Source organism: Periplaneta americana, chromosome 2 (assembly GCF_040183065.1).
Source record: "Periplaneta americana isolate PAMFEO1 chromosome 2, P.americana_PAMFEO1_priV1, whole genome shotgun sequence".
In the NCBI taxonomy this organism is placed as follows: domain Eukaryota; kingdom Metazoa; phylum Arthropoda; class Insecta; order Blattodea; family Blattidae; genus Periplaneta; species Periplaneta americana.
Genome location: NC_091118.1, coordinates 10,144,181 through 10,216,269, shown reverse-complemented (window position 1 = coordinate 10,216,269; position 72,089 = coordinate 10,144,181). Strand labels below are relative to the sequence as shown.

At 36.4% G+C, this 72,089-nt stretch overlaps 1 protein-coding gene and 1 long non-coding RNA gene across 4 annotated transcripts in view; one reads left to right on the top strand and one right to left on the bottom strand.

The window, feature by feature from the left end:
• Positions 1–14,003, top strand: part of LOC138713065 (26S proteasome non-ATPase regulatory subunit 10-like) — a 25,428-nt gene extending 11,425 nt beyond the window's left edge. For 2 of the 3 annotated variants that reach the window (XM_069844823.1, XM_069844806.1), the window contains 2 exons: positions 175–279; positions 716–1,577. In XM_069844823.1, coding sequence (XP_069700924.1) covers positions 175–279; positions 716–1,237 — 627 coding nt within the window. In that variant the 3' untranslated portion in view covers positions 1,238–1,577. Of the gene's footprint in view, positions 1–174; positions 280–715; positions 1,578–13,167 lie in introns of those variants that run through there. The other variant, XM_069844814.1, reaches the window with a different exon arrangement.
• Positions 14,004–60,264: 46,261 nt separating this feature from the next.
• LOC138695235 (uncharacterized) lies at positions 60,265–71,845 on the bottom strand. The gene is made up of 4 exons (XR_011331089.1): positions 71,720–71,845; positions 70,144–70,207; positions 64,298–64,393; positions 60,265–61,991 (listed from the first exon to the last, which is right to left on the bottom strand). It is a non-coding gene; the product is annotated as an uncharacterized lncRNA (long non-coding RNA).
• Between the last annotated feature and the right edge of the window lie 244 nt (positions 71,846–72,089).

Sequence of the window (72,089 nt, the reverse complement as noted above, 5' to 3'; positions counted from 1 at the left end):
CGAGGGAGTTTACGAGCTGCATTCAGTCTTTGCACATTTTAATAATGATAAAAGGAATATTAGTTATAATATTATTAGTATTATAAAATCATCGTCGTCATCATCATAGTCATGTTTCTAGTCCAGTTATCGACATCTGAGGTTCTTCTCAACCAGATTTGTTTTTAATTGCAGAGTAAGGAGGAAGCACTGCGGGCTCTGCGAGAAGAACTGCAAGCGAAGGGGGAGGAACTGAAGAAAATGGCGGACGAACTGCAAGCGGAGCGCCAGAAGACAGCAGTAAGTGTGAGCTGTTGCCATGGTTACAGTTACTGAGCAATGATTGACACAAACTGTTACAACAGAGATTGCGACCAGCTGCAGTTGGAGAGCAAACTTAATTTCAGTTTTCAGACTAGAACTGCTACCACTATCACTACTGCTACTACTACTAATAGGGTGCTGTCGCTACTACTGACATGGCTGTAGTTATGGCTACTGTCACTACTACTGACATTACTGTAGTCATGGCTACTGTCACTACTACTGACATTACTGTAGTCATGGCTACTGTCACTACTACTGACATTACTGTAGTCATGGCTACTGTCACTACTACTGACATTACTGCAGTTGTGTCTACTGTCACTGCTACTGCCATCAGCTTCACTCAGCCTAGTGAACTGTCACCTAGCTGACTGAGCTTCCTCTGACCAGATTGTTTTGTCTGCTGCAGGAGCTCAGAGCTGCGGCTGAGGTCGGGCCCAACCTGCAGCATAAGGGCAGCCAAGGCAGGACTGAGCTACACCGGGCAGCACAGCGGGGGGACACACACAGGGTGCAGCTGCTCCTGGATGCAGGCAGCCTGGTGAACGCCGAGGATCATTATGGCCGCACGCCCTTGTGGCTGGCTGCACGTGAAGGCCGCCAGGATGCGTGCAGGGCGCTGCTGGCTGCCGGGGCGCGGCCGGATGTGAAGGGAGGACGAACTGGCTGCACTGCTCTGCATATGGCTGCACTCTGTGGGCACCCTGCAGTGTGTGAGCTGCTGCTGGCAGCTGGGGCGCGGCCCAACGAGCCTGATGATACAAACCAGTGGGCTGCACTGCACCGTGCAGCATGTCGTGGCCGCACCCCAGTGGTGCAGCTGCTGTTGCAGCATGGCGCTGAGCGGGGGGCGAGGGATAAGCAGGGACGGACGGCCCTGGACCTGGCGCGGCAGAGTTTCACAGAAGTGGCGGCCATGCTGCAGGGCTGAGCAGGCGCAGTGCTGCCAACACGACAGCAATACCATTATAGCACAGTAACCAGCGGGAATGTGTTGTGTTGGCATCACTGCTCTGCGTGTAATGCTGTTACTTCATTGCTCTAGGCTGGCGTTACTCTCGTGTTGTGTGGCTTTGTTGTGGTTGGAGCTTGACACGCCACTGATACCTTGTGAATATTATTATTATTATTATTATTATTATTATTATTATTATTATTATTATTATTATTATTATTATTATTAGTTTATTATTGTCATCAATAGTCAATTGTCTTTATAATTATTGTTCAAATTGCTGTACACAATATCCAAATAAAATACGTTAAAGGTTTTTATGTTGCTATCACTGTTTGTCTAAAACATACAGGATTGTTATTGTGATACGCCACTAATCATTCTGCATGTGAACTGAACTATTTCAAGCGCAGTAGACTAAGTATGTCGCCTCGCCCTGTCCGATGATCTTGATACGCCACTGACTGCCGTTGCTGCTCCTGTTCCTCACACGCACATCAATACTGCGGCTAATTTTTATGCCTATATTTATTCGCAATATGAGAAAAAAAGCATTTCCGTTGGCATCACTGTGCCTGCACGAACTCCACATCCACGCCTGTAAACTTGTAGTAATTACGTCCATAAAGTACGCCACTGATAACTTCAAAGACTCAAACACGGTTTACCGCCGTCTATTTTCTGACCGCCATAGCCTATTATGAAAAGGGTAAGCGTGAAGTTAACCACCCCATTTACATTCATAATACAGAACATTGAACATCCCTGAGGTATTGTTTGGTATTCAGTGATCATACATAGCTTACATAATTAACATCAGACGTAATTGAGCCTGATTTATTCTTTTCATTCACCTCCACTGCCGACGTCAGTATGCTGTACGGACATCAGTTTCTTCCGTGTGTGTGGGTTTTCTTCACCACCCCCACTATCGATCGGCGTAGCCCTACATAACTGAGAATGAATCTGAGAGAGAAAACTCACGGTCTTGAAGGAACTTAGTCCTGTAGCTAACATGTTAGGCTTCCTCGCAAAATATTAGGCCTATGTTACACAAAGTGCCTACCTATAGCCTAGACTACGTATATTTTCCAGTTCCACTTTCAGTTTCTAATTTGGTAGGCCTGCAACTTCTGTTCCATGATGTTTCACTAAAGAGTTCGTTTACTTGCTTATGGCTTTAGATAACTCCTGAATGCTCACTACTGTTGGCAGCTGATTAAGGTCGTTCCTGATGTCAGTTACAATAAGGTTTCCAGGTGTCCTGTATCGTATAGGGTCTCCAATATTTCAGATTGGAGAATCCCCTATTTGCGAATGTTATAACGACGGATAATGCTTTAAATCGTGTTGAACATGTTTGTTATTTAAGAGACACTTATCAACAGAAGTGTCTTCAGACTAGAGTCCGCCACTGCACAGCCCAACACACCGTCCTTCCACCAGCTCCTTCCAGTGGTTGTGGCTTCCTTATTTTCAGTCGTAGCGTACCACGTCTGCATAAGACCACAAGCGGAGAGAGGAAGACGACGACCAACGAAAGATGTTCAGATGAGAGCTTGCGCAATTCCGTGACGTTGAGTTGCCGCATAATCAGGATGAAGAACTCCGTTAAAAAATTAGGGAAACTAGTTCTGTAGAGAGTAAAAAGCACCGACAACAGAGTGTACTTACAAATGGATTTTAGAGAACTCGGAGGATCATTGCAGACCTCACATAAGCCTTCCATTTTAATATTATCCTCCCTATTACGTCTCGTCCTCCCCAAAAATCTTTCTCCCCCTGGCTCGGTTCCCCACACTAACACACTAACTTGTACGCGTTTCAGTATTCACCCATAGGCCATGGTACGTGCTACATGCTCTGCCCACGTCTAACGTCTGTATTTAATACTCCTAATTATTTTGTGTGAAGAATACAGTTCACGCATTTCTGCTGTGTGTAACTTTCTGTATTCTCCTATAACTTCATTCCTCCCTGTTGTCCCAAATTTTTTCATAAGGACCTTATTCTTAAGCATAGCCTACTTAAAAATTACTATCAGTATCATATTTTTCTTTTTGAGACAAAAAAAATTGTTTTGCTGAACAGAAATGCTTCAGTCCTGCATTCCCCTTACGGCTGGCCTGGTTGCTACGTGAAACCGTTTTCATGTGTCTGACAGTCAGCCCCGCGTCCTGATCTAGTACCAACATCATTCAGAGCGGAATTATTCAGGGCGCCTAAAGTCAGATAACCCATCTTACGCATGTGAAGGCAGGATGTATCCTTGCAAGGCGGAGTTACGGTATCTCAGGCCTATGTAAGTTATGTTCAGTCAGGTGTTCGAAGAGAAGTTTGAAGCTCATGAGCGATAGCAATAAAGCATCACTCATGAGGCAACTAAGCCAGAAGATAGTGGGGTATGGTGGCCAGGATGATTATGCGGTGCCAAGTGAAGTTTAAATCTTAAACGAACGAACAATTCCTTGAAGGATTGGAGTTGGTAAGGGGAGAGTTGTTTAGGTTTGTAAATATTGAATAGAAAAATATGATTTTTTTTTATTTTAGAACTCTTTCTTTAAATAAGTTTAACAATCTAGGGCATAAGAAAATTGAACAAAGGTGAATCTACAACACGAAAGTGTTAACTGAATTATGGGGTAAACATTTCACGCAGGTGTGCATAATGTGTTGAGGAAGAGGGCATATTAACTGATATGAAAAAAAAAAGTTGGAAGAAATCGCGTTTAACAAAAAAAAAAAATACACAGCAGTAGTTGACTATATTAATCGGTTTAATGTACGGCGGTTTACAATTGCTATGGTTACCTACGTCTGAATGAGATGAAGGTGATAATGCCAGCCAGATGCACGCCGAACGTTACCCAGCATTTCGTCGTGGATTTTATCAAACCTGCTATGTGACAGACACAACATAATATTTCAGGAGGAAGAAAAATTAATTAAAAATCAACGGGACTACATAAGAATATGAAATAATTTGGTAGAAAACGTTGGTATCTATGGTGAACGTAAATGACATGATAAAGGATCAGTGTAGGCCTGTTGACGTTTAATTAGTTTTTCTTCATCCAGAAAAATTATTTTCTGTACTGCCACATAGCAGAGTTCATAAAATCAACGATGGTTTGTTCTTAACGAATTGAAGAAAACGCTGGAAAGAACCTCAACCAGGTAACTTGTCACATACTGGATTTGAACTCGTGCCTGCTAGTTTCATTGTCACACATACTGTTACTTCACAGCCGTGGACAATATAAACGCACTCCAGGCAAAGAAATTCACAAAATTCCGATCCCTGAGAAAAGTTGATATCCACCCAAAAACAGCAAGGATTTTACATTTCTCCTCCGCCAGCATTTGTACGGAAATCCCTCCGGCTAGAAGGAGCTGCATGGATGCAGACAATAACGGGTCCTTGATCGCTACCCATAACACCAAGGGTTCTCCTCAACTCTCAGTGGATTAGCTTCGAAGACTCCGGAAATGTTCGGATATCCTTCAATATTTGTCTGGAGAGAATTTATCGAAATAAATCAAGAAATAGCGACGGATTGTTCATATTTTCTGTGTCTCTTCTTCATAATGAAGCCTCCAATACGGTTGGCTCCAACCACCCAATAGGGCTACTCAAAAATGGGCACTATGACCCCAATGTTTTCTTAACAGTCAATATCTGGGAACCAGGCGTCGCAGTAAGGCGTTCTTGACGCCCCTGGACGTACTGGGGCAAATAAATTCACAAGTCCGGTCCAGGATAAAACTTCATTTGTCAAAAAAAAATCAGGCATTTAGGTAATAGTTTTCTGTGTAGGGCAGTTCTTTGACTGCAAACCCAGCATTCTCCAATCTTTCTTATTTTCTGTCTTCCTCTTAATCTCCGCATATGATCCATAATATATCTTAATGTCGTCTATCATCTGATATCTTCTTCTGCCCCGAACTTTTCTCCCGCTCACGATTTCTTCCAGTGCATTCTCCAGTACGCAGTTTCTTTTCAGCCAGTGACCCAGTGTTTCTAAAATGTTATCTAAAGTTTTTGGTTATATTTCTGTTTCTATTCTTTCATTTGTTACGAGATGTCTTCAATCATTTTTATCATACAGGCTAGCAAGTCTTGTTTTTGCCTTAAAGTGCCATCCTTGCTTAGGATGTTTCCATATTAAATCACTGGACACGCATACAAGCACTGTTATTTTTTAGTTACGAATTCAGTCATGTCTTTGAACTAGACCTAGGGTCTATCGGCAGGGTAGCTGTAATTTGTAATGTGGGGGGGGGGTGGCATAATTTTGTGATGTAGACCTACAATTTTCATAAAAAATTTGAATTATGGATACAAATTAAATACATAGCTAATCCTATTAGACTTTGGGTGTAGACTATTTTGAAACATTATTTTATATATTAGCCTCTAATTTTTGTGAAGTTGTGTAATCGGTAATCGATTATAAAATGCCCAACTCTGATAAAAAGGAAGTAAACGATAGGCTATGTTTTATATAGGCCTAAAGTTCTTTGGTCCCCACCGTTATGATCTATTTGTCTTCTTCTTTTGAAGAAATGTACGATCTTGGAAATTGTGACGCACCTCTTATACCAAATAACTTAATATTAACAATACTTCGATTGATAAACAATAAACTAAAACCTGTACTATGAAACAGATAAGGATCTAATTAAATTAACGCTAAACACATAGAATACTGAACACATAAAACACGGAACAACACGTTCAGCGCTGACTTGAAACTGATTCTAAATAATATGTTGTACTGTTTTGAAACAGACAAAAATTGCATTCGTGTGGTGTGAGTGTTACAATTGTTCCTATTTTATTACTTCAATTCTGCTATAATCTTTCAGTATTTTTCACATCGTGTTGAACGTATAAAATAAAGGTGCTGGTAACCAGGAATAAGGGTATGACAGTTGGCTCCAACTCCTGAATGAAACTCCGAGAATACAATGAATAACAATAAACACAGAAATCAATTCTGCTATAATCTTTCAGTATTTTTCACATCGTGTTGAACGTATAAAATACCGGTGCTGGTAACCAGGAATAAGGGTATGACAGTTGGCTCCAACTCCTGAATGAGACTCCGAGAATACAATGAATAACAATAAACACAGAAATCAATTCTGCTATAATCTTTCAGTATTTTTCACATTGTGTTAAACGTATAAAATACCGGTGCTGGTAACCAGGAATAAGGGTATGACAGTTGGCTCCAACTCCTGAATGAAAATCAGAGAATACAATGAATAACATTAAACACAGAAATCAATTCTGCTATAATCTTTCAGTATTTTTCACATCGTGCTGAACGTATAAAATACCGGTGCTGGTAACCAGGAATAAGGGTATGACAGTTGGCTCCAACTCCTGAATGAAACTCAGAGAATACAATGAATAACATTAAACACAGAAATCAATTCTGCTATAATCTTTCAGTATTTTTCACATCGTGCTGAACGTATAAAATACCGGTGCTGGTAACCAGGAATAAGGGTATGACAGTTGGCTCCAACTCCTGAATGAAACTCAGAGAATACAATGAATAACAATAAACACAGAAATCAATTCTGCTATAATCTTTCAGTATTTTTCACATCGTGTTGAACGTATAAAATACCGGTGCTGGTAACCAGGAATAAGGGTATGACAGTTGGCTCCAACTCCTGAATGAAACTCAGAGAATACAATGAATAACATTAAACACAGAAATCAATTCTGCTATAATCTTTCAGTATTTTTCACATCGTGTTGAACGTATAAAATACCGGTGCTGGGAACCAGGAATAAGGGTATCACAGTTGGCTCCAACTCCTGAATGAAACTCTGAGAATACAATGAATAACAATAAACACAGAAATCAATTCTGCTATAATCTTTCAGTATTTTTCACATCGTGTTGAACGTATAAAATACCGGTGCTGGGAACCAGGAATAAGGGTATCACAGTTGGCTCCAACTCCTGAATGAAACTCCGAGAATACAATGAATAACAATAAACACAGAAATCAATTCTGCTATAATCTTTCAGTATTTTTCACATTGTGTTGAACGTATAAAATACAGGTGCTGGTAACTTGGAATAGCTTAGGCAAAACGAAAATTCACCTCGAATTCTGAACATTTTCTCTTATTAAATTTAATTAAAAATACACATTGCGTATAAGTTCTAGACCTATTGAAATAATTATATATAGATGCTATAAAGTTTTTTTTAATTATTATTTATTTCATTTTTATTAGTTTTTTCCTATGTAGGGCCTAGATGGAACAACACCGAAAAACGTGCTTTGCTCACAGGGTCTTCCAGTGTTCCTAATTGTTTATGTTCCTTATAATTCAGTATATAAAGGCATATATATATCTGTTGTATATACAAAATAACAAATGCTTACATTCACAGTCGAAATTCAGCGTCGCCTGGTATATCCTACAACAGGCTCCGCCAAGTCGAGTCAAGATCGCGAGAGGGCGTACAGGCCTACTTACGGCTTCCACTGCGGGCAGTACACTTGTACACTGCAGTCTGTCAGTGGTGGAGCCTATCGAGGTCGCTTGGGGGCACCGGTGCACTGCATTTTGCACCAGCAATATTTATGTGCTAAAACATGAACCTTAGCAATGTAATGGATGTTGTTATGCGAACAATTAATTTCATAAGGTCAAAAGGACTCAATCACAGGGACTTCAGGGCTCTGCTTGATGGTATTAACAGTATGGGGATTTACTCTACCATACCGAGGTAAGGTGTGAAGTCGAAAAATTCTGGAACGTTTTCTCGCACTTAGAAATGAAACTGCCTTATTTATGGATGTACATGGGAAACCTGTTAGAAGTCTTGGACATGAAAGAATATATAAGAATAATGCAACAATTGTGCGAAGTTTCGAACGTAGATTTGAGAATATTAGAGATCTTGAACAACAATTTAAGATATTTGCAATATCTTTTTCAGTGAGTGTCCTGGATATTCCTGCTGAACTACAATTAGAAATACTTGATTTACAAAGCGATATTGAGCTAAAGGATAAGTATCAAAACAAAAAGTATTAACCATTTCTATACTTGTTTTCCACGAGAAAGGTTTCCTAAACAGTACAATCTTGCTGCAAGAACGTTGTAAATGTTCGGGACAACCTACGTATGCGAAACACTGTTTTGTTTAATGAAGTTTACAGTCACGTCACAGAAACAACTAAGTGATGAACAATTGAAAGCATGTTTGCTATTGGCTGGTACTAAAACAATAGCTCCTAGAATTAAATAGCTGCTTACTAACAGAAAACTGCAAAAATCGCAGCGGATCTCTGATGTTTAAGAAAAAGTACTATTATTAGAGAATTGTATTTGAATGACAACGTTTGTACTGTTGTTTTATTTTGTTAATTGAATTGTATAGCAATGAGAAGAAGACAAACAGTATATTAATCTGTATAAAAGTGTATATTTTGTTTTGATTCATTATTGTGCAAACATGCAAAAATTTGTTTCGTATATAGTTAACTGTACAAAATTGTATAGAGTACTGTTTTTCAGTACAGTGCAATTAACAGTGAACGCGTGCTTCAATTAAAAGCTGAAATTAATTTAGGCCTACATTCTTATCACAAATTTGGTTCACATACAAGTTCTTAGCTCCGCCACTGTGGAAGCAGCTACCCTTGCCCGCAGCCGTACGTCAGGGCTTGAGGGTTTGTACGTACGCACGAGAGTGTAGTCACTTGACGGTCCCTGTCCTACAATAATGTAGTCTGCAGCCTTGTAGGCCTATCTAGAGCAGGGTTCTGTCACGTGCTGTAATCTACGACGGGGCAGCACAGCTTTACTTGCCTCCCGATGAAGCCATGCTGCGGATTCCACAGCATTTAAAATTCGTCGTCTTCGGCGGGGTTCGAACCCGCATCCAGCTTGTAGCACAGTGCGACATTCCAGTGTCATTATCTGCAATAAAAGTAACAATTTCCGCCATATTGTTTATTTTCCACGTGTAAGTCTGGCTTTGGGCTGACACAACTGCGGAGGAGTCCGCGTATATTCTAGAATGCCATGACGAAATTGCGCATTTTATCCCTCTTCACTGCATCAGCGAGCGGGATGAGTTGCTCATTTGTCTTGTTTCTGTGCGGGCTGGGCAGTTTCTAGATCCCTGGACGGGAGTCGAATTTGGAAATTTTAGCTGAGACAGATATAGTTGTGTTTTATATTACTACAACTTGTTTATAAGCCTATGCGGGATGTGAAAGCCAATTGAAGACATGTATTTAGGATTAATAATATATAAACAATAAGGCCTACAGCTTTCAAACTGTTTCCTATTGTATGTTCGTTCAGAGAAAAACAGGGGAAGGGGTGCAATAAGAGAGTATGCTACCGAAGCAGTGCTTGTTGTTACACAACTAGACACGCGACTAAGGAAGCAGCGTTGCAACATCTAATAGAGTACGTCAGTTAAACGTCCACTTACATATCTCTGTTGTCCACACGTGTGGAGTAACTGCGGTCTGGCCGCGAAACCACGTTCTATTCCCGGTCGGGGCAAGTTACCTGGTTGAGCTTTTTTCTGGGTTTTTCCCTCAACCCAATATGAGTAAATGCTGGGTAACTTTCAGTGCTGGACCCTAGGCGCTTTTCACCGGCATTATCACCTTCATCTCATTCAGACGCTAAATTACCTAAGTTGTTGATAAAGCGTCGTAAAATAACCTAAAAACCATCTATGTTTATATTCACTAATAACATTTATCTATTAGCCTATTATTATTATTATTATTATTATTATTATTATTATTATTATTATTATTATTATTATTATTATTATTATTATTATTATTATTATTATTATTAACCCGCCAGTGAACGTGTCATGAAAAGTTACGTAACTGCACGGGTTGGGTCTCTCAGACCCATTTTCTAAATATGAAAGAAGTATATTTATTTCAGTCATATAATAACAGTTTTTTTTTTCTCCTACACAGTTAACATAATAAATTTGTAAATTTCACATATTTTATAGTAGTATAACCTATAACAATTGAGTCATTTTTTTTATCGATACAGCAATTCGCAATCTGTGCCTTGTGTCTTTTCTTGCACTGCACATAAAATGATGTCCAATGTAGGGGATATGTGGTTGTTGTAACATTCATAAATGGTGCGTCGTAATATATCACGTGCGAAATCAATAAGTTTCTTGGATTACGTAACTGTTTGTAATACAGTCTGAATTTCTTTTTTTAGGAGTGTTATACTTGGTTATATTGATAGAAATTATTTTCCTCACTAATGATCTTGAAACACCTGCAGCGCGAACTGTTTTATCAATTGGTGAATCACATTTCCTTCTCCTTGCCTTTATATTATGTGCAGCTTGTCTGTCTAATGACTGACCTCTTGTAACAATGATTGTCATCGCTATGTTGTTCACTCTCTGCAACAGACTCCCATGGTGCCACATATTTCACTAATTTCAGTGAACACTAAGAAAACTAAACAGATAATGCAAACTACGTGCACTCCAAGTCGTTACAGAACTGGCAACTATGTGGTGTTTACCTCTGCGCGGGACGAAGGGAATAGCGGTAACTTGTGTGGCCTTCTGTTTTCAGCCCCCACCCCCTGGTTTTTCTCCGAGCGAACGTACAATAATTCTGAATTACAGTATATCAAAGTGTGTTTATTTTTGTCTAAAACTGTACTTTGTAGCTACAATTAGTAAACAAGACCAAAAGAAAACAATATCTTAGTGTAGGTACATTCTGATTGGCTGAACTATGTCCAACACACAACAGCCCTCTGTCTGTGGTGGTTGGAAGCTGAGCTCTGTTTAGGTGAGTGGCGACGCGAGACATGTGCGGTTGGGTCTCCCGTGGAGGACGATGTGTTAGGACTGAGGTAAGAAACTGATTTAAAGTGAGTCCTGATTTACAACTTATAGATGTAATAAACAAGAGAACGTAGTTCGCATCTCAGCTTAAGTTACGATGTGAATTTCAGCTTTGCTGTCCGTGTGCTTTACGTGTTTCAACAGGCTTTAATTTGGATCTGGAATTACATTAACAACTGTTTGAGGACACTCGAAAATTACTGTAGTTATGACTACTGTCACTAATACTGACATTACTGTAGTTATGACTACTGTCACTACTACTGACATTACTGTAGTTATGACTACTGTCACTACTACTGACATTACTGTAGTTATGACTACTGTCACTACTACTGACATTACTGTAGTTATGACTACTGTCACTACTACTGACATCAATGTAGTTATGACTACTGTCACTACTACTGACATTACTGTAGTTATGACTACTGTCACTACTACTGACATCAATGTAGTTATGACTACTGTCACTACTACTGACATTACTGTAGTTATGACTACTGTCACTACTACTGACATTACTGTAGTTATGACTACTGTCACTACTACTGACATCAATGTAGTTATGACTACTGTCACTACTACTGACATTACTGTAGTTATGACTACTGTCACTACTACTGACATTACTGTAGTTATGACTACTGTCACTACTACTGACATCAATGTAGTTATGACTACTGTCACTACTACTGACATTACTGTAGTTATGACTACTGTCACTACTACTGACATTACTGTAGTTATGACTACTGTCACTACTACTGACATCAATGTAGTTATGACTACTGTCACTACTACTGACATTACTGTAGTTATGACTACTGTCACTACTACTGACATCACTGTAGTTATGACTACTGTCACTACTACTGACATCAATGTAGTTATGACTACTGTCACTACTACTGACATTACTGTAGTTATGACTACTGTCACTACTACTGACATTACTGTAGTTATGACTACTGTCACTACTACTGACATCAATGTAGTTATGACTACTGTCACTACTACTGACATTACTGTAGTTATGACTACTGTCACTACTACTGACATCAATGTAGTTATGACTACTGTCACTACTACTGACATTACTGTAGTTATGACTACTGTCACTACTACTGACATCACTGTAGTTATGACTACTGTCACTACTACTGACATCAATGTAGTTATGACTACTGTCACTACTACTGACATTACTGTAGTTATGACTACTGTCACTACTACTGACATTACTGTAGTTATGACTACTGTCACTACTACTGACATCAATGTAGTTATGACTACTGTCACTACTACTGACATTACTGTAGTTATGACTACTGTCACTACTACTGACATTACTGTAGTTATGACTACTGTCACTACTACTGACATCAATGTAGTTATGACTACTGTCACTACTACTGACATTACTGTAGTTATGACTACTGTCACTACTACTGATATTACTGTAGTTATGACTACTGTCACTACTACTGACATCAATGTAGTTATGACTACTGTCACTACTACTGACATTACTGTAGTTATGACTACTGTCACTACTACTGACATTACTGTAGTTATGACTACTGTCACTACTACTGACATCAATGTAGTTATGACTACTGTCACTACTACTGACATTACTGTAGTTATGACTACTGTCACTACTACTGACATTACTGTAGTTATGACTACTGTCACTACTACTGACATTACTGTAGTTATGACTACTGTCACTACTACTGACATCAATGTAGTTATGACTACTGTCACTACTACTGACATTACTGTAGTTATGACTACTGTCACTACTACTGACATCAATGTAGTTATGACTACTGTCACTACTACTGACATTACTGTAGTTATGGCTACTGTCACTACTACTGACATTACTGTAGTTATGGCTACTGTCACTACTACTGCCATCAGCTTCACTCAGTCTAGTGAACTGTCACCTAGCTGGCTGAGCTTCCTCTGACCAGATTGTTTTGTCTGGTGCAGAAGCACAGAGGTGTGGCTGAGGTCGGGCCCGACCTGGAGCAGGACAGCCAAGGCAGGACTGAGCTACACCGGGCAGCACAGCGGGGGGACACACACAGGGTGCAGCTGCTCCTGGATGCAGGCAGCCTGGTGAACACCGAGGATCATTATGGCCGCACGCCCTTGTGGCTGGCTGCATGTGAAGGCCACCAGGATGCGTGCAGGGCGCTGCTGGCTGCCGGGGCGCAGCCGGATGTGAAGGGAGGACCATTTGGCCGCACTGCTCTGCATGTGGCTGCATACTGGGGGCACCCTGCAGTGTGTGAGCTGCTGCTGGCAGCTTGGGCGCGGCCCAACGAGCCTGATGATGCAGACCAGTGGACTGCACTGCACTGTGCAGCAGTGTGTGGCCACGCCCCAGTGGTGCAGCTGCTGTTGCAGCATGGCGCTGAGCGGGGGGCGAGGGATTGGCACGGACGGACGGCCCTGCACCTGGCGCGTGAGAACCGGCGCACAGAAGTGGCGGCCATGCTGCAGGGCTGAGCAGGCGCAGTGCTGCCAACACGACAGCAATACCATTATACCACAGTAACCAGCGGGAATGTGTTGTGTTGGCATCACTGCTCTGCGTGTAATGCTGTTACTTCATTGCTCTAGGCTGTCGTTACTCTCGTGTTGTGTGGCTTTGTTGTGGTTGGAGCTTGATACGCCACTGATACCTTATTATTATTATTATTATTATTATTATTATTATTATTATTATTATTATTATTACTGTAATCAATAGTCAATTGTCTTTATGATTATTGTTCAAATTGCTGTACACAATATCCAAATAAAAGTATGTTAAAATTGTTTATGTTGGTATCACTGTTTGTCTAAAGCATACAGGATTGTTGTTATTGTGATACGCCACTGATCCATCAGCATCTGAACTGGACTATTTCAAGCACAGTAAGTATGTCACCTCGCCCTGTCCGTTGACCTTGATACGCCACTGACCTCCGTTGCTGCTTCTGTTCCTCACACGCACATCAATACTGCGGCTAATTTGTATGCCTATATTTATTCGCAATATGAGAAAAAAAGCATTTCCGTTGGCATCACTGTTCCTGCACGAACTCGACATCCAGGCCTAGTAGCTTGTATTAGTTACGTCCATAAAGTACGCCACTGATAACTTCAAAGACTCGAACACGGTTTACCGCCCTGTACTTTGTGACCGCCATATTGTGAAAGGGGTAAGCGTGAGGTTAGAATTTATATCTCCTGTTATGAGAAGAGAAAAACTTAGACTTAACATAGCCTAGCCGTATCAATAGGCGAAGGCGTTTCCCTGTACAGGTACACCCCTGTATATGAAATCAAACATTTACATATATATTTACATTTATAATACAGAGGTCATAGAACACCCCTGAGATATTTTTTGGTATTCAGCGATCATACATAGCCTACATAATTAACATCAGTCTAATTGACCCTGATTTATGCTTTGCGTTCGTCTCTACTGCCGACGTCAGTATGCGGTACGGACATCAGTTTCTTGTGTGCCCCCCCCCCCTCAACTTCCTCTCTCAAACGGTGTAGTCCTATATAACACGAGAATAATCTGGGATTAAAAAATGACGCTCTTGAAGAAACTTAGTTCTGCAACACGTTAGGCCTATTCGCAAAATATTAGGCCTATGTTAGACCTGGCACCTGCCTATAGCCTACGTATATTTTCGAGATAAACTTCCAGTTTGCAATGTGGTACGCCTGCAACTTCTGTTCTATGATATCTGACTAAAGATTTCGGTTACTTATAACTTTTAGAGAACTCCTGAATGCCCATTATTGTTGGCAGCTGATTAAGGTCGTCCCTGATGTGAGTTACAAGTAACGTTGCCAGGTGTCCTGTGTGGTATGGGGTGTCCAATATTTGAGATCGGAAAAATTGTCCCATATGAATTCCGTATGGGACTCCATTTCCCGTAGGCTGTTTACGACCTCTACAACGACGAATAATGCTATAAATCGTGTTGAACATGTTTATTATTTAAAACATACTTATAAACAGAACATCCTACAGACTACAGTCCGCCACTGCACAGCCCAACACACCGTCCTTCCACCAGCTCCTTCCAGTGGTTGTGGCTTCCTTATTTTCAGTCGTAGCGTACCACGTCTGCATAAGACCACAAGCGGAGAGAGGAAGACGAAGACCAACGAAAGATGTTCAGATGAGAGGCTGGAATAAATAGTAAGGGCTAAACCATGTTGCTGTTGACTACGAATTACTTTCAAGGGTTGCTTGTGTAATTTCATGACCTTGAATTTCCTCATAGGCATAATCAGTATGAAGAATTCCGTAAATATTTAGTGAAAAAAGCAGTAGTGGACGGTGGGTTTGAAAGTTGGGGAGGCCAAGACGTGAATGATGAGAATATAAAAATATAAGGCCTGTGACGTACCTCATTACCAAGCGTCGAATTTATAGGTTTCAAGAAATTAAAATTAGGTTTTACAATTTATGTTTTAGGATTTTAAATCTTATGTTTAGGAATTTATATTATTTTACGGGAAAAAAATAAAAATAAACGACATACTATTAATATATTACAACGGATTGGTAAAGATTGTCTCTCTTTAGGACACTTTAAGTCCTAACCTACGAATTAGGTCTTTTTAGGTCATATTGAATTTAAGAATGTTACGCTTTGCTACATAAAACGAATAAGAAAAGCAATATTTCGAGAGTAAGGAGATAGCAACAAAATTGATTCGAACCTAAGAATCCGGGGCTTGCTCATTACTATTACATAGTCTAATTTTTACAGCAAATTAACTGGACGTTCCTCTTTCTTTGCAAACCGATCAAATAGGTAACAACATACTGAATAACTGCTACTAGAAGAAGCTAGAGACAAATCTGCATTTGTTTCTAAACTCTCGATATATTTAAAATATTGCATAAGTAAATACATTTCGTAACACAAAATAATAAAATAACAAGAACACCCGCAAACAAGAGAAAATCTAACAACATAAATGAAAACTTTTACGAAGGAAAGAAAACTAACAACACGTGACTCAATTTTCTAAAACCAAGAAGAGAGAAAGAGAGAGAGCTTCCCAATACAGCCGAAACCAGCCGTGACTATAAGCAGTACAGTTGTCAGCGGTGGGTAGGACGTCTCCAAATCGGCTCCCCTCGCGCGTTCTATCAAGTTTAAACACTCTTCTAACCAGCTATCTTATTGGTTGAAGTGCTGTTGTCATGGTTACCGGGGAGTAGCGTCATGTAGCCGACTCCTCTCTCCCGCTCTCGCATAGACACAGCAGGCTGCTAGATGTCGACTATACAGGTTACAGCGCTATCTGTTATTTTTCAGTACGAATTATTTGTACTATCTACAGTATAGCGAGCGAGCATCACCAACTGGATGTGGTCGACATTACGTAACTTACTGTACATCTTAGTCGTAGTGAATAGTAAAATTAATATAAAGGGGAAAATGTTCGTCATTTGCTGTACCTTGTCTGTGATCTTAATTCAGTTGAAATTATTACTGCCATATTGAGTTCTGGTAAAATATAACGCACAGCGCTTGCTCAGTATTCCAAGTTCGAGGTATAACGCACTGCGCATGCTCAGTATTCCAAGTTCGAGGTATAACGCACTGCGCATGCTCAGTATTCCAAGTTACAGTTATAACGCACTGCGCATGCTCAGTATTCCAAGTTACAGTTATAACGCACTGCGCATGCTCAGTATTCCAAGTTACAGTTATAACGCACTGCGCATACTCAGTATTCCAAGTTAGTTATAACGCACTGCGCATGCTCAGTATTCCAAGTTACAGTTATAACACACTGCGCATGCTCAGTATTCCAAGTTACAGTTATATCGCACTGCGCATACTCAGTATTCCAAGTTACAGTTATAACACACTGCGCATGCTCAGTATTCCAAGTTACAGTTATAACACACTGCGCATGCTCAGTATTCCAAGTTACAGTTATAACACACTGCGCATGCTCAGTATTCCAAGTTACAGTTATAACACACTGCGCATGCTCAGTATTCCAAGTTACAGTTATAACACACTGCGCATGCTCAGTATTCCAAGTTACAGTTATAACACACTGCGCATGCTCAGTATTCCAAGTTACAGTTATAACACACTGCGCATGCTCAGTATTCCAAGTTACAGTTATAACACACTGCGCATGCTCAGTATCCCAAGTTACAGTTATAACACACTGCGCATGCTCAGTATTCCAAGTTACAGTTATAACGCACTGCGCATGCTCAGTATTCCAAGTTACAGTTATAACACACTGCGCATGCTCAGTATTCCAAGTTACAGTTATAACGCACTGCGCATGCTCAGTATTCCAAGTTACAGTTATAACACACTGCGCATGCTCAGTATTCCAAGTTACAGTTATAACACACTGCGCATGCTCAGTATTCCAAGTTACAGTTATAACACACTGCGCATGCTCAGTATCCCAAGTTACAGTTATAACACACTGCGCATGCTCAGTATTCCAAGTTACAGTTATAACACACTGCGCATGCTCAGTATCCCAAGTTACAGTTATAACACACTGCGCATGCTCAGTATTCCAAGTTACAGTTATAACGCACTGCGCATGCTCAGTATTCCAAGTTACAGTTATAACACACTGCGCATGCTCAGTATTCCAAGTTACAGTTATAACGCACTCTGCATGCTCAGTATTCCAAGTTACAGTTATAACGCACTCTGCATGCTCAGTATTTCAAGTTACAGTTATAACGCACTGCGCATGCTCAGTATTCCAAGTTACAGTTATAACGCACTGCGCATGCTCAGTATTCCAAGTTACAGTTATAACGCACTCTGCATGCTCAGTATTCCAAGTTACAGTTATAACACACTGCGCATGCTCAGTATTCCAAGTTACAGTTATAACACACTGCGCATGCTCAGTATTCCAAGTTACAGTTATAACACACTGCGCATGCTCAGTATTCCAAGTTACAGTTATAACGCACTGCGCATGCTCAGTATTCCAAGTTACAGTTATAACACACTGCGCATGCTCAGTATTCCAAGTTACAGTTATAACACACTGCGCATGCTCAGTATTCCAAGTTACAGTTATAACACACTGCGCATGCTCAGTATTCCAAGTTACAGTTATAACGCACTGCGCATGCTCAGTATTCCAAGTTACAGTTATAACGCACTGCGCATGCTCAGTATTCCAAGTTACAGTTATAACACACTGCGCATGCTCAGTATTCCAAGTTACAGTTATAACACACTGCGCATGCTCAGTATTCCAAGTTACAGTTATAACGCACTGCGCATGCTCAGTATTCCAAGTTACAGTTATAACGCACTGCGCATGCTCAGTATTCCAAGTTACAGTTATAACACACTGCGCATGCTCAGTATCCCAAGTTCGAGTTATAACGCACTGCGCATGCTCAGTATTCTGACAGGCCTAATGATACCACTGTTGTAAAGGAAGCAATTCAGCAGCTCAGCCCAATTCCGGATGCCAGAAAGAAGCGAGAAGTGAGTCGACGCCGAAAATCTGGGAAGAAAAAAAAAGTGTAGTTTTGACATCCAGTCCTTACAAGACATATCTAGAAGGGAAAAATAATGAAAAGTTGAAGAGAGGAGTCAAGAGCCTAGTGCGTGGGGAATGCCCCCTATCAGGATAATTCTTCCCCAAAAACTCAAGAAAGACAACTAAGAAAAATGACGAAAAGGAGGAAACTACAAGCAGTTTTGCGGGGAATGTCATGACCAAAGCTCGGAACTTGGGGACTTGTGTATCGTGCGCATGGGTACGCCTAAGTTACAGGTATAACGTACACAAAGCTCAAGCTGCAAGTGCCCAGGGACAGTCGTAGGCCTATGTACGAAGAAAGTGGTCACGTCGAACGACAAGACGGATGACGAAACTGTGTCATATAGAAGCCAGTGACATTCAGAGAATTACAGATAAACGGTCTGTTTGAGATATTAGAAAATACGTGTTATTCAAATGAGTATTATAGGCTATAAGTTTGAAAATATATTTATTAAATTTTAGATACAGAATTTCGTGGAGAAATTCAAAGGAGATACATTATTTTGAATGAATGATTTGTAAGTTGTGCCACACACACAAACTAGACATAGCAGTACCTTAAATTGGTGGAAGATTTGTCCTTAGTCATGGATCATGTCATAGAGAAAACAGTAACAGTGAAAACATTCAGAATTTTAAGTTTGTTCTCGTCACTTTACGTGACGCGGAAATAAGTTTTTTTTTTTTTTTTTTTTTTTCGTTTCAAATCACGTTTAACTAACAGGAGAAGAAGTTATGAGCTTGAAAATCTTCGAATGTTCGTAGTCATACACTGTAATGAAAATGTACAGAGCAGAACAGTAAATTTGACATATTGCTAATGTTTATTTTGTTATATATAATATGTGCTATAAAATTAGGTGTTTCAACCTATCATAATGCTATCAATATGCTGTTCAGCCAGGAACCACCTTTATAGCAGACCTGACAGTAACTCCGTGCTGGAAGCGGGAGTTTGTTGACATTGAAGTCCGGTCGCTTCGTCGCGTGCAAAGACACAAGTCCCCAAGTTCCGAGCTTTGGTCATGACTCATGACGAAGATTGGATCAGAGTTCTTCATGTCAAATGTGGGCTGCCGAAGCCTGTGCCAGCATTCCTGAGACATCTGACACGTATGAATGTGATTTTTGTCAAAAGTAATATGTGCCTGCCAATTTTCTGATTGTATCGATTTTATGGACATTTAATTTGTTTATGTTTTGTATTAATATTAATTTTTGAATCTTTTTGTAATTATAATTGAGATTATGATATTTGTATTTACATTATATCAAAAGAGTGTGTCAAAATGTTAAATTTGTTTATTTATAACCCAAAAACCTTGAGCGGTCGGTACTGCAAGACTTCCCCCTATTAGATTTAAGAAAACATTGTTCCAGTACTGTAAGACTAATAAATAAACATAGCTGAAATGTTCACTTTTCTGTACAAAGGTTGAGAAAATATTCCTTTTGAATAAAAGAGCAAACTTGTGAAAAATGAGCATTAAAATTAAAACTTACATACTTATAATGCACTTATACTTCTCAGATAAAACTAAAAATTACCATGGATACAGTTTTAATAAGTTCTCTTCCCTTTATCCATTGAATCAGTGCTGGTCAGTCCTGTATATGGCTCGCGGCATATACTACCTCTTTCGTCTGTCTCTTTCCTTTTCGCTGTAAAGCGCTCAAACTCTACCGAGCTCAACTAGTAGGATCAGATATTTTTGAACGCCAGTGTACTATGATTTTTATTGTAATTGTAGTTGTAAACTTTATAATTCTTGTAGCCTAATTGTACTTTTAATTGTATTCTTAATATTGTAGTTGTAATTCCCTGGTAGAGGGGAAGAGAAGGCCTCATGGCCTCATCTCCATGAAGTTAACTAAATAAATACTAAACACTAATACTTAATTGTAACGTTAAAAAAATAATTGAGACACGAAATAATTAGTTACTCGCTGTTATAGCTTAAAGCCCATTCACAATTAAAATCAAACATAACGTAAGCGTTAACTTAAGAATATAAACGTTACGGTAAAATCAAGATCATTCACGATGGGAACATAAACATAACAGCAAACATACTTGGTAACCATGGAAACATAACAACGACGCCATTTCCTCATATTCTGTCGTATACTTCAGTGCTCCACGATTGTTTCTGTTTGCAAATCACGTAAGCATAAGCATGGAAGTTTGGAGTTTGCAAACTTCCTTATTAACGTCTTACGATAATGTTTATGTCAATGCTTATGTGAATCATTGTGAATGATCCCATTTGGTAGCCTGGGCGCAAACTTCTGTGTTTATGTTACGGTTATGTTTAATTTCCATTGTGAATGGGCCTTTACTTTTGGAAAAGTAACTCAGAAATTCGTTACAGGGACGTCATTACGTAGTGTTCAACACCCCCACAAGAGGTCGCGGCATTATTAATGTGTTGGACCATCTGGCAACAAAAGTATCAATTAAGTCCGTCGCCATAGAAACCTAGATAAAAATCATGCTGAGGACTTTTCAATAAACATTTAATTTTTCTACATAATTAAGTTCATTTACAATTTCTGTATTTAAGTACCTCCTTTCTTCTGGTTTTACAGAAGTAGGGAAAGCCTTAAGAAGAGCATGGTTGGCCTCTGGAGTCATAACTCACAATATCCAAAGAATTATTTATTGTTTAACAATTAATAAACTAATATAGAACAAACTATTTTACTATAAACCAGTTATTAATATTTAGAATTATAATAGACGGCATGAAATATAAAAATTGGAAATTTATCTTTTGAAGAGGTGGAGCAGTTCAAATATCTGGGAGCAACAGTAACAAATATAAATGATACTCGGGAGGAAATTAAACACAAAATAAATATGGGAAATGCTTGTTATTATTCGGTTGAGAAACTTTTATAATCCAATCTCCAGTCTGCTGTCGAAAAATCTGAAAGTTAGAATTTATAAAACAGTTATATTACCGGTTGTTCTGTATGGTTGTGAAACTTGGACTCTAACTTTGAGAGAGGAACATAGGTTAAGGGTGTTTGAGAATCAGGTGCTTAGGAAAATATTTGGGGCTAAGAGGGATGAAGTTACAGGAGAATGGAGAAAGTTACACAACACAGAACTGCACGCATTGTATTCTTCGCCTGACATAATTAGGAACATTAAATCCAGACGTTTGAGATGGACAGGGCATGTAGCACGTATGGGCGAATCCAGAAATGCATATAGAGTGTTAGTTGGGAGGCCGGAGGGAAAAAGACCTTTAGGGAGGCCGAGACGTAGATGGGAAGATTATATTAAAATGGATTTGAGGGAGGTGGGATATGATGATAGAGAATGGATTAATCTTGCTCAGGATAGGGACCAATGGCGGGCTTATGTGAGGGCGGTAATGAACCTCCGGGTTCCTTAAAAGCCAGTAAGTAAGTTAAGTAATAGACGGCATATTTAAAATAATTCTGTCAGATGGTAATTAGTGAGATGTAAGTTTTTGCTTAATTGCCAAAAAACAAGTTTTTGGATATTGTGATTTGTGATTCTAGAGATCTCCACTATTTATTACAGTTAGGCGAAAAGTCATTAGACTATTATCTCGGTACCGAGTTCTACAATGAATGGAAAACAAAAACACCGGCCTAGATAAAAAAAAAAGATCAGAGCTCAGAATGTGCTAGTACTGTATGATGTTTAAGAATAACTGTTGTTCAATCTAAACACTGTAAGAGAATTTGTTACACTATGGGGCTATGGTCTGAGATGAAGGTAGTTTCATTTATAATTTCCTCGCTTGCCTCATCAAAACTTTCCGCTAGAAGTGGAATGTGTATATGCAAGTAAGGTAGTATATAGTATAATAAGTCACAATTAATATATTAATATTGTGACAGCGACGTGAGATTCGAACTCGTGACCAGCGTCCCGCGAGAGAGCATATCGCGCGGGCTTCACGGGGAAAGGGGAAAGGAGCCTACACGCGAGGGGAGGCTGCGCGCGCAGCTGCTACTTAACGCAGTGAATGTGGAACGACCTTCCCAACTATTCCAGAAGTCCGTCGAAGTGGAGATATCGAGATAATTCTCTACACACCTGTAGAAATTTCTCGCAACTATGATTTTGCTATAAAAGTGCAAGCGCCAGCGAACTAGAGCAGAGTTTCCAGTTTTTCAGTTATTCAGTCAGTGAGTAAGCCAGAGCAAGCAAGCCAGTCAAGCAAACCGGAGTTCGACTCGAGTGTGCGTCCGCATCTGCGTCAGCATCCGAAGGCCTGAGTTCGAGTGCAGTGGACCGCAGTTGGAGGGACCTGAGTTCGAGTGCAGTGAACTGTCTCTGAAGGTCTGTGGTTCGAGATACCGTGAACTCGAGTGACTGAGATAGAAGAACTGTGAACTAAGAACTAGTAGTTCTTATTTGTAAATAGTGCTTTGTAAATATTAGTTAAGATTAACAGTTCATTGTTGTGCGTAATAGTCCAAGTAAATTGTCATTGTCGTCGGTGGAGTGCTATAACGAATACTGTGTTGAGTGAAGATCCAATTATTGACGAGAGCGTTTAAGGTGAATTGTAGAAAGGAATTATTGTTGTGACGAATAAATTACATTGTTGTTACTAATAAAAATCACAATATTTTCGATGTTCTTGAAAACGGTTTTAGTGAACCTGAAAAAAATGTAGGCTACACTCACGTTCAAAGATATCTGATCCGACTAATCGATAGTGATCGATAATTTGTTGGTGTAAATGTAGATTCTTTAGTTATTACTTCTATGAATAGATGGCGAAGATAATAGTCAGTATTATAGAATTCAATTTTTCATCTCACTCTACTGATTGTAAAACAACACTGAGTTTAGCTGGAAACCGCTGATATTTCCTATTAGAAGAAATTTTTTTGCTTAATCTACAAAATAATTTTACTGACACTTTTTTAACATCTCCCAATAATGGTGCCACCTATTGAGAACTAGCGGAATTATTTCAAAGTTTGTCCATTTTTCATATCTTTGGTTCTTTCTTATCTCGTGGTTACAAAGTTCGCTTACACAATCATAAAATCGTAGGTCGCGTACCTTTGAACGTCAGTGTACCATATATTTCACCAAAGAAAAATTATAACAATATGGTAGCAATCTTTGTTAACTATAATCCCGTCGCTCTAATTTCCGGCAGCCAATCGCGTTGCAGGTCGACTACATTTAAACGTGTGCATCTTGTGATACGCTAATTCATTTCTTAAGGCTCGATAAATACTTAATACAATCGCCAGCCATTTTAGCTCTTTTTTTGGCGTTCGCAGAAAGCACACGAAGATGTTATTTGCCGCTCAATTGTTTTCTGAATTACATTGCGTTTGATTTATTATCATAGGAGCTACGACCTGATAATGTTTAACGGTGTGGCAAATAGATTCCTCGTATGATAGCTCGGCAATGTGAGAACAAAAATGGCGAACGATATTACCTACCTACTACTACTAGTAGACTTTATAGAGCCTTTACTTTCTAAGACGTAAGCAAAGGGGCGGAGTCACGCCGGAAATAACAGCGTCGGGACTATAAGAAAGTAGTAAAGCAAAGTTCATGTTGCACTGATACTATTAGCTACCTTGTACGTACACATATAATTTCAAATGTTTAAATTAAAAGTTATCCTATTTATTTCTAAATCTAATATTAATAGTATGAATAGGTTTGTGCACCCCTGAGTACGTCCAGGAGTTGGGGCTAGTAAATTTCTGTACTATGCGAGAGGGTCGAATGTAAAGGAGTGGATATTAGAATTGGGTCAACTTCCGCTTTAATATTTTATTACGATTATTTGTATGTATATGGAATTTCGAAGGCAGACAGACAGAAGTGTTAAATAGTTGCATTAGAAATTATTTTCAACAACTTATACACACATTTAAAGTTATTCATCACCCTATATTATACGAAACGTTTGTTAAAGTTTCTGAACAGAGATATCTACGTAATTTCCGTCTGCAATCTCATTGGCTGAACCGAATGATTTGCCGTTACTACGTGTTGCTGAACGCTGGACTCCATTTAGTCCAACGTACGTCGTAGAGCAGAGCGAACGATCCTGGGTTTGGTAAGGTGGCAGTTGAATTTCCAACTTGTAACTGTTTCGTTCAGGTGGAGTTAAAGCATTATTTCAAAGTGAAATCTAATTTTTAATTAAATAAAAATAAATAGAAGACAATAATAGCTGTAACTTTGAATCACGTCAGATATTTTCTCTTGCACTGAGTTAAATGAAATTTGTGATAGTCTCAGTAACGATAGTTTAGAATGGAAATATTAAAAATCTATGCGAAATAAATAAACTACGGTAGTTTGAATGTCGCAATTTCTCATCACTTAAATAATTTCTCATTCCAGAAGACAAGGTGCTTTCATTCTAGAGAGCCACTAGACCCTAGAATATTCTGGAAAATCTTGTTACCTCGACATGCAATATTTTACTCGTGGACTCCATTTTCTTAAACGACATTTTCTTCAGCCATATTAGTTTTCTTGTATTCGGACTGAAAGCAAAGCGATGCTAGCTAAATACGCTATTAAATAATATAGGATATAGGCTTGTATTTCATACTGCTCGGGTAGGATTCTGGTAAATATCTCAGCCTCGAACGTCTTTTTTCGACGCAAGGAAAGAGGAAGCTAGTAAATTGATTAAAGAGATTGGTCTTGAATGTCTGAATGCAATTGATAAATTTTATCGTGGTTCTTAAATGGTTGCAATGTCCACCATTTTGTTCAAATGGTAAAAGTGCAGTAAAATAGTAGGAAAAATGTATGTAGCATGTAGAAACTAATTTGGTGAAGGTATTCTGAATGTCCTCCATTTTGTGTTCGTGTGTTGGGTAAAATTAACCGTAGTGTGTGGAGGTTTAGTAAGTTGTAAAAAAAAGAAAAAAAAACTTGGTGATGGAGAAATTACAACGTACTGCACTTCTGCCATTATAAAAATTGCGTCCAAATTTTTTTGTCTTAAAGATTATTCGTATTTTTTTCCGTCATAAATGATAATGCACATAAAATTAAATATAAATGATAGTCAATCTTTTTCTTTTTTAAGTTAAGTATGTATTCATCGATTTCTAAAATTGAAATGAAATTTAAATTTTTAATTTCTCGAGTTTTTCAATATTTGTCGTCAGTTCCAGGCAGGAAACCACTGACCTATTTCAAGTACAAATAATGGAACAAAATTTAAGGTCTTTAGTCGTACTTTCTACAGAAAATGTTTTAATTACTGCAAAATTATTTTCCAGGACGCATTTGACTACTCTTGGTGTATTTCCTGGATGCAATATTGGACGTCTCTAAATTCCCCTCGTCTTCGAGAGATGACGGGCAGCTGAAACCAAGATGGTTAGCAATTCATGTACAGCTTTCTCTTCACTATATTGAATGAGGGATAAAATACAGTCGATTAGAATGTTTTAAGCACGCCATAGGAATAGCAGTAATCTGATATGGCCAACCAACGTGTTGTAGAATAATGGGACTTAAAAAACCTTCATATTGAAATAAAGACTTTAGGAAAAATTCACGGTAGCACATTTCAGTACGCGCCGGCTTCTCCGTTTGCAATTAAAGAATACAGTACGGGTATCAAACCCCAGTTCTCTGGTTTGATTTCTTTGTCGCACCTTCGGCAGCAGGATTCACAAAGGAGTATTTTAACTCTTAAACTTTTCTGGTGTCTTAGTTCTAAGCTTCCCCTTCGAGGACAATCGAGACGTTCAGAATTGCCCTGCGTCGTTCTGTTCCCCAGAATAGTCTGTAACGTCGAAGTCTTCGTATTTTCTAAGTAACATCATTGAATATCTTGTCTTGTAGAGAAAGTGGGGTTGTGTCAATGCGTGTACTCTTAAATTTAATTTAGAGAACATTTTATTCTTTGTTGATCCATGACATCTTTAACGGAAAGGGCTTGAATACCTGAATGCGTTCAAACGATGGGTTTCAATATATCCGCATTTCTGGACTTGTGAGGAGTTAAGTAGCCAAAAGTGCCCAGTTGTAATTCGTAGCTACGTTCTCACTACGTGATGAAATTGAGCAATCACGTGATAAACGTGTGTAATCTGGACAAAAACTTGATCCGTGGCCACCCGAAACCACAGCGTGGTACAGTGGTTACAAAAACATTTAAGAAGTTAACAGGTGGTTCTGTATGTAAACTCTTGTGTGCCTCTCTTTTAACTTGTATTTTTTTTATTCGTTCCATAATATTCTTACATTTGCTTCATAGCATAGAATAAAGAATATGTACAATTCGTACGTTTAACAATGAAATGCAATCCATATAAAATACAAATATGAAATATGTACAGAATTAATACCTTAATAACAATAATATTTTATACAATGTAATATGTTTACCATTTAATAGTATTATAATATTTACACAGTACTGTGAAATGTCAAGAATTCATCTACAGAATAGAAAGTGTGAGATGTTAAGTAATTTTTTAGTTTTACCTTAAATAATGCAGGGTTTTGGCTATGATTCTTAATGTCTTCAGGAAGACTATTGAACATTTTTATCGCCATGTAACGTCCTCCCTTTTGAAAGCATGATAAATTTGATGATGGCGTATGAAAATCATTCCTTCTGCGGGTATTTATACTATGTATGGCAGAGTTAGTTGGAAAATTTTCTTTATTACATAAGAGGAAATTTATTGTAGAGTATATGTATTGATTCGTTAAGGTTAGAATCTCTAATTTTTTTTTAAATAATCTACATGATTCTCTAGCCTTTGCTCCAACTATTATTCTAATGGCTCTTTTTTGAAATAAGAATATATTTTTACTATCTACAGAATTTCCCCAAAATATTATTCCGTAGGACATATTACTTAGTGTGAGATTAATTATGATATTATTGTAAATGAATTTGCTAGTCTGATATTCAGTTCTTACTAATACTCAGTGCCTACGTGTTTGTTCATAGCACGTACTTCACGTAATTTCCGTCTACAAGGCTCTGGCTGAAGTACGTGGCTTGCCATTAGTGCAGTTGCTGAAATATGTCGGTGCAACGTACCCAGTGGAGCAGAGCGTGTGATCCGGAATTCAGTAAGGTAAGGACTTGATCATATCTTTAGGCTTGTTTCTTATATTTAAATGTAAATTCTGAATCTTTCATGAAGACAGCTGTTCTCTACAGTAATCTCACTAGAGGTTTTGCTTTATCTAGAGAAAATCAAAAAACTTCGGTTGGATTTGACTATCATACGATTAAAAGAAACTAATTGTAGGGAGGTGATAAAAACAGAAGTATATACAGATTAGGAGAAATAAAGCAGGCCTACTCTAATACAATGAAACATTTACTAAAATATTAAATTGTCTTAAAATGTATTATTATATCATCTCATTATTATAAGTTTTCCGCTAGATGGCAGTAGTATGCTATGAGCTGTTCTCTTGTTACCAGATGTGTCAAGTACAGTGAACTTTGAACGATTACCGATTCAGTTCCATTTTTATTAAAACCGTTGCATCCCACTTCAATTATCAATATATATTAAACAATCTCTGATACGTGACTATCCATAATCTCATACAGCAGAAGCTAGAACTTAACCTATCTAATATAAACAAGATGATAGAAAAGTTTTAATTGAAGACGAAATAAACATGAATAATTTTAAAGGGTAGAGTTATTGAAAGTACAATGTTGGTAAACAAAGAAACAATGTTAGGGAGCTGATAAAAACAAATGTTAGGGAGGTGATAAAAATTGCAGATTGAAACACATGGATACATAACGTTTATTGGTCAAAATTAGTATGACGTAGTAAAAATGTAAGTCGGCATAAATTGCAAAATTATAATGTATATTGCAAGGATATGTCAGATTTATTAACTCAGAATCTAACAATTTTTTGGTGAATAATGAGCTAGGTTACACCATATGATAGCACGTCTAAAGTCACCAGGATAGTCTAGAAAATGAGGGCACTCTTAGAAACGGGGTGTGAACAATGTCCAAGCTATGTCGGCAGCTAGTCCGAATTCTCTTCTGTTTCACAGCATAATTTGGACTAGCAGGTTTCTACGCCAATAGTACAAAATATCCTCGTTATTTAGTTCATATTTCAGCGCTACAAACGTAAGGAGGGGATTTGTCATTACGCGAATAAGGCTTGCTAGACAGTTCACCTTCGCCTCTGAGAAAGGGGCTAAGCACCTCTGACTTCTGGTGCTTGGCCCAGTGACCTCTGAACTAGGAGTTATTGGCCCCTGTCTTTCACCTAAATAATCAGTCACCAAGCCTTCCCCAACTTTATCAAAATCTTCGGTATATTCCTATTACAGATAATGCTTAAATATTCCTACTCCTTTTGCACCAGTCATTGATTTGTTCTTTTCGTCTTTCAGATGTTGTCTCTACTTCCGCGCCTGTTACGAAGAAGCCCAAAGGGGAAACTCCTCAGCTCGCTGATGTAAGTCGTTAGTGATTTATAATGGCGCAGCAGAACTTATCATTCAATAACTTTTCTCGTTCTGTAATCAAATGAACATCAGGGTAAATGTGACATGGATTGGTCTTAACAATAAATAACCAATATCACAACTTGAACATTTGGAACCCATATGATTGAGGTGATATGTCATAAAATCGGAAGTATAAAGTTCTATCCAAAATTATTTATTTAATAGATTTATTTCTACTGGGAGAGATAGGGCCATAAAGTCTTCTCTTCCACTCAGCTTGTATTAGAAAAATAGCAATAAAATAGCAGAAATACAGGAACAATATACAATAATAATAATAATAATAATAATAATAATAATAATAATAATAATAATAATAATAATAATAAAATGGAAACAAGTATAGTTACATGTAATTCTAAGAATGGAACAATTATAGTAAAGTGAACTGAATTAATTGTTAAAATAATAAATAAAATTGATATGTTAAAAATAGAAATCATATACTACAAAAAATTATATTTTAGGAAAGCTCACAGTCTAAGCAGTCTATTTGACAACCGGGTTTTGAAATTAGTAAATGTTTGACAGCCCCTTAAGTTATAAGGTAGGGAGTTCCAATGTTGAGAAATTGAAGAAGAGTATCAGGAAGTGTTATGATGAGGTATACCCAATGTACCGGTGATCTGAGATAGTGTGTTTAGGTTATGGTTGGAGCATAAATACACGAGACGAGACGACAGATAACTTGGGGTTGAGGTGCGCAGAATTTGGAATAGAAGAGAAAGACAGTGTAAAGTTCTGCGATCGTTGAGCCGGAGCCATGATAAGAATTCAAAAAATGGTAAAATGGTATCGCCTGACATTGCACACATATCTTACACATTATGAACACGTTGTAATTTGTTCGACGGTTAGTTCATTATGAAACCAGTTCAAATTTAGATACCTGCGCGTTGACTTGAATTCAGGTAAATGAATTTGCATCTACTAAAAGATTTTCGATGATGAATTAGAAAGCAGTGTTGCTATATCTGCATTATTTCTTATAGACTTGGGTTACGATCTCGGAGACGTGGTACTCTGGCTACAGGTACATACGCCACTGACGACTCGGTTAAGACACAGTTCCTACCTTCGCTATACTCTATACTTTACAGACGCTGACTTCACAGGACAAACGCCTCTGACTGCTGGTAAGGGCGCCAATGGCCGTTGTGACGTGCGCCATCCTTCGGGACGTGCGCCAATGTCCGTCGTGAATAAGCGCCCCTGACCCTTTGGCTATGCGCCTCTATTCCGCCGGTGTATGCGTCACTGATCACGCGGTTATGAGACACTGACGACAGGTGCATACGCCGCTGTCTGCTGACATGGGCCTCTGTCCGCCGGTTTATGCGCCACTGACCGACAGCTATGAGTCACTTATTACTGGCTCAAATGCCTTTGACTTTCGGAGACAGGCCCCCTGTCCGCTGGGTGCTTACATCGTTATTAGCAAACAAGGGCGTCCAACCTTTAAGGTGTGTCACTGTTCGCAGTGTGTTTGTGCCGTTGAGCGGATAAGCGCCACAGATTCCTGTCTTCCCTGTCCTTCAGAGACGTCGAGGTTATGCGCCTCTGGCCTCGCGGCTATAATCCTCTTTTCCTTATCCTTGGACAACGCATTACAGACGGGGTTATGCGCTGCAGAATGCCCGGACATGAACCACTGACCTTCAGGACACGCGCCTCTGCCTCTCGCCACTCACCTGACAACGACAACGCGACTGTAAGCTATGAACCACTGATCTCTGGGGTGGACATCGGTACCGTACATGCGTCGCTGACTTTCTGGTTATGAATAACTGACCTCACAGGACAAACGCCTCTGACTGCTGGTAAGGGCGCCAATGGCCGTTGTGACGTGCGCCATCCTTCGGGACGTGCGCCAATGTCCGTCGTGAATAAGCGCCCCTGACCCTTTGGCTATGCGCCTCTATTCCGCCGGTGTATGCGTCACTGATCACCGCGGTTATGAGACACCGACTACAGGTGCATACGCCGATGTCTGCTGACATGGGCCTCTGTCCGCCGGTTCATGCACCACTGACTGACGGCTATGAGCCACTTATTTCTGGTTCAAAGTCTCTGACTTTCGTAGACAGGACCCCTGTCCGCTTGGTGCTTACATCGTTATTAGCAAACAAGGGCGTCCAACCTTTAAGGTGTGTCAAGGTTCGCAGTGTGTTTGCGCCGTTAAGCGGTTAAGTGCCACACATCCTGTCTTCCCTGTCCTTCAGAGACGTCGAGGTTATGCGCCACTGACCTTGGGATATGCGCCTCTGTCCCCTGGTACACGCGCCACTGACCTCGCGCCTATCCACTTCTCCTATCCCTAGACAAGGCATCAGGCGTCGGGGTCATGGCTTTGACTACGACCCGCGCACCTCTGACGTTGGGACGATGAGGCTAAGCGCCTCTGATGGCAATACGCGTCTTTGACGATGGGGATACGAACCTTTGACTTGGGGCTACGGGCCGCTGACCTTGTTCGTAAGCGCCGCTGTATCACGGGCTATGCGGCTGAGACCCGGGACTATGTAGCGCCTCTGGTCACGGTGGATGGCGTTTCGCCTCACAAACACCGGGTAAGCGCGGGGTACCCGGGAGAAGCGCATCTAGCATTCGGAACAAGCGCCTCTGGGTTCAAGGACAAGCCCCTCTGGCTCTGGGTCATCGGCTCCACTCCTGGTTCATACGCCTCCTACTCTTTGTGCGCGACTCTGACGTGATGTACGCAACGCTGACGTGGTGCACGCGACTCTGACATGGTGCACGCGACTCCGACATGGTGCACGACCTCAACTATGCATGTACAAGTCTCGCCCCGCTGACCTTGGGACAACGCGTTTCTGACGATGGTGCTAAGAGCCCCTACACCCCCCCTACGATCAAATTACTTTTGGACTACACGACGCTGCTACACGAATTCATGTAAACTGATTAGAATCTACTAAAAGATTGTCGATTATGAATTATAAAGCACAGCGTTGTTGTCTACATAATTTTATAGACCTGGCTTGCTTGGGTTACGTTCGACGCTGACCTTGGGGACGTGCTACTCTGACTACAGGTACAGACATAGCCGCTGTCTGCTGACATCTGTTATTACGAATGTTCTTGACATTTAAAAATGAAATTTACGTGTAGAAGTACGCTCTGGGTTACGGTCAAAGACGGCGATAGAGTTGTAACACAATACTTCCTACACAAAATGAACACTGCACATAGTCACTTGTATATCACATATTACGAGTATAATGGGGAGAAAAGTAAAAGCACTTACAAACAAAAAGAGAAGAAAACGAAGGCAAAAATCCAGTTACGTTCCTATGAAAATGGGGGCACAAGACTGCGCGAACTGAAGAGGGGGAACCCGTGTTTGTGCCCCACGGCCGGGGTTTAAGTACCTGTAATAACCTACTACCCCCAAAAGTTACCCTTTTTAATGCGTTAAAGTCACTTGGGTGGAAGGGCGCGTCCACTTCTGTTCTACTGCTCTAGAATATTTTCAGTTATCTTAATGTTTGTTTTGATTAACAGTTACTCTTGGCTAAGTTTTTAATACATAAACTTTCCATTTATAGCGAATAATGAAAACCAAATATGAAATTTAAATATTAATTTTTAATTATTCGTATTTATATTTAATCTATTATTTAATTATTTAAATATACAGAATACAGAGTATAATTACAACAGTAGAAATAGAAATAAAATATTACAATCAATATAAAAAGAGGATTCAATACTATTAACAAAATTTGAGGTCCGAATGAGCAGCGCTTGTGTTCGGTTTCAGTTCAGATATATTATATAGTAGGAGTACAGAAAATGAAATAAGAACTAAAACTAAATTACAGCTACAGTGAAATTATATCGTCGCCTGAATGCAAGAACTAGGTAACTCGAAATTTGCGTTTTTTGTTACCTCTTCCGTAGCATAGCAAAAATCGCATAAAATGTAATCCAGGATCTAGATAACTGATCGAACGATACCAGCGACATCTATTTTCCAATATAACAAATAGGTACAAGAAAACAAGACATATTCCTTAGTGCAATAAATAAGTAAATAGGCGATGTCACAAAATATGAAAAATCAGGTTGCCTAGTTCTTGCATTCAGGCGACGATATAATATAATATATTAATATAAGAGGAATATAGAAAATAAAATAAAATAGGAACTAAAATTAAAATTATAGCTACACTTAAATTACATAATAAAAGCCTAATATAATATATTAATATAACAGAAATACAGAAAATAAAATAGGAACAAAAATTAAAATTACAGCTACAATGAAATTGCATAATATGGTATTAACATAGACAAGAATAATATCGTACATGAATAAAGTAGGGCAATTTATGAAAAATATATATTCCACAATTGTAGAATATAAATATAATTTTGGTTGCTTAATTCATGCATATAGGCTATAAATTTATTTGATCAAATTGAAAACATTAACACGTTTCTAATTTTCTTGTTATATGTTAGAAGTTCTGGGTGTAATTTAGCTAAAGAATTACAGAAGAATATTAAATGAACTTCTGAAAATCAATTGGCCACGTTTCTTTGTCATTATGACTCAAGGAAAATGCAGAAGAGGTTTATTATTTCATTGTGGGTATAGAGGGAACTTGACGACAAATTTATAGTTCCGTTAACTTCTTAGACAACTACAAAAAATAAATTGGTCAACACTTCAGATTTGTCAATGGTAAAAGTGCAGTAGATTAGTCTGTGCATGACAAAACTTTTCTGGCCAATTAGTGAACAGTGTCTTAATGTTAGTCCATGTCTGTGCGGTGTGTCAGTGTTGTAGTTATGGTTGAGCAGTGTTGTTAAAATATTGGTGGTGGAAGTTATTCTAGAAATAGATTTTGAAAATCAGCTGAGTTGTAAATGTGATCCATATCTTCTTCGTAATTAAATGTGTGGTGGTGGTGGTGAGAAATACTTACCATACTGCACTCTTATCATTATGAAATGTGATTTTTAAATTTTAAGTAAATATCGCCCACGTATATGCGTCTGTTAAATTTTTTGTTTACGGAAACTTGAGTTGACACTTAAATTCTACTGGAATGTATTTATTCACACTGCAAATGGGTAAATACCCGGTGGCAGTGGTTACTAATTACATAAATAATGGCAATTAATAATAAACACAATTAATAAAAATACAGTTAATAAATTAATAATAATAATAATAATAATAATAATCATCCTAAATTAAATTAAGCACGATCACTTAAAATAACATTTAGAGTAAATGTAATTTGTCTCAACCTTAAGTTCGAATTAAAACCCACGAGTATATGTTCATACCTGCACAAGTACCTTTCAGCACTACACTCATTTCGTTGTCAACTCACTCACTTCACTGGAACTGCAACATATTTCACTGATACTATTCTGATTTCACTAACTTCAAAAACATTTCTCTGTTCAAATACTTCACATTGCCACTATGAAGTATAAAACTTCCCTGACACAACACACTTCTTCACTGATATAACACTTCAAATAACAAATCAATTATACCCTTTAAATAGTGTGTATAATATAGTTCCGTCTATTAGCAAAGTCCTTGAGCCTATTTTTAAATACATTTTTGGTTGTTGGTAAAGCCTTTAGTAAGTCTGCAGGTAAAGCATTCCAGTCCCTGATAGTACGATTGAGAAAAGAAAACTTTCCAGTGTCCGTCCTCTGTCTTCTTTCCCTCAATTTGTATGAGTGATCAGAAATAAACAAAATCTGATTCAAATTATATTCTAAAATAATACATATTATGTAATAAAAATGAATCTTAAATTGAAATTCAAGATTACCGCTAATCAGACGGGAGCTTCCCATTAGAGAACACATTAATGGAAAATGTACAAAACTGGTTTGTGGTCGAGATGGATGACAAGTTTAATTTCAAAATTTTGTGTGTTTCGGTAACTTGTACAAATTTGCTGGTCTGCATGTTAACTGCTCTTCATTGGTGGTGATACTGCTACTGTTCCAAAGATTAAGCGTGAAGGAAGTTTCGTTTTATATAGTAAAGTAATGAATTTGATATGAAAAAGGAAGTTTTAATTTGGATCTACATATACTTACCTCACAAAGGAGATCATTTTCAGCTCTGTGCTAAGTTCTGTCACTAAATTTCTCTAAACCTAATAATTAGTTCTGGAAATATTATTTTGACAGCAATACTGTGGAAGGTAACACAAATAATAGCCATTGTAACTTGAAGGATTAGTGAAAATAAAACTTACGAGGGTTATTTTTGTGTATTTATATGTATAAAAAATAGTTTTAATTAAATCTAAATATGTTTTTGCCATGAATTGTGACAAATTTATTAATTTTTTTGCCGATGATTGTTGCCGAGAGATTTTTGCAACTAGAAGAAGGGGATCATCGCCATGGACCAGATTGCGGCGAACATCATTCTTCATCTCGTAGTGGCAATCGGTGAGTTCAGTTAATAGGTCACATTGGGCCGTATTCATAGACATTTTTAGCGCGGGCTTTCGGTGGATGATCAGCGTTTTTCGTATTCATAAACCAGTGTTAGCGATAGGATATGATTTGAATTCTGCACAAGTAACCAGTGGATAGCCGGGGCTACCTTAGTACGCTCGTAGCGCGTGCTGCGAAATGTCTGATGATAGCATAAGTTCTTAAATCGATTACCATCTTTTTGTAAGAAAAAAAAAACTATTTACATGTAAAAAATTTAAACTTTGAAAAAGGAATGGTATATAATTTAGGTGTTAACATAGATTTGATCTTCATAGTCACCCACTATAACAATTGCACTATCAAATAAAACAACGCAAATTTATGAAAATGATAAGTCTGCTTGTTTTACGAGATTGCCTTGTATCTATTCTGTAATTAACAATTTATGGCAGGAGAGAATGAGATGAACCCGATTCAGGTTTCAAACTGTTACACAGAAACTGTTAATATTTGTAATCTTAGCTGATGTGCATTAGCCATAATTATTCTTGTAGAAAGATAGAAGTTCAAATTTCTAGCACTGCTCTGAATTCGTAAAATTATAATCGAAACAAATTACACAAATAAAAATAGGTTAACAGAAAGCAATAGTTTTCTTATACTCTAAAAACAGAGAAGCATGGTTCCTTCAGATTTGGGATACAAATTTAGAAAACATTTCAAAATGTAAAGTAAATCTAATCTATCTATGCTGAAAAGAAGTCGGTGTGTTTGGTGTGGAAATTTCACTTATTTGAAGAAAGATCTTGCACTCATATTAACTTAAGTTCTAAGTTAGTACTGTAATTACAAAACTTTTAATACATAACGGCCATATAAATGTTTGAAGACGTGTCATAAAAAGGAATAGTCTGCAGCTTGAAATTCCTCAACTGATCTGTTAATTTCAGTTACCAAAAGAATTCAAATAATTTTTATTGGAATTTTTAATACGTTAGCTCCAGATATTAAAGCATTGTTAATGTGACCACTTGGTGTTCGAATTACATCTGGAAATTCACGAGTCTGAAATCAGCAGTGGACTTAGATCAGTGAATTAACCACGGGCACCAGCTACTTTCCTTTTCAAAGCTTATCCATATACTTGCCAAGCTTTTAACTTCAATTCAAATAATAGTGTTCATTCTGTTGTAGCTATTTAACATATAAAGTTCGTTGTTACACAGAAGGTGCACAACATTATATCAATGTACACAAACTTAAATTGTTAAAAGGAGAGTTCATGATATATCCAATTTATTGTAATATTATAGACTTAAATATAATTATTCTGAATGTATTTTATTAATTCAATAACGTAATTACATCACTTCTCTTGGCAGCAAAATACTTATCATAAAACTACATAGTTTGGTACCAATCTTTCTTAAAAGAATTGTCCAAAAGAAAATTAATTCACAACTTTATACTTGAATTATACAGGATGGATGGAAACTTCTGCACCAAAATGAAAGTAATAATAGATCGTGAGGTGGATATTTCAAAAATGTAAATAAGGTTTTTCTCCAACGTTCACTGTTTTAGAGGAAATCGTAATGTTTCTATGAAGTATATGGCAACATCACGGCTACTGCAATAACTCTAAGCAAGCGCGGTCTGCACTCCTTACCTTCCTCTCCTTCTCGACTCTAAGTCGGTGACGCGATATGCGCTACTTTGGAAGGTTTATTTCAACGATTTCAACTATTATTGAGTTTAAATTCACGACTAAATGGTTTAATTTGAGAAAAGAAAATTCAAGACATTAACTGTTCAGATTATTTTCACCTATCTCCTTGTATAGCAATCAGCCATTTCTCTCGGGCCATTACCGCAATAGAGCGCTGCAAACATTGGGCAAAGACTATTTTTTTTCTTGTTTAACGGTGCTTCATTGAAGAAAAAGTGTAATAAAAGTTTTGTTATATTTAACATGTAGAATCAGCTCTTTAATTTTTGGTGCAGTGGTTACCATACACCCTGTATATAACTAATATGAACTGAATTTCAGGTGTAACTAGCAGATTTAAGTACTGGCAGGGGAAATCACATAATAAATTAATTGGCACTAGCGTATATGCTAGATAATGGAGGGAACCCGTATTCTTTAATAAATGTGTATTCTAGTGACAGTTGAGTTATAAAATTAAATAACACGAAAAAATTAGTGGAGAAAAATAAAATCGAACAATTGGTAAATTTTAAATTACTTAGAATATATTGAACATAACTTACAGTATAATAATATAATACAGTCCACGAATGTTTTAATCAGAATGCGTACAAAATGCAGGCGTGTGAGTTTTCGGGGCAATATAAAGATGGCGCTGGCACAATGCATTCGTTCACCCTTAATGCATAATTCTGAAATACGTTTACTCTCACTATAACACTTTAGAATCAGGTCGCTACTGTGAACGTAAATATTCAACTTTTTGACGTTCGTTAAGGTAACTGAGAATGAATTTCATTAGAAATATGAAACTTACAGTGAAATACGTAATAATACGAAACATATGGGTGTTCTGCAGATATCTTGTTTTAATTTTGCAATGACATTGTCTCAAACTGTTCTTTCACTCTTTATATTTTGTTCATGCACAGAATTCTAAAATATTCTCCTTGTTACCTCAAATCTAGGCGGCGTGCATGACAGAGCAGAGAAGGTAATCCCTTAACAAGAGGATCTTCAGGAAGATGTTTCTGGACCCGCATTGAGACGAAGTTAAGTATCAGATAAGAGATTTTACACTTTTCATTGTGGTTATGTAGACGAATTTTCAGTCGCCATCAGAATTGACATACAATATATTGCAAGTTTCGGACCAGAGAATACCTTTATCAGATTCGTATTGCATAAGAAATGGTCTCCATTTTAGTTTTGTCCGATATATCAGGCTGGCCGAAACAACTGGATCAAATAGAACAGGCAACACTTCAGACATTGGGAGAGACGAACCTGATCCCGGAAAGTAGTTGAGCAACGTAGGATGTAATAAGTATAGCGAAAATTCTTTGAGAGAACTAGATGAATTTTTAGACTATAATAATTATAAAAATTGTGAACGAAATTATTTATCAGGTTCCTGATTAGTTCAAATACTTTTTAAGAACTCTATCATTTCGCAGCTTTGATTGTGTAGTTCAGTCTACATAACAGACTTCATGAACACAATAAGACAGTAAAATATGACTTCCTAAGATAATTCTAGTGAGGCAAAAGTGTTTTGAAATAACGTTTACTTGAAATTATTTTATATTTGAAAATAACTTTTTTCAGCTCATCGTAACTCATTAAATTTACAACAATGGTAACATTTGCATGTGTGAGAAAGAGATAATTCGTAATATTTTTTATTTAGCTGGACTTCATTTGTTTCACTGTTTTCTCATATTCTGAAGTTAATTCTAAAATTAATGAGTTTATATTTTATTATGTGACGTGAATATGATTAATTCTCTCGTAATTTCGACATAAAAATAATTTCTTCCATATGTATTAATTAGAATAAGGATTTGTATTATTCTATATATGTGTGATGTATGTTATTTAAGTTAGTTCTAGATTTATGTAGTATTCTTCATAATTTTTTTCTTACTGATAACTGAATTAAATCTCACTGTGTTTGTGTTTCAATATGATAGTTATTTTTAATTATTTGAAATTTTCAGTTTTTAATCGCGGAAAATAAGTTCATAATAAATCATTGTTCATTATGTAAAGGTGAAAACATCATTCCTATATTCTGAAATACATTGTATATAATTGAATTTTTAGGGTCCTGTGACACGTTGAATTCTACATTTTCTCTTTCAGTTTCTACGCCAGTTTCCTCGGCTTCAACCTCTTCTTCATATGTTCTATGTACTGCATTAACTGTGAATTATAATATATTAAATTTAATATAATATGGTATATTATACTTCTTCTGCATCCAAGTAGCAAATACATTCTTCTTTTCCTTTTGTCTTACGGCTTCGGGGCTGCCTCCATTCTTTTCTATCCCTCGCCATTCTTCTCAGTTCCCAAATTCCTTTCCCTCTTTCCTTGCCATCTCAATATTATCCACACACACCGTCATTGGTTTTCCCTTCCCTCTTCTCCCTTCCTCATTGCCTCTACTACTTGTTTGGTTTTCGTTCTTCTCCCATTCGCACCATGTGTCCATACCACTTTAGTTGTTTTCTTCTTAAATAAAATATATTTTAATATAATAACCTGAAAGTGATCGTTATGACTTTAAATTGATTACACTGGAATATAGTTCCAATGTTTGTATGGTCTTCCGAGGAAAAAAAATGCATAATTTGTGACTTGTAAGCACATTCGTTAAGATTTTCGTATTCTTTACAGCATTTCAAATGTTTGAATGTTTTAATTTGCAGGGTTCTGGAGAGATGTTTATAATTAAAACAAGTCGCTTCATATAATCAATACTTCTTTTCCAGAATAATTAATTTAAAAAATTTCACTTGAGTGTTGCATGCTTCTGTTAGCCTTCATTAAGTAGTGGGAACATGAATCTCATATTCGCCAAAAAGTAGAAAATTTTGTACTTTCAGTACACAAATATTGCCGTAATGCAAATAATATTTAGCCCTCGACTAAATTGTGATACAGATCTTAGAATCGTCATGTATCATACCATATTGTTAACTTTTCTCTCACGAAACACATTCAAATTCTCTCTGTGAATTATTAATATTCGGATAAATGTATGTTGTCAAATTTTAATACAGTATAATAATTCGTTTGAAATCTTTCAGAAAAGGAAAAATGTAATTCATGTAACTCAAAAGCTACTGAATTAAATTTGAATTCGAAAGTTATTCACAAGTAAAAATTTTGTACGTCGTCATGTATTACTTAGAATGCTGATGCCAAATTTTGCATCGAAATTTCGATTGTGATTTCCCAAGAATTGCTGGATGCCAATCTTGGTATTAAAGATAATGTTACGTTATTTATTTAATTCTCTCTCCTATGAAACTTGTACCCTTCTTTTAAAAAAATCGTAGGAATGCGAAGTGTGTAGTGAAGTGACACAGTGAACGTGTGATGCGAAATGGGGGAAGTGAAATAGTGAATAAAAGGCGAAACGAAATTAAAAGAAGTGAAGTGAAGAATGAAAAAAGAATTGAGAAAACTGAAGAAAGAATTGAGAAAATTTAAGAATAGTCAATGAAACAAAAGATATCGAAGAAATTAATTGTAACTTAAGGATATAAAAATCTATGAAGATGGAAGAAAATAAAATGCAATTAACAAAGCAGCGTAATCTTAAGTGCGAAGAGGGGTACAAGGATTCTTTTTAAACAACCAATCGCGGAAATTTGTGGACAGTTCTCTGGGAAGTCACATTCACATTGTGGAACTGAGCTAAGTTCCAAAGTTCTTTTGTGTTTATTTAACTCATAATTTCGTTGCCGGAACATAGGTAACCCTAGCGGAGGTTTCAGTACCTCAAAGATCGAAGTTCCTTTACATAAACAAAATTCCAATTCCAGTCGTAGAGGATATTGATGAAAAATTCAGGCTCTTTTCATAAAAACTTAATTTAAATGATGGAACTCAATGAGGTTTGAAAACTTCTCGGACAATCATAGTTTCACAGAAATGACTGAGAATCATGTTCCCAACTAAAACGTTAAAATTTAACAAAAGTTTTGGTTTAGAATTACTGACGAATAGTTAAAATATAAGTCCTTTTCTTACATTTTTAGGATTAAGTTAGTTTGGTATTAATGTATAGGACTGCGAACCAGTGAGAGATTCATAAGTTTTCTTAAAGGTTTCCTTCTGTGATTTTTATATTGTCTGTATATATTTGGCTTTATTTAATTGTATTTTTGTGTGTTGATATTAAATTGTTATTAATGTTATATAATTAAATTTATGTAAATGTTATTAATTTGCTATAATAATAGGTCACTCTAAATATCTGGATTATTTTTTGTTGTATTAGTTTTCATGTATAATTATCTCATTACGTAATAATTTTCAGGATGGAGTACGAGTTAATATCAAGTTATTCCTAATACAAATTTCTTCTTTTATCTTGGAATGTTATAGCTGACGAATGTTGATGTTTTTCACTGAAATGCCACGTTCATTTCTACCGCAACATTTTGTATTATATAAATATGTTCCTAGAAATCTTGCAAATATTAAATCTTAATTTGTATTTACTATTACCACAACTGTTGCTAGGCAACCTAGCCCGTTCACTTTCTCAATGTGAAATATACGTACGTTTTTTATTATGTTGTGTCTGGACTTGTTTCAAAGTGATAAATTAAACATTTATAGCACTTTTGTAATTTTATTCCTGTAGAGGTATTTTTTTTCGTTACCCATGGTAACCCTCGGTACTAAACGGATCGCAGTTATGTTTGATTTCTGTAAGAGACTGTCCTCATAGATTTAACAGAACTGAACTACTCGTTTTTTTTCTGTTTCATAATTTAATTTGTGTTGCAGATACTACGGCTCGTGATGGAAGCAGTAGGATGCAAATGGTTGTGAATCTCTCATCGCTTCTGCATAAAGATTAAAACTAAAAAGTAAATCCATAGAACATGAAATGAATGTATGTAGACAGCTTTAAAATATGTAACTGTGAATATAGTGGTCAAGACTGTGTTCATTTTTCTCACTAGTTTATATTCCTTCCACCTGAAGTCACATGAGAATCATATATCTGCCTGAGAACACAGTGTGAGAACTTGGAAAATTCTTGATACGATGTAAGCAGAAATAATGGCACAATAAAGAGAGAGTGGCATTGAGCTTCACGTTTATTCACTATTAATTCCTCTTACACTCTATTGATCTTAAACCTGGTTTGCCTGAAGATACAACACAACTGTTATAGCACACAGTATTAATCAGAGATTATGAAAAACTTGTCCCTATTATAAAGTAAATTTTTAAATATTTCAAATTTCATCGGACATAATATATCTACAAAAATTGTAAAATATATAAAGGTTACAAATTCGTAGTATACTATAAAAAGTAGAAAAGAGCATTAGGAGTTTAAATATTAGAAATTAGTATATTAAAGTAATAATTATTTTATTTACATCCATGTTAAAAGTTAGCGTGAACACAAACGTCAATTTACATATGAATTAAAGAAATATCCATAATAAACATGTAGCCTACTTAACGAGAAATTGCTTTCAGAGTGGCGAGGAACGCTTCTGGTATTTTTGTACATTTCAATAGGATTTACTCAATTCAAAATGTATATCTTGCTTACGAATATATTTTATACAGGGTGTCTCTAACCCTTAGCGTCAAAATTATACAGATGATAGAGAACTCTAAACTGAGCATTTTGACATCAGGAACCAGTGATCGGAAATGGATTTTTCGGGCGCCACGAGATCTTGAAAGTGTATGTGAGGGACGTTTCTGTAAGCTGCTTTAATCTTCATAACAAACAACTGCCTGACGCTTCCATAGTAATATTTGTTATTGGTTACCAAATTTCATGCGTCGTTGTAATGCATGTATTGAAACGGGTGGTCGCCACTTTCAACAATTGCTCCAAATTCTAAGTTGTATTGGAAATGAAACATTAAATATCTTGTTCTTTGCAAGAGAATGTGGCTGTAACACTGTCCACTTCATATTCATGTTACCTGGGCAACAGATCTGACCTGCCTGCCTCATTGTACAACAGACACCCCTGATCTCAAAGTCCTCTACCATTTGTATAATTTTGACCTTAAAGGTTGGAGACACCCTGTATAACCACTTTTACATGTTAAAATGAACTAAGTTTTAAGTACCTAGTTGACTAGTTTCAGCTTAAGTCGGCCATCATTAGAACTAGACATATGTTAAAATGTAATGCAGAATTTAGTTGTATTCTGTTGGTTTGGTGGGAACACTGTTGGCAGCGAAACCACGTGATTTGTGGTGAAGACTGAGTAGGCAACTCCTCGAAGAGCATTGTTCTGTAAACTCGTCACACTGTTGAACTGCTTTCATGTTTTTTTCTCTAGACATAACTTGAATATAAATCTGAGTGTACAAACACGAAATCGAGCTTTCTACTTTGTCAAAATGTAATGCAAATATTGTGGCATAATTATGCTTTGTAAGTAATGAACGTATAAACCAATACAAACTATAATAAAACACACGAAAGTTTCAAATAAAGAATTCATTTCATTATTTCGTAGACAAAGGAATCGATGTTTCTTTCAACCGATACTCCTTAGGTAAGTTACGAGCCTGTAAAAAATCATAACCTCAGAAACTTAAACTTGACAGTTCAAATATTTCTTATTAAAATATCCTGACAGTACCTCACCAGCAACCAACATAGACGAATTCAAGAATAGAGCTGAATCGTGCGAGAACTTGTTCATTGCGGACCTATTGTTTCTCATCTTGCTGGAGCAGTACAAGTTACATTTACTCCGTGATGAAGCGTTGTGTAACAAGTCCTCTTCCATTTTTAACTCCCTGTACATTCCGAAATATACTAACTTACAATTGGGATCATTTTTGTTTCTCTGTTTAGCCTTTGGGAGGAACATTTTTTGACCGTATACTAGACGTCTCTCATTGCAAGTCATGGGATCGGATCACCGCAGAGGCAGCACAGGACAATTACAAGACGAACACCCAGTCCCGTGGATTGAAGATAAATTTATCCACGCCGGGAATCAAACCTTGGACCTCTTGCTTGGGAACCGCGCAGACTATCCCATTAGTATCAGATTTGAACACATTTTTACAGTTCATGTAGTTATTCACCGACAAAAAACAAAACTCCTAAAATTTCTCTCACTGGAACTGTGCTTCTCGTGCCCAACTGTTAGTTACTGCAGGCCATATTACAATATTGGTAATGCCGTAGAAATGTAAAGATATTCAACTCTAAATTAAGTTGCTCGAGTACTGTGTTTTCCTTCGATGTAGGCTACAATGCACTAGAAACAATGGCAAGTGATCTGCAACAACAAACATTAGTTGCAGCAGCTCGACTCTGGTTCGAATCCCTGTTATATCCCTTGACCCCACTGGCAATCAAGGTGGCATTCTCCCTTGTAAATGTAAAACGAAATGTAAATTTACTGTGCATTACATTGTTAACGAAAGTAACAAATGAAACAATACTTTGTGAATTCTCTCTCAAAATTATTTTCAAGCTCGTGGACTTCGGTTACAAATTTAACAACTCAACTCAAACTTAAAAGCAAAACATATTTTCTCTCTTTCAATCTGCAGGATTATTTCACTTCCACCCTATATAAATCAGTCTCTTGTTACATAATATATGTAGGAATTGTCTGCCGAAAGAAAATATAACATTAAAACATAATTAAACAATATTGTATCGGATATACTTGTACACAGATGTCCTAAGAATAGCTCTTTCTAGTTGACACCTACACTGCAAGAACGCAGGCGGGTGACGTGCCCCATAGCACAGAATATCCAGCGCTGCTACTCCAGTTACAGTGCGTCATGTTCAAAGTTGTCTTCTATGCTAATATATTTTGTATTTTCTTTTTGTTACACTTGTACAGCTTTTTTGTGATTGTGGTTAATAAAGCTTTTGTTATGGAAAACCAGTGTTCAATTTTTTTTTTACACAAACAAACCTGGGATATCATGTTTACAGAGTGTGACATTTTCAAAACTGTGCAGTGGAGCATTTTCAGTATAGCCACATTTCAATCTATGTATTTGTGTTTTTGGGCGCACTACCTCTTAGCCACACATCTTTCCTGTACAGGAGACTAGTCAGTGTTGACAGCGCAGTCTCATGGTAGACACTTCATTCTCTTTCTGTCTGTCTGATCGCAGACTACCATCATCCTACACAAGAAAACCTGCCGTATACACTTCGCAGCAATTCTGCTAGAAAGCGAATCCTAATGTCTAGTGCATTAGAACTACTGACCATCATAACATTAGAAACTGTAGGCTCCAGAATGAACATGGACCTCGTCCGAGTACAATGTGATGCATATCTTCCAGGCGCACAAGTAGATCGACGACTTCATCTCTTCAAGGAATCAAGGAGGCGATTTCTGGAATCAGGGTTTCTCCTCATGAGGGCCAGAGAGGACGCTGCCAAGGAGTGCTCAAACTACAGCACATCAATAAGAAGAGAAATATAAAAAGAACAATTTCGCAACTGTTATCAACTGAAAATTACAACACGTAATACTCCCAAAATGCTCACTTTTATTATGGAGATTGTACTCACCAATACATCATTATAATAATATTTATAATCATAAAATTTAGTTCAATGAAAACAATGCAAAACCAAATGGTAAGTGTACAAGCTGTCACAAAAGTAAATTTCCCCTACAGATGTTCAATGTGTCAGCCGTTATTTTTAATATAATTTATATAACGACATACAACAGATTTACAAGTACATACGTGATATGTAAAATTTATCATCATTAACACTGTAAAATGAATGTTCACGCATGGTAAATCTCCTATTAATGTGATAGCAATATTGAGAGGAAACTAATTTGGGGACATTCTGTATATAATTTAACAGGCCAAGTTGTTAGTGTTCTGTAACATTGTGACCTAGTGAACACATTGGGATAAGTGGCTCAATGTAATGTATTGTTCTGAAGTAAAAAGAGAGAACACTGACTGCCAATCTGTGGGGTTTCGTTGTCTTCCTATATTTCTTTGTTTTAAGTTTGGTATATGGACACTAATGTAAAATTTGGAGCCATATCTCACTTTGTGTGTGTTGTAATTTCTTAACTTTAGCTTGTATAATCAATAATTATTTGAGGTAACCTGTATTACGAAATACTATCAGAGATACAGGCAGAAATAACACGGTGCGGAACGAAATTAATTCCAAGGTGTTATATTAATTTGCATAAATCTGAAATATTTCCGATTGTCTACCTACCTATGAGCTACAACTAATACCAAAGATATTAGCATAATAATAACATAATAAAAATATTATATTACTAATTATGTTACATTTTTTACATCCCGTCCCTTACCGCCCCGATGATAGAGCTCACGTACTTGTTGTCCTGTCATCTGGTATCCTCAGGACTAGGATCTTCTCTGGTCCAGAACTATGACCACTTATTTGTCTTCTTCTCCAGAAGCTTCTATCTCGTTGTTTATCAAGGGACAAAAACCCAATAACGTCGCACGTAATTTTCCCACATCACCTACTTCAAAGTCCGTTGTTCCTCAATCTGTATGCTTTAGAAACGATTCCTTATGCAATTTTTTAGTCTTTCTCGACACATTTACATATTTATCATATATCACTTTACAGCTGATAAATCCCGTGCACACTTTCAATTTTCTCACATATTCACCAAAGCTATACTTTACGAAATCCTCCCTATTACCTGGAAAAAGTATTCCTTTGTGGTTTCTTAAAGGGTTGAATTAAAGATTTACGTGAAACATTATAATCGTAGACTAAAACATCAGAACTGTTCGTCTATGAATCGTATAGTTTGGATGTACGAAGTAACGCGGCAACCATATAGCTTAGACCTAAACAAAAACCGCATTTTACAGAATAAAAAACACAAAATTTCAAATAATACAGTATAATATTACTTAATCGCAATTACAGTAAATTTATTAAAAACAACACACAAATATCGCATAATTTTATAGAGTAAGGACTTTAATTTTATATTTTAACACAACAGTATCAATTAAATTTATGTATATTATTAACTATAAGTTGGGTAGGCTATTTCTCAACAGGCATGTTAGCTCCGTGGTAAAGTCTAGGACATGAAGTGTAGTGTTTTCGTATTTTAAAGGTTCGAATCCCATCAAATCCATAAAAATATATATTTTTTCCTATATTTGTAATAAGTAACTACAAAAAAAGGCCCTAAAAAAGCAAATTTTTGGTTGTATATTCGCAATTCAGGGCTAAAATAAATGATACTTAATGCATAAAGATGGTTATATTAATTCTAAATTTTTCATGCATGTATTTTATAGTTTTATGTACTTGCAACGAGAATGGTTATATTTTATATTAACAATATCACATAAATTCAATTATATTATTATATTAATTACATATATAGATTAGAAGTGTATCGAACCTGGAATATTTCACCTAGAACACTGAAAGACAAGGCATTTAACCACTTAAACTACGACAACACAGCGGCAAACTGCTTTTTCCCTGCTACATGAGGCGTGCTGGTATGTTTCTACCTACACGTTATCATATGTATACACAAGCAACTGTTCGTTCATATTGTCATTAAGATTCATTCGCGCTTTTGGCAGTTGCTTCGGTAGCTCCGTGGTAAAGTGTCTGCTCCTGAAAGCTGTGTTGTGTGTTGTTAGAGTTCGAAGCTTTTCTACATCTAAATAAAATTTTATAATTTTATAAATTCTTATACAACTAATACTAGAAGACCGCTCACTTTGCACGATATGTGCAAAATTTAGAACAATGCCCTGCATCGTCTACTTTAGCCAAGCGTGTTAAAGCATGGATCATATCCTTTGTTGGTACTTCCACCGGTTCGGAAACTTGTACAGTCTAAGAAAAAGAACGTTTTTTTACAACTTAATTCACATTTAAATAATAGTAAAAAAAAAGCCAATTGCATTGCAGAATAAGACCAAATTTAAATCCTCGATTAGCATCGCCTCCCTTAGCCGAGAACGCTAAGGCATGGGTTGCTTGCTTCATCCTGAATTTCATTGGTTCGAAAACTGCTCTATAATAAAAAAACTATAGTAAATTTTTTATTACTTATATATTTAATGAATAATTGAAAATCAATCGCCTCGCACGATAAGAGCAAAATTTAGACTTGCGAGAAGTATCGCCTTCCTTAGCCGAGAACGCTAAGGCATGGGTTGTTTGCTTCATCCTGAATTTCATTGGTTCGAAAACTGCTCTATAATAAAAAAACTATAGTAAATTTTTTATTACTTATATATTTAATGAATAATTGAAAATCAATCGCCTCGCACGATAAGAGCAAAATTTAGACTTGCGAACAATATCGCCTTCCTTAGCCGAGAACGCTAAGGCATGGTTTGTTGAATATGTTCTGTTTGTTTCTAGTTTCACGGGTTCGAATCCTAGCGAAACCAATAATATACTGAAACTTTTATTATCTAAAAATCACACCTCAGTTTCAAGAATCACGCCCCTGCCGGCCGAAGGCCGGCAGGGGCGTGATTCTTGAAACTGAGGTGTGATTTTTACATTGTAAGACACCCCACTGGGTGGGTGTGTATATATATATATATATATATAACTATCTAAAAATATGTATACAGACCCACCCAGTGGGGTGTCTTATTATCTAAAAATCACACCTCAGTTCCCAGAATCATGCCCCTGCCGGCCGGCCGGCAGGGGCGTGATTCTGGGAACTGAGGTGTGATTTTTGGATAATAAAAGTTTCAGTATATTATTGGTTTCACTAGGATTCGAAGCCGTGAAACTAGAAACAAACAGAACGTATTCAACAAGCTATGCCTTAGCGCTCTCGACTAAGGAAGGCGATACTGGTCGTAAGTCTAAATTTTGCTCTTATCGTGCGAGGCGATTGATTTTCAATTATTCATTAAATATATAAGTAATAAAAAAAAAGTTGAATTTTTTTTTATGTACTAGGATTCGAACCGATGACATTCACAATAAACTGAACAAGCCATCCCTTAGCGATCTCGGCTAAGAAAGGCGTTGCCTGTCAAGCGTCTAAACTTTGCTCTTATTCTGTGAGGCGATTGATTTTCAATTATCTAATACAGATATAAATAATAAAAATCAATTTTTCTATTTTATATCAGGTTTAGAACCAATGAAGTTCAGAATGAATTAAACAAGCCACACGTCAACGTTCTTGGCTAAGGAAGGAGATGCTAGTCGTGGGTCTAAATTTTGCTCTTATTGTGCGAGGGGATTGATTTTTCAATTATTCATTAAATAAATAACTGATAAAAATAATTATTTTTTTTATTCTACACCAGGTTTCGAACCTGTTGAACTCAGAACGAATTAAACAAGCCACGTTTTAGCGGCTTCGGCTAAAGGAAGCGATGGTGGTCAAGGGTCTTAATTTTGCTCTTATCCTGTGAGGGGATTGATTTTCAATTATTCACTAAATATATGACTGATAAAAATAATTATTTTTTTTTTATTCTATACCAGGTTTCGAACCGGTTGAACTCAGAACGAATTAAACAAGCCACGTTTTAGCGGCTTCGGCTAAAGGAAGCGATGCTGGTCGAGGGTCTAAATTTTGCTCTTATCCTGTGAGGGGAATGATTTTTCAATTATTCATTAAATATATAACTAATAAAAAAATACTTTTTTAATTTTTTTATCAGGTTTCGAACCGGCGAAATTCAGAATGAACTAAACAAACCACGCCTTCACACGCTAAGCTAAGAACGACGATGCCGGATAGCGATCTAAATTCCACACATATCGTGCGCCGTGTGCGTTTTCCTCTTATTAATTGTTTAAAAATTTATAAAACAATAAAATTTTTGTTTTGGTAGGTTTCGAACTCTCACAACACACAACACAGCATTCTGAGCTAGCTGCTTTATCAGGGAGCTATCGAAGCCACTGCCAAAAGCGCGAATGAATCTTAATGACAATATGAACGAACAGTTGCTTGTGTATACATATGATAACGTGTAGGCAGAAACATACCAGCACGCCTCATATAGCAGTGAAAAAGCAGTTAGCCGATGTGCTGTTGTAGCTTAAGTGATTGAATGTCTTGTCTTTCAGTGTTCTAGGTAAAGTGTTCCAGGTTCGATACAACTCTAATCTGTATATGTAATTAATATAACAATGTAAATGGATTTATGTAATGTACTTGATGTACAATATAACCATTCTCGTTGCAAGTATATAAAATTGTGAAATACATGCCTGAAAAATGTAGAATGAATATAACGATCTTTATGCATTAAGTATTATTTATTTTAGCCCCGAATTGCGAATATACAACCAAAAATTTTTTGTAGTTACTTATTACAAATATAGGGAAAAAAAAAATATTTTTATGGATTTTATGGGATTTGAACCTTTAAAATACAAAAAACACTACATTTCATGCCCCAGACTTCACCACGGGGCTAACATAACAGTTGAATAGTAACCAAATAAATGTTAATCACAAAATGAGCTAATAATAGCGTCTATATGTACAATAACGTTTAGGTAGAAACTTACCAGCGTTCCTCATATAGCAATGAAGAAGCAATGAACCGATGTGCTGTCGTAAATTAAGTGGTTAAATGGCTGATCTTTCAGTGTTCTAGGTGTTCTAGGTACACCGTTCTAGGGTCGAGACGTCTTTATTCCACATGTGTAATTAATATAATTGATAATATTAATGAAATTACATGATGTTCCATTAATAAAATATGTCGATTGAAATATTCATTGCTGGAAATGTAATAAAATATTTAAATAAAACTATGGTTCATATTAATGGCTCTCTTTATGGAATTCGTGCCATTTATTTTATCCCTGAGCTATACAATTCGGTTGGCTGTTTTTTTGGCGCGCGCGCTTTTCTGTAGTTACTTATAAATAAAATATAACATATACTTTCGTGGTTTAGGTAGGATTCGAACACTTAAAATACAAAAACTACGTGTTTTATACCCAACACTTCACCACAGAGCTCGCGTAACAATTACGAATAACGCGAACAAAAGTTAATCACAAAATCAGAGCATAAATTGCGTCTATATGTATGATAACGTTTAGGTACAAACTCATCAGCACGCCTCATGTACGATTTAGGAAGCGGCTAATCGATGTGGTGTCGTAGCTTAAGTAGCTAATGTGTTTTTTATTCTGTAAAATGCGGTTTTTGTTTAGGTCTAAGCTATATGGTTGCCGCGTTACTTCGTACATAGAAACTGTACGATTCATAGACGAACAGTTCTGATGTTTTAGTCTACGATTGTAATGTTTCACGTATATCTTTAATTCAACCCTTTAAGAAACCACAAAGGAATACTTTTTCCAGGTAATAGGGAGGATTTCGCAAAGTATAGCTTTGGTGAATATGTGAGAAAATTGAAAGTGTGCACGGGATTTATCAGCTGTAAAGTGATATATGATAAATATGTAAATGTGTCGAGAAAGACTAAAAAATTGCATAAGGAATCGTTTCTAAAGCACACAAATTGAGGAACAACGGACTTTGAAGTAGATGATGTGGGAAAATTACGTGCGACGTTATTGAGTTTTTGTCCCTTGATAAACAACGGGATAGAAGCTTCTGGGCAAGAAGACAAATAAGTGGTCATACTTCTGGACCGGAGAAGATCCTACTCCTTAGGATACCAGATGACAGGACAACAAATGCATAAGGTCTATCGTCGTGGTGATAAGGACGGGATGCAAAAAATGTAACATTAGTAGTAATATAATATTTTTATTATATTATTATTATGGTAATATCTTTGCATATTAGTTGTAGCTCATAGGTAATTAGCCAATCGCAAATATTTCAGATTTATGCAAATTAATATAACGCCTTGGAATCAATTTCGTTCCGCACCGTGTTATTTCGGCCTGTATCTCTGATAGTATTACGTAATACAGGTTACCTCACATAATTATTGATTATACAAGCTAAAGTTAAGAAATTGCAGCAAACACAAAGTGAGATATGGTTCCAAATTTTACATTAGTGTCCACATACCAAACTTAAAACAAAGAAATATAGGAAGACAACGAAACCCCACAGATAGGCAGACAGTGTTCCCTCTTTTCACTTCAGAACAATACATTACATTGAGCCACTTATCGCAATATGTTCAGTAGGTCACAATGTTACGGAACACTAACAACTTGGCCTGTTAAATTATATACAGAATGTGCCCAAAATTAGTTTCCTCTCAATATTGCTATCACATTAATAGGAGATTTACCATTCGTGAACATTCATTTTACACTATTAATGATGATAAAGTTTACATATCACGTACTTGTAAATCTATTGTACCTCGTTATATAAATTATATTAAAAATAACGGTTGATACATGGAACATGTGTAGGGCAAATTGACTTTTGTGGCACCCTGTATACACTTACAATTTGGTTTTGTATTTTTTCAGTGAACTAAATTTTATAATGATACATATTATTATAATGATGTATCGGCGAGTACAATCCCCGTAGTAAAAGTGAGCATTTTGGGAATATTACGTGTTGTAATTTTCAGTTGATAACTGTTGCGAAATTGTTCTTTTTGAATTGCTCTTCTTAATGATGTGCTTTGCGCCGCTGTAGTCTGAGCACTCCTTGGCAGCGTCCTCTCTGGCCCTCATGAGGAGAAACCCCTGATTTCAGAAATCGCCTCCTTGATTCCTTGGAGAGATGAAGTCGTCGATCTACTTGTGCGCCTGGAAGGTATGCATCACATTGTACTCGGACGAGGTTCATGTTCATTTGGAGCCTACAGTTTCCAACTTTATGATGTTCGGTAGTTCTAATGCACTAGACATTAGGATTCGCTGTGTAACTGAAATTGCTGCGAAGTGTATAGGTAAGCTGTTGATATAATGGCAGGTTTTTTTTGTGTAAGATGCGATCAAACAGACAGTGAGAGAATGAAGTGTCTACCATGAGACTACGCTGTCAACACTGACTAGCCTCCGGTACAGGAAAGATGATATGTGGCTAAGAGGTAGTGCGCCCAAAAACACAAATACATAGTTTGAAATGTGGCTATACTGTAAATGCTCCACTGCACAGTTTTGAATATGTCACACTCTGTAAACATGATATCCCAGGTTTGTTTTGTGTGAAGAAAATAATTTTTGAACACTGGTTTTCCATAACAAAAGCTTTATTAACCACAACCACAAAAAAAACTGTACAAGAATAACAAAAAGAAAACTCAAAATATATTAGAATAGAAGACAACTTTCAACAGGACAAGGTGCCCAAAATGTGAAGCGCTGTAACTGGAGTAGCAGCGCTGGATATTCTGTGCTATGGTGTACGTCACCTGCTTTCGTTCTTGCAGTTTAGGTATCAACTAGAAAGAGCTATTCTTAGGACGCCACTTCTTAATCCATGTACAAGTATATCCGATACAATATTGTTTAATTATGTTTCAACGTTATATTTTCTTTCGGCAGACAATTCCTACACATTATATGACAAGAGACCTATTTTATACAGGGTGGAAGTGAAATAATCCTGCAGATTCAAAGGGAGAAAATATGTTTTGCGCTTTACTTCAACTTGATTCGTTATATTTATTGAAAGATTGAATAGTAAACCTATATTACGTTTTGTGATTAAATGCACGGTTAATTAGAAAATTGAGTTGAGAGTTTCAGCAGTCTGGCAACATCGCCGCTAACACACTGCCCACTCCTCTTGTAATGCAGATGTAAGAGGTCAACTAACTCAGGTCTGTCTACCTTAGTGGACTGCCATCTCTCTTTCTAGTTATAGTGTTGCAATGGTGAGTGGCTTGAAACTAGTGCCTTTGAAATTAAATTTACAACAAAACCGTCCACTCTATTGAAATACGCCAGAGGGATAAATAATCCTTCATTACATTTTTCATCGATACAGACAAAAATCACGATCATACTTGCAATAGTAACCGAATAAAAGAAACATTTGGGAAAAACATTTTTTTTCTCAGGAAACTGTGGACTTTCCACCAATATGGTATTACTGGTTTTGTTACATACATGATCTATTCGCTCTGAATTCTGCAGGGTTATTTCACTTCCACCCTGTACATTCATTTCAGTGTTAAATTGTATAATCGCCTCTACCAACGCCTACGGCGACAAAAACACTTCCACCTTCGGCCACCCCTAGATTACGACACTTGGGTGAAAGACACAAATTCAAGTACTCATTAAATATATATATATATATTTTTTTTTCTGCTAAACTCCATCAGTAATACAAAATTTTATCGGTACGATTTCCAAACTACTTTAAACATGGTCTTACTGGAGAAAATGTGTTTTGGGTTTAAGTTTAACTTGATTCCTATATTTGTAACCGAAATCCACAAGCTTGAAAATAATTTTGAGAGAGAATTCACACCGTATTGTTTCACGTGGCACATTTTGTCTACAATGTAACACACAGTAACTTTACATTTCATTTTACATTTACAAGAGAGAATGCCAACTTGATTGCTAGTGGGGTCAAGAAATATAACAGGGATTCGAACCAGGGTCGAGCTGCTGCAACTAATGTTTGTTGTTGCAGATCACTTGCCATTGCTGCTAGTGCATTGTGTGTAGCCTACATCAAAGGAAAATAGTACTCGAGCAACTTGTCAATTTAGAGTTTAATATCTTTACATTTCTACGGCATTACCAATATTGCAATATGGCCTGCAGTAACTAACAGTTGGGCACGAGAAGCACAGTTCCAGTGAGAGAAATTTTAGGAGTTTTGTAATGTCGGAATAACATGAACTAAAAATTTGTTCAAACCTAATCCTAATTGGATAGTCTGCGCGCTTCCCAAGCAAGAGGTACAAGGTTTGATTCCTGGCGTGGATAAATTTATCTTCAATCCACGGGACTGGGTGTTTGTCTTGTAATTGTCCTGTGCTGCCTCTGCGGTGGTCCGATCCCATGACTTGCAATGAGACACGTCTAGTACACGGCAAAAAAAATTTCCTCCCCAAGGTTAAACAGAGAAAGAAAGATGATCCCAATTGTAAGTTAGTATATTTCGGAATGTACAGGGAGTTAAAAATGGAAGGGGACTTGTTACAGAACGCTTCATCACGGAGTAAATGTAACTTGTACTGCTCCAGCAGGATGAGAAACAATAGGTCCGCAACGAGCAAGTTCTCGCACGATTCAGCTGTATTCTTGAATTCGTCTATGTTGGTTTGCTGGTAAGGTACTGTCAGGATATTTTGATAAGAACTATTTGAACTGTTAAATTTAAGTTTCTGAGGTTATGACTTCTTACAGGCTGCTAACTTTCGTAAGGAATATCGATTGAAAGAAAGATCGACTCCTTTGTCTATAATAGTAGATTATGCAACAAGCCTATAATGATAATTAAGAAGCGAGTATGGATGTTTATGAAACGACCGCAAGCGAGTTTCATAATTTTCATACGAGCTTCTTAATTACCATTATAGGCGAGTTTCATAATTTTCATACGAGCTTCTTAATTACCATTATAGGCGAGTTTCATACGACTTTTTATGCTCGACCATATTTCTAACTTGAAATTATTCAGATGTATACATTTTATTTGTATCTGACAAGATCGGAAGTGACCTTGTTCTAGGTCGTGAACTGTGAGATGTGCGCAGACGCTAAAGTATTGATTTTTTCCGAGGAACAATAATGTCATTGACCTTGATGTAATCCCGTTAAACTTGATATAACCTCGATTATTGAATTCGACATTGAAAAACGAGATGACAAATTGAATTTATTCGAATATTATTTACAATTAACGCTAATTATTATAGTAACAGAACATAACCTTCTTCCTTCTTCCGTGACTTTTCGCTAATTCTCTTTCGATTGCATATCCGAGAATAATCTATACTTGCGGTTTTATAACGGTACAAAGATGGCTTGTCATTGGCTGAGCACCTGTAAGCTGAGTTGTCATTGGCTGAACACCTGTACTTTAATGAGTAGGAATACTTTAATGACATGCATTAAAGGGCTGCTACCAGATGTATAATTACTACATTTCGGCATGGTCGAGCATAAATATTGAAATGAATTCTTTATTAGAAACTTTCGTGTGTTTATTATAGTTTGTATTGGTTTATACGTTCATTACTTACAAAGCATAATTATGCCACAATATTTGCATTACATTTTGACAAAGTAGAAAGCTCTATTTCGTGTTTGTACACTCAGATTTCTATTCAAGTTATGTCTAGACAAAAAACACGAAAGCAGTTCAACAATGTCACGAGTTTACAGAACAAAGCACTTCGAGGAACTGCCTACTCAGTCTTCACCACAAATCACGTGGTTTCCCTGCCAACATTGTTCCCACTAAACCAACAGAATACAACTAAATTCTGCATTACATTTTAACATATGTCTAGTTCTAATGATGGCTGACATAAGCTGAAACTAGTCAACTAGGTACTTAAAACTTAGTTCATTTTAACATGTGAAAGTGGTTATACAGGGTGTCTCCAACCTTTAGGATCAAAATTATACAAATGGTAGAGAACATTGAGATCAGGGCTGTCTGTTGTACAACGAGGCAGGCAGGTAAGAATCTGTTGCCCAGGTGATCATGAATATGAAGTGGACAGTGTTACAACATGCTCTTGCAAACCACAAGATATTTAATGTTTTATTTCCAAAACAACATACACTTCACAGCAACAACTTAGAGTTTGGAGCAGTTGTTGAAAGTGGCGACCACCCGTTTCAATACATGCATTACAACGACGCATGAAATTTGGTAAGCAGTAACAAATATCACCATGGAAGCGCCAGGCAGTTGTTTGTTATGAAAATTAAAGCAGCTTACAGAAACGTCCCTCACATACACTTTCAAGGTCTCGTGGCGTCTGAAATATCCATTTCCGACCACTGGTTCCTGATGTCAAAATGCTCAGTTTAGAGTCCTCTATCATCTGTATAATTTTGACCCTAAAGGTTAGAGACACCCTGTACAAACGAAATCCCTAAGCAAGATATGCATTTCAAATCGGGTAAATCCTTCTGAAATGTACAAAAATACCAGAAGCATTCTTCGCCACTCTGAAAGCAATTTCTCGTCAAGTACATGTTTATTGTGGATTATATTTATTTGCTTCGTACGTAAATTGACGTTTAACACGAAGGTGAAATAAAATAATTATTCCTTTAATATACTAATTTCTAATATTTAAACTCCTAATGCTCTTTGGTACTTTTTATAATATACTACGAATTTGTAACCTTGATATATTTTTTCAATTTTTGTAGCTATATTATGTCCGATGAAATTTAAAATACTTAAAAATTTACTTTGTAACAGGGACAAGTTTTTCATAATCTCTGATTAATACTGTGTGTTATAAAAGTTGTGTTGTATCTTCAGGCAAACCAGGTTTAAGATCAATAGAGTGTAAGAGGAATGTGGTGAATAAAGATGAAGTTCCAGACCACACTTTCTTTATTGTACCATTATTTCTGCTTACATCTTATAAAGAATTTTCCAAGTTCTCACACTTTAGGCCTATTCTCAGGCAGATATATGATTCTCATGTGAATTCAGGTGAAAGGACTATAAAATAGTGAGAAAAATGAACACAGTCTTCACCACTATATTCACAGTTAAATATTTTAAAGCTGTCTACATACATTCATTTCATGTTCTATGGATTTACTTTTTCGTTTTAATCTTTAAGTAGAAGCGATGAGAGATTCACAACCATTTGCATCCTACTGCTTCCATCACGAGCCGCAGTATCTGCAACACAAATTAAATCATGAATCTGAGAAAAGACGAGCAGCTCAGTCCTGTAAATCTATGAGGACAGTCTCTTACAGAAATCAAACATAACTGCGATCCGTTTAGTACCGAGGGTTGTCATGGGTAACGAAAAAAAATTATCTCTAAAGGGATAAAATTATTAAAGTGCTATAAACGTTTAATTTATCACAAGTTCATACATAATATTATAGTAAAAAAACGTACGTAGATTTCAGATTGAGGAAGTGAACGGGCTAGGTTGCCTAGTAACAGTTGTGGTAATAGTAAATACAAATTAAGATTAAATATTTGCAATATTTCTAGGAACATATTTATATAATACAAAATGTTGAGGTAGAAATGAACGTGGCATTTCAGTGAAAAAACTTCAACATTCGTCAGCTAATAACATTCCAAGATTAAGTAAGAAATTTTTGTTAGGAATAACTTGATATTAACTCGTACTCCATCCTGAAAACAATTACGTAATGAGATAATTATACATTAAAACTAAAATAAGAAAAAAAAATCCATACATTAAGAGTGATCTAATATTATAGCAAATTAATAACATTTACATAAATAAAATTATATGCCGTAATGTTAATAATAGTTTAATATCAACACACAAAATACAATTAAATAAAGCCAAAAATATACAGACAATATAAAAATCACAGAAGGAAGCCTTTAGGAAATATTGAGAATTGCATTCTGTAGGAATCCATCACTGTAGATCAATACCAATCTAACTTAATACTAAAAATCTAAGAAAAGGACAATTATATTTTAAATATTCGCCAGTAATTCTAAATCGAAGCATTTGTTAAATTTTAGTATTTTAATTGGGAACATGATTCTCAGTACTTTCTGCGAAACTATATTTTTTCCGATAAGTTTTGAAACGTCAGTGAGTTCCAGCATTTAAATTACGTTTTCATGAAAAAAAAAAAAGCCTGAATTTTTCATCAATATCCTCCACGATTGGAAATGGAATTTTGTTTGTGTAAAGGAACTTCGATGTTGGAGGTACTGAAACCTCCGCTAGGGGTACCTATGTTCCGGCAACGAAACTACGAGCTAAATACATACAAAAGAACTTTGGAACTTAGTTCAGTTCCACACTGTGAATGTGACTTCCCAGGGAACTGTCCACAAATTTCCGCGATTAGCTGTTTAAAAAGAAACCTTGTACCCCTCTTCGCACTTAAGATTACGCTGCTTTGTTAATTGCATTTTATTTTCTTCCATCTTCATAGAATTTATATCCTTACTTTACGATCAGTTTCTTCCATATCTTTTGTTTCATTGACTATTCTTCTTTTCTCAATTCTTTCTTCAGTTTTCTGAATTCTTTCTTCAGTTTCTTCATTCTTCACTTCATTTCTTTTCGCCTTTTATTCACTTTCACTTCCCCATTTCGCATCACATCCTATTCACCGTTTCACTTCACTACACACTTCGCATTCCTACGATTTTTTAAGAAGGGTACAAGTTTCACAGAAGAGAGAAATAGATAACGAAACATTAACTTTAATATCAAGATTGACATCGATCAATTCTTGGGAAATCACAATCAAAATTTCGATACTATCTTTGGCACGAGCGTCCTAAAGAATATATCATAACGTATAAAATTTTTACATGTGAATAACTTTCGAATGAAAATTTTAATTCAGTAGTTTTTGAGTTGCATGAATTACATTTTTTCCTTTTCTAAAAGATTTCAAACGAATTTAAGATTTGACAATACACATTTATCCGAATATTAATAATTCACAGAGAGAATTTGAATGCATTTCCTAAGAGAAAAGTTAACAATATGGTATGGTACATGACACTTCTAAGATCTGTGTCAATTTAGTCGAGGGCTAAATATTATTTGCATTACGGCAATATTTGTGTACTGAAAGTAAGTAAACATTTTCTATTTTTCCGTGAACTTGAGATTTATGTTCCCACTACTTAATGAAGACTAACAGAAGCATGCAACAATCAAGTGAAATTGTTTAAATTAATTATTCATGTGGGCCAGCTGGAAAGAAGTGTTGATTATATGAAGCGATTTGTTCTATTTATAAACATCCCTCCAGAGCCCTGCAAATTAAAACATTCACAAAATTGAAATTCTATAGAGAATTATGAAAATCTTAAAGTAATGTGCTTACAAGTCACAAATTATATTTTTTCTCACAATACCATACAAACATTTGAACTGTATTTCAGTGTAATCAATTTAAAATCATAACGATCACTTTCAGGTTATTATATTAAAATATATTTTCTTTAAGAAGAAAACTAAAGTGGTATGGACACATGGTGCGAATGGGAGGAGGAGGAGGAAAACCAAAGACGGAAGGGTGAAGAGGGAAGGGAAGACCAAGGACGATTACATGGATAATATTGAGATGATGGCAAGGAAAAGATAAGATAAATGGAGGCAGACCCAACGCGGTAAGGCAAAAGGGAAAGATGAAGATATATTTGCTACTTGGATTCAGAAGAAGAAAGTATAATATACTGTATTATATCAAATTTAATATATTATAACAATTCACAGTTAATGCAGTACATAAATATGAAGACAAGGTTGTACCCGAGACACTGAAAGAGAAAATGTAGAATTCAACTGTCACAAGAATCTAAAAATTAGATTATAGACCATGTATTTCAGAATATAGGAATGATGTTTTCACGTTTACATAATGAACAGTGATTTATTATGAACTTATTTTCCGCGATTAAAAACTGAAAATTTCAAATAATTAGAAATAACTATCATATTGAAACACAGTGAGATTTAATTCAGTTATTAGTAAGATCAAATTAGGAATAATACTACTACATAAATCTAGAACTTAATTAAATAACACACATCACACATATATAGAATAAATTCTTACTCTAATACATATGGAAGAAATTATTATTTTTGTATCGAAATTCCGAGAAAAATAATCAAATTCACGTCACATAATAAAATACAAACTCATTAATTTTAGAATTAATTTCAGAATATGAGAAAATACAGAAATAAATGAAGTCCAGCTAAATAAAAAATATTACGAATTATCTCTTTCTCACACATGCAAATGTTACCATTGTTGTAAATTTAAAGAGTTAGGAGGAGCTGAAAAAAGTTATTTTCAAATATAAAATAATTTCAAGTAAACGTTATTTCAAAACACTTTTGCCTCACTAGAATTATCTTAGGAAGTCATCTTTTACTGTCTTATTGTGTTCATGAAGTCTCTTGTTTATGTAGACTGAACTACACAATCAAAGCTGCGAAATGATAGAGTTCTTAAAAAGTATTTGAACTATTCAGGAACCTGATAAATAATTTCGTTCACAATTTTTATAATTATTATAGTCTAAAAATTCATCTAGTTCTCTCAAAGAATTTTCGCTATGCTTATTACATCCCACGTTGCTCAACTACTTTCCGGGATCAGGTTTGTCTTTCCCAAGGTCTGAAGTGTTGCCTGTTCTATTTGATCCAGTTGTTTCGGCTAGCCTGATATATCGGACAGAACCAAAATGGAGACCGTGTCTTTTGCAATACGAATCTGATAAAGGTATTCTCTGGTCCGAAACTTGCAATATATTGTATGTCAATTCTGATGGCAACTGAAAATTCGTCGACATAACCACAATGAAAAGTGTAAAATCTCTTATCTGATACTTAACTTGGTGACAATGCGGCTCCAGATATCTTCCTGAAGATCCTCTTGTTAAGGGATTACCTTCTCTGCTCTGTCATGCACGCCGCCTAGATTTGAGGTAACAAGGAGAATATTTTAGAATTCTGTATTGTGCCAGCACGACCTTTATATTGCCTCCAAAACTCACACACCTTCATTTTGTGGCTATTTACGCTGTACGCATTCTAATTAAAACATTCGTGGGCTGTATTATATTATTATACTGTAAGTTATGTTCAATGTATTCTAAGTCATTTAAAATTTAACAATTGTTCGATTTTATTTTTCTCCACTAATCTTTTTCGTGTTATTTAATTTTATAACTCAACTGCCGCTAGAATACACATTATGCGCCAGTGCCAATTTATTATGTGATTTCCCCTGCCAATACTTAAATCTGTAGGTTTCAGGAATACTACTCACACCTGAAATTCAGTTGATTTTAGTTATATACAGGGTGTATGGTAAACACTGCACCAAAAATTAATGAGGTGATTCTACATGTTAAATATAACAAAACTTTTATTACACTTTCCCTTCGATGAAGCACCGTTAAACAGGGAAAAAAATAGTCTTCGCCCATGTTTGCAGCGCTCTATTGCGGTAATGGCCCGAGAGATATGGTTGAGTGCTATACAAGCAGATAGGTAAAAATAATCTGAACAATTCATGTCTTGAATTTTTTTTTTGTCAAATCAAACCGTTTAGCCGTGAATTAAACTGAATAGTTGAAATAAATCTTGCAACGCAGCGCACATCATATGTCACCGACTGAGTACAGCAGAGGGGGAGGGGAAGGTAAGGAGTGCAGGTCGCACTTGCTTAGAGTTATTGCAGTAGCCGTGATGTTGTCAAATGCTTCATAGAAACATTACGATTTCCTCTAAAACGGTGAATGTTAGAGAAAAACCTTATTTACATTTTTGAAATCTTTCCTCATGACCTATTATCAGTTTCATTTTGGTGCAGAAGTTTCCATCCAGCCTGTATGAATCAAGTATGAAGTTGTGAGCTGATTTTCTTTTGGAGGGAAATGTTTTTTGTTATATTTACATTATTATTATTATTATTATTATTATTATTATTATTATTATTATTATTATTATTATTATTATTATTATTACCTACAGTATATATGAATCTGACAATTCTTTTAAGAAGGATTGGTACCAAACTAGTTTTATGATACGTAATGTAATTTCCTGTCAAGGGAAGTGATGTAATTATGCTATTAAATAAAGAAAAAACATTCAGAATAATTATATTTAAGTCTATAATATTACAATAAATTGGAAATATGAATTCTTTTAACAACTGACGTTTGTGTACATTGGTATAATGTTGTGCATCTTCTATGCAAAATATTTAATATTTTAAATAGCTAAAAAGAATGAATACTATTATTTGAATTCAAGTTAAAAGTTTGGCAAGTATATGGATAACCTTTGAATAGGAAACTAGCTGTGTCTGTGGTAAATTCGCTGACCTACGTCCACTGCTGATTTCAGACTCGTGAATTTCCAAATGCAATTCGAACATCAAGTGGTCACATTAACAATGCTTTAATATCTGAAGCTAATATAAGAATAAATAATTTCTATAAAAATTATTTGAATTCTTTTGGTAACTGAAATTCAACAGTTCAGTTGAGGAATTTCAAGCTGGAGACTATTCCTTTTTATGACACGTCTTGAAACATTTAAATGGCAGTTATATATTAAAAGTTTCGTAATTGTAGTACTGACTTAGAACTTAAGTTAATATAAATGCAAGACCTTTCTTCAAAGGAGTGAAATTTCCACACGATACACACAGAGTTCTTTTTAGCATAAATAAAGTATGTTTATTTTATATTTTGAAATGTTTTCTAAATTTATATCCCAAATCTGAAGGGGACCATGCTTCTATGTTTTTAGAGTATAAGAAAACTATTGCTTTCTGTTAATCTATTTATATTTGTGTAATTTGTCTCAATTCTAATTTTATGAATTCAGAGCAGCGCTAGAAATTTGAACTTCGATCTCTCTACAAGAATAATTTTGGTTAAATGCGCATCAGCTAAGATTACCAATATTAACAGTTTCTGTATAACAGTTTGAAACCTGAATCGGGTTCATCTCATTCTCTCCTGCAATAAATTTTTAACTACAGAATAGATACAAGGCAATCTCGTAAAACAAGTAGACCTGTTGCGTTGTTTTATTTCATAGTATAATTGTTATAGTTTGTCACGATAAAGATCAAATTTATGTTAACACCTAAATTATACCATTCTTTCTTCAAAGTTCAAAATTTTTACATTTAAATAGTTTTCTTTCTTACAAAAGGATGATAATCGATTTAAGAAATTATACGACCTATTAACTGAACTCACCGATTGCCACTACGAGATGAAGAATGATGTTCGCCGCAATCTGGTCCATGGCGCTGATTCTCTTTTTCCAGTTGTAAAAATCTCTCGGCAACAATCCTCGGCAAAAAAAAAAAAATTAAGAAATTTGTCACAATTCATGCCAAAAACATATTTAGATTTAATTAAAACTATTTATTATACATATAAATACACAAAAATAACCCTCGTAAGTTTTATTTTCACTAATCCTTCAAATTGCAATGGCTATTATTTGTGTTACCTTCCACAGTATTGCTGTCAAAATAATATTTCCGGAACAAATTATTAGGTTTAGAGAAATTTAGTGACAGAACTTAGCACAGAGCTGCGAATGATCTCCTTTTTGAGGTAAGTATATGTAGATCCAAATTAAAACTTCCTTTTTTATATCAAATTCATTACTTTACTATATAAAACGAAACTTCCTTGACGTTTAATCTTTGGAACAGTACCTAGCAGTATCACCACCAATGAAGAGCAGTAACACCTGACAATTAACATGCAGACCAGCAAATTTGTACAAGTTACCCAAACATGTAAAATTTTGAAATTAAAAGTTGTCATCCATCTCGACCACAAACCAATTTTGTACATTTTCCATTAATGTGTTCTCTAATGGGAAGCTCCCGTCTGATTAGCGGTAATCTTGAATTTCAATTTAAGATTCATTTTTATTACATAATATGTATTATTTTAGAATATAATTTGAATCACATTTTGTTTATTTCTGATCACTCATACAAACTGAGGGAAAGAAGACAGAGGACGGACACTGGAAAGTTTTCTTTTCTCAATCGTACTATCAGGGACAGGAATGCTTTACCTGCAGACTTACTAAAGGCTTTACTATAACCAAAAGTGTATTTAAAAATAAGCTTATGGACTTTGCTAATAGACGGTAGTATATTATACACACTACTTAAAGGGTGTAATTGATGATTTGTTATTTGAAGTGTTATATCAGTGAAGAAGTGTGTTGTGTCAGGGAATTTTATAGTTCATAGTGGCAGTGTGAAGTATTTGAACAGAGAAATTTTTTTGAAGTTAGTGAAATCAGGGTAGTATCAGTGAAATTTGTCGTAGTTCCAGTCCAGTGAGTGAGATGACAGCGAAATGAGTGTAGTGCTGAAAGGTACTTGTGCAGGTATGAACATATCATACTCGTGGATTTTAATTCGAACTTAGGGTTGAGACAAATTACATTTACTTTAAATGTTATTTTAAGTGATCTTGCTTCATTTAATTTAGGATGCTCATTATTATTGTTATTATTATTATTATTATTATTATTATTATTGCTATTAATTATTATTAGTATTAATTGTTATTAATTATATTTTGTATTAATTGTGTTTATTATTAATTGTCATTATTGAGTGTAATTAGTTACCACTGCTACCGGGTATTTACAAATTTGCAGTGAGAATAAATGCATAATACATTCCAGCAAAAATTAAGTGTAAACTCAAGTTTTCGTAAACAAAAAATTTAACAGTCGCATATACGTGGGCTATAAAACTTAAAAGTCACATTTCATAATGATAAAAGTGCAATATGGTAAGTATTTTCCTCCTCCACCACCACCACCACCGCCACCACCAAACATTTAATTACCATGCATATGGATCACATTTACAACTCAGCTGATTTTCAAAATCTATTTCTAGAATAACTTCCACCACCAATATTTTAACAACACTGCTCAACCGTAACTACAACACTGACACACCGCACAGACATGGACTAACATTAAGACACTGTTCACTAATTGGCCAGAAAAGTTTTGTCATGCACAGACTAATCTACTGCACTTTTACCATTGACAAAAGTGAAGTGTTGACCAATTTATTTTTTGTAGTTGTCTATATATTTGTCGTCAAGTTCCCTCTATACCCACAATAAAATAATAAACCTCTTCTGCATTTTCCTTGAGTCATACTGACAAAGAAACGTGGCCAATTGATTTTCAAAAGTTTATTTAAATTCTTCTGTAATTCTTCAGCTAAATTACACCCAGAGCTTCTAATATGTAACAAGAAAATTAGAAAAGTGTTAATGTTTTCAATTTCATCAAATAAATTTCTAGCCTATGTGCATGAATTAATCAGCCAATATTATATTTATATTCTACAATTTTGGAATATATATTTTTCATAAATTGTCCTAACTTATTCATGTACGATATTATTCTTGTCTATGTTAACATTATATTATGTAATTTCAATGTAGCTATAATTTTAATTTAGTTTCTATTTTATTTTATTTTCTGTATTTCTGTTATATTAATAAAATATATTATGTAATTTCAGTGTAGCTATAATTTAGTTTTAGTTCTTATTTTATTTTCTGCACTCCTATTATATTCATAATATATCTGAACTGAAACCGAACACGAGCGCTGCTCATTCGGTCCTCAAATTTTGTTAATAGTATTGAATCCTGTTTTTATATTGATTGTAATATTTTATTTCTATTTCTACTCTTGTAATCATATTCTGTATCCTGTATACTTAAATAATAAATGAAATTAAAATATGAATAATTAAAAATTAATATTTAAATTTCATATTTGGTTTTCATTATTCGCTATAAATGGAAGGTTTATGTATTAAAAACTTAGCCAAGAGTGACGGCTAATCAAAACAAACTTTAAGATAACTGAAAATATTCTAGAGCAGCAGAACAGAAGTGGACGCGCCCTTCCACCCAAGTGACTTTAACGCATTAAAAAGGGTAACTTTTGGGGGTAGTAGGTTATTACAGGTACTTAAACCCCGGCCGTGGGGCACAAACACGGGTTCCCCCTCTTCAGTTCGTGCAGTCTTATGCCCCCATTTTCATAGGAACGTAACTGGATTTTTTCCGTCGTTTTCGTCTCTTTTTATTTGTAAGTGCTTTTACTTTTTCCCCCATTATACTCGTAATATGTGATATACAAGTGACTATGTGCAGTGTTCATTTTGTGTAGGAAGTATTGTGTTACAACTCTATCGCCGTCTTTGACCGTAACTCAGAGCGTACGTTTACACGTAAATTTCATTTTTAAATGTCAAGAAAACTCGTAATAACAGATGTCAGCAGACAGCGGCTATGTCTGTACCTGTAGTCAGAATAGCACGTCTCCGAGGTCAGCGTCGAACGTAACCCAAGCAAGCCAGGTCTATAAAATTATGTACACACAACAACGCTGTGCTTTATAATTCATAATCGACAATCTTTTAGTAGATTCTAATCCGTTTACATGAATTCGTGTGAACACCCAGATATCTCAATTTGAACTGGTTTTATAATTTTGGGTTTTCTGTTATTTCACTTCTATCATATTATGGGTTCGAAAAGTTCAAGATCAAACATTGGTTATAAATTGTTAATATCAGTTTATCTCACATTTATCCTGATATTCATTTGGATACAGAACGAGAAAAATGATTGAATGATAAGTTTTACTGCTCCGTTATGAATCACTAATGACATACAAGGCAAAGGCAACGTCGTGTAGTTCAAAAGTCAGTTGTTCGTAGGGGGCGTGTAGGGGCTCTTAGCACCATCGTCAGAAACGCGTTGTCCCAAGGTCAGCGGGGCGAGACTTGTACATGCATAGTTGAGGTCGTGCACCTTGTCAGAGTCGCGTGCAGCATGTCAGAGTCGATGTCAGAGTCGCGTGAACCACGTCAGCTTTGCGTACACCACGTCAGAGTCGCGCGCACAAAGAGTAGGAGGCGTATGAACCAGGAGTGGAGCCGATGACCCAGAGCCAGAGGGGCTTGTCCTTGAACCGAGAGGCGCTTGTTCCGAATGCTAGATGCGCTTCTCCCGGGTACCCCGCGCTTACCCGGTGTTTGTGAGGAGAAACGCCATCCACCGTGACCAGAGGCGCTACATAGTCCCGGGTCTCAGCCGCATAGCCCGTGATACAGCGGCGCTTACGAACAAGGTCAGCGGCCCGTAGCCCCAAGTCAAAGGTTCGTATCCCCATCGTCAAAGACGCGTATTGCCATCGTCAGAGGCGCTTAGCCTCATCGTCCCAACGTCAGAGGTGCGCGGGTCGTAGTCAAAGGCATGACCCCGACGCCTGATGCCTTGTCTAGGGATAAGAGAAGTGGATAGGCGCGAGGTCAGTGGCGCGTGTACCAGGGGACAGAGGCGCATATCCCAAGGTCAGTGGCGCATAACCTCGACGTCTCTGAAGGACAGGGAAGACAGGAATCTGTGGCGCTTATCCGCTCAACGGCACAAACACACTGCGAGCAGTGACACACCTTAAAGGTTGGACGCCCTTGTTTGCTAATAACGATGTAAGCACCAAGCGGACAGGGGGCCTGTCTCCGAAAGTCAAAGGCATTTGAGCCAGTAATAAGTGACCCATAGCCGTCAGTCAGTGGCCATACACCGGCGGACAGAGGCCCATGTCAGCAGACAGCGGCGTATGTACCTGTCGTCAGTGTCTCATAACCGCGTGATCAGTGACGCATACACCGGCGGAATAGAGGCGCATAGCCAAAGGGTCAGGGGCGCTTATTCACGACGGACATTGGCGCACGTCCCGAAGGATGGCGCACTTCACAACGGCCATTGGCGCCCTTACCAGCGGTCAGAGACGTTTGTCCTGTGAAGTCAGCGTCTGTAAAGTATAGAGTATAGCGAAGATAGGAACTGTGTCTTAACCGAGTCGTCAGTGGTGTAAAGACCGGCGGTCAGTGGCGTATGTACCTGTAGCCAGAGTAGCACGTCTCCGAGATCGTAACCCAAGTCTATAAGAAATAATGCAGATATAGCAACACTGCTTTCTAATTCATCATCGATAATCTTTTAGTAGATGCCAATTCATTTACCTGAATTCAAGTCAACGCTTAAAAATCTAAATTTGAACTGGTTTCATAAGCAACTGACTCTCGAACAAATTACAACGTGTTCATAATGTGTGTATAAGTTATGTGTGCAATGTCCGACGATACCATTTCACATTTTTCGAATCTTTATCTTGACTCCGGCTCAACGATCGCAGAACTTTACACTGTCTTTCTCTTCTATTTAAAATTCTGCGCATCTCAATCCCAAGTTATGTCGTCTCGTGTATTTATGCTCCAACCATAACCTAAATACTTGATCTCAGATCACCGGTACATTGGGTATACCTCATCATAACACTTCCTGATACTCTTCTTCATTCACCGTTTCAATTTCTTGTCACTGGAACTCCCTACCTCATACCTTAAGGGGCTGTCAAACATTTACTAATTTCAAAACTAATAGACTGCTTAGACTGTGAGCTTTCCTAAAATATAATTTTTTGAAGTACATAATTTTTTTTAATTTTAACATAACAATTTTCGTTATTATTTTAACAATTAATTCAATTCACATTAATATAATTGTTCCAATTTTAGAATTACATGTACGTAAACTTGTTTCCATTTTATTATTATTATTATTATTATTATTATTATTATTATTATTATTATTATTATTACTATTATTATTATTATTATCATTATTATTAATTGTATAATGTTCCTGTATTTCTGCTATTTTATTGCTATTGATCTAATACTGGCCGAGTGGAAGAGAGAGCTTTATGGCCTTAACTCTGTCAGTAGAAATACATTTACTAAACAAAAATAAATAATTTTGGACAGATCTTTATACTTCCGATTTTATGATATATCACCTCAATCATATGGAGTCCAAATGTTCAAGTTGTGATATTGGTTATTTATTGTTAAGACCAATCCATGTCACATTTACCCTGATGTTCATATTTTTACAGAACGAGAAAAGTTATTGAATGGTAAGTTCTGCTACACCATTATAAATCACTAAAGACTTACATCAGCGAGCTGAGAAGTTCCCCTGTGGGCTTCTTCGTAACAGGCGCGGAAGTAGAGACAACATCTGAAAGACGAAAAGAGCAAATCAATGACTGGTACAAAAGGAGTAGGAATATTTAAGCATTATCTGTAATAGGAATATACCGAAGATTTTGATAAAGTTGGGGAAGGCTTGGTGACTGATTATTTAGGTGAAAGACAGGACCCAATAACTTCTAGTTCTGAGGTCACTGGGCCAAGCACCAAAAGTCAGAGGTGCTTAGCCCCTTTCTCAGAGGCGAAGGTGAAATGTTTAGCAATCTTTATTCGCGTAATGACAAATCCCTCCTTACGTTTGTAGCGCTGAAATATGGACTAAATAACGAGGATGTTTTGTACTATTGGCGTAGAAACCTGCTAGTCCAAATTATGCTGTGAAACAGAAGAGAATTTGGACTAGCTGCCGACATAGCTTGGACATTGTTCACATCCCGTTTCTAAGAGTGGCCTCATTTTCTAGACTATTCTGGTGACTTTAGACGTGCTATCATATGGTGTAACCTAGCTCATTATTCATAAAAAAATTGTTAGATTCTGAGTTTCTAAATCAGACATCCTTGCAATATACATTATAATTTTTCAATTTATTCCGACTTCCACTTTTACTATGTCATACTAATTTTGACCAATAAACGGTATGTATCCATATGTTTCAACATACAATTTTTATCACCTCCCTAACATTTGTTTTTATCAGCTCCCTAACATTGTTTCTTTGTTTACCAACATTGTACTTTCAATAACTCTACCCTTTAAAATTATTCATGTTTATTTCGTCTTCAATTAAAACTTTTCTATCATCTTGTTTATATTAGTCAGGTTAAGTTCTAGCTTCTGCTGTATGAGATTATGGATAGTCACGTATCAGAGATTGTTTAATATATATATATATATATATATATATATATATATATATATAATTGAAGTGGGATGCAACTGTTTTAATAAAAATGGAACTGAATCAGTAATCGTCCATAGACTTCACTGTACTTGACAACTGGCAACAAGAGAACAGCTCATAGCACACTACTGCCATCTAGCGGAAACTTATAATAATGAGATGGCATAATAATACATTTTAAGACAATCTAGTATTTTAGTAAGTCAATGTTTTATTGTATTAAGGTAGGCCTACTTTATTTCTTCTAATCTTTATAGGCCCATACTTCTGTTTTTATCACCTCCCTACAATTTGTTTCTTTGTTTTCCAACATTTCAAACTGCAAATTCTTTACATTATTGTAAAACATGCTTTGCGATCGTCACTTGTTTACCGTTAACATTTGTGAAATAGAATTTTAGTAAGTCAATTAATATTAATTTATTGTATTAGAGTAGGCCTACTTTATTTCTTCTAATCTTTATATACTTTCTTTGAATCGTGTGATAGTCAATTAAATCCCACCGAAGTTTTTATTTTCTCTACATAAAGCAAAACCTCTAGTGAGATTACTATAGAGAACAGCTGCCTTCTTGAAAGATTCATAATTTACATTTAAATATAAAAACAAACCTAAAGATATGATCAAGTCCTTACCTTACTGAACTCCGGACCTCACGCTCTGATCCACTGGGTACGTTGCACCAACACATTTCAGAAACTGCAATTAACGGCAAGCCACATACTTCAGCCAGACCCTTGTAGACGGAAATTACGTGAAGTACGTGCTATGAACAAACACGTAGGTGCTGAGTATTAGACTAGCAAATTCATTTCCAATAATTTTATTAGCCTATAATTAATATTTTACTAAGGGATACAAATTAAAAGTGAGGCACACAAGAGTTTACATGCAGAACCACCTGTTAACTTCTTAAATGTTTTTGTAACCACTATACCACGCTGTGGCTTTCGGGTCATCACGGATCAAGTTTTTGTCCAGATTACACACTTTTATCACGATGTG